This window comes from Eupeodes corollae, chromosome 1, assembly GCF_945859685.1.
Source record: "Eupeodes corollae chromosome 1, idEupCoro1.1, whole genome shotgun sequence".
Classification (NCBI taxonomy): domain Eukaryota; kingdom Metazoa; phylum Arthropoda; class Insecta; order Diptera; family Syrphidae; genus Eupeodes; species Eupeodes corollae.
In genome coordinates, this window is record NC_079147.1 from 152,794,311 (window position 1) to 152,846,780 (window position 52,470).

A 52,470-nucleotide genomic window follows, 5' to 3' on the forward strand; every position below is an offset into this window, starting at 1 on the left:
AAAGGTATTTAAATGCTCTACCCACAACTGCAAACCAAAATGTTCTACGATCTCTCGTTTCCGAAAAATTCGTCAAAAAGTAAAATTGCAGAATTTCGACCCTTTCCCAGCTCATCACAAATTATCTTTCGATTGCTCTATTTCCTCAACCAAGCCTCCAAACATGATGCGGTTTTCACTAAAATACAGAGCATCGACCCACCTTTCAATTGATGCATAGATCTCAAAAATGATTTTTTTTTCAGTCATTCGAGAAAATCGTGGGCCCCTTGCCGAAAAAAATGAGTATTTTCAAAACTATTTCCCACCCAATCAAAATACACATCAAAAGAAAGGTATTTAAATGCTCTACCCACAACTGCAAACCAAAATGTTCTACGATCTCTCGTTTCCGAGAAATTCGTCAAAAAGTAAAATTACAGAATTTCGACCCTTTCCCAGCTCATCACAAATTATCTTTCGATTGCTCTATTTCCTCAACCAAGCCTCCAAACATGATGCGGTTTTCACTAAAATACAGAGCATCGAAAAACCTTTCATTTGATGCATAAATGTCAACAGTTATTTTTCTTCAGTTTTTCGAGAAAATCGTGGGCTAACCCCTTGCCCAAAAAAAGTAGTATTTTCATTACTATTTGCCACCCAATCAAAATACACATCAAAAGAAAGGTATTTAAATGCTCTACCCACAACTGCAAACCAAAATGTTCTACGATCTCTCGTTTCCGAAAAATTCGTCAAAAGTAAAATTACAGAATTTCGACCCAGCCCACCACAAATTATCTTTCGATTGCTCTATTTCCTGAACCAAGCCTCCAAACATGATGCGGTTTTCACTAAAATACAGAGCATCGACCCACCTTTCAATTGATGCATAAATCTCAAAAATGATTTTTTTTTCAGTCATTCGAGAAAATCGTGGGCTAACCCCTTGCCCAAAAAAAGTAGTATTTCCAAAACTATTTCCCACCCAACCAAAATACACATCAAAAGAAACGTATTTAAATGCTCTACCCACAACTGCAAACCAAAATGTTCTACGATCTCTCGTTTCCAAAAAATTCGTCAAAAGTAAAATTACAGAATTTCGACCCAGCCCACCACAAATTATCTTTCGATTGCTCTATTTCCTCAACCAAGCCTCCAAACATGATGCGGTTTTCACTAAAATACAGAGCATCGACCCACCTTTCAATTGATGCATAAATGTCAACAGTTATTTTTCTTCAGTTTTTCGAGAAAATCGTGGGCACCCCTTGCCCAAAAAAAGTAGTATTTTCAATACTATTTGCCACCCAATCAAAATACACATCAAAAGAAAGGTATTTAAATGCTCTACCCACAACTGCAAACCAAAATGTTCTACGATCTCTCGTTTCCGAAAAATTCGTCAAAAAGTAAAATTACAGAATTTCGACCCTCTCTCAGCTCATCACAAATTATCTTTCGATTGCTCTATTTCCTCAACCAAGCCTCCAAACATGATGCGGTTTTCACTAAAATACAGAGCATCGACCCACCTTTCAATTGATGCATAAATGTCAACAGTTATTTTTCTTGAGTTTTTCGAGAAAATCGTGGGCTAACCCCTTGCCCAAAAAAAGTAGAATTTTCAATACTATTTGCCACCCAATCAAAATACACATCAAAAGAAACGTATTTAAATGCTCTACCCACAACTGCAAACCAAAATGTTCTACGATCTCTCGTTTCCGAAAAATTCGTCAAAAAGTAAAATTACAGAATTTCGACCCAGCCCACCACAAATTATCTTTCGATTGCTCTATTTCCTGAACCAAGCCTCCAAACATGATGCGGTTTTCACTAAAATACAGAGCATCGACCCACCTTTTAATTGATGCATAGATCTCAAAAATGATTTTTCTTCAGTTTTTTGAGAAAATCGTGGGCTAACCCCTTGCCCAAAAAAAGTAGTATTTTCATTACTATTTGCCACCCAATCAAAATACACATCAAAAGAAAGGTATTTAAATGCTCTACCCACAACTACAAACCAAAATGTTCTACGATCTCTCGTTTCCGAAAAATTCGTCAAAAGTAAAATTACAGAATTTCGACCCAGCCCACCACAAATTATCTTTCGATTGCTCTATTTCCTGAACCAAGCCTCCAAACATGATGCGGTTTTCACTAAAATACAGAGCATCGACCCACCTTTCAATTGATGCATAGATCTCAAAAATGATTTTTTTTCAGTTTTTTGAGAAAATCGTGGGCTAACCCCTTGCCCAAAAAAAATAGTATTTTCAAAACTATTTCCCACCCAATCAAAATACACATCAAAAGAAAGGTATTTAAATGCTCTACCCACAACTGCAAACCAAAATGTTCTACAATCTCTCGTTTCCGAAAAATTCGTCAAAAAGTAAAATTATAGAATTTCGACCCTTTCCCAGCTCATCACAAATTATCTTTCGATTGCTCTATTTCCTCAACCAAGCCTCCAAACATGATGCGGTTTTCACTAAAATACAGAGCATCGACCCACCTTTCAATTGATGCATAAATCTAAAAAATGATTTTTTTCAGTTTTTTGAGAAAATCGTGGGCTAACCCCTTGCCGAAAAAAAGTAGTATTTTCAAAACTATTTCCCACCCAATCAAAATACACATCAAAAGAAAGGTATTTGAATGCTCTACCCACAACTGCAAACCAAAATGTTCTACGATCTCTCGTTTCCAAAAAATTAGTCAAAAAGTAAAATTACAGAATTTCGACCCAGCCCACCACAAATTATCTTTCGATTGCTCTATTTCCTCAACCAAGCCTCAATTGATGCATAAATGTGAAAAATGATTTTTCTTCAGTTTTTCGTGAAAATCGTGGGCTAACCCCTTGGCGAAAAAAAGTAGTATTTTCAAAACTATTTCCCACCCAATCAAAATACACATCAAAAGAAAGGTATTTAAATGCTCTACCCACAACTGCAAACCAAAATGTTCTACGATCTCTCGTTTCCGAAAAATTCGTCAAAAAGTAAAATTATAGAATTTCGACCCTTTCCCAGCTCATCACAAATTATCTTTCGATTGCTCTATTTCCTCAACCAAGCCTCCAAACATGATGCGGTTTTCACTAAAATACAGAGCATCGACCCACCTTTCAATTGATGCATAGATCTCAAAAACGATTTTTTTTTTTCAGTTTTTTGAGAAAATCGTGGGCTAACCCCTTGCCCAAAAAAAATAGTATTTTCAAAACTATTTCCCACCCAATCAAAATACACATCAAAAGAAAGGTATTTAAATGCTCTACCCACAACTGCAAACCAAAATGTTCTACGATCTCTCGTTTCCGAAAAATTCGTCAAAAAGTAAAATTACAGAATTTCGACCCCGCCCACCACAAATTATCTTTCGATTGCTCTATTTCCTGAACCAAGCCTCCAAACATGATGCGGTTTTCACTAAAATACAGAGCATCGACCCACCTTTCAATTGATGCATAGATCTCAAAAATGATTTTTTTTCAGTTTTTTGAGAAAATCGTGGGCTAACCCTTTTGCCCAAAAAAAATAGTATTTTCAAAACTATTTCCCACCCAATCAAAATACACATCAAAAGAAAGGTATTTAAATGCTCTACCCACAACTGCAAACCAAAATGTTCTACGATCTCTCGTTTCCAAAAAATTAGTCAAAAAGTAAAATTACAGAATTTCGACCCTTTCCAAGCTCATCACAAATTATCTTTCGATTGCTCTATTTCCTGAACCAAGCCTCCAAACATGATGCGGTTTTCACTAAAATACAGAGCATCGACCCACCTTTCAATTGATGTATAAATGTCAACAGTTATTTTTCTTCAGTTTTTCGAGAAAATCGTGGGCTAACAACCCCTTGCCGAAAAAAAGTAGTATTTTCAAAACTATTTCCCACCCAATCAAAATACACATCAAAAGAAAGGTATTTAAATGCTCTACCCACAACTGCAAACCAAAATGTTCTACGATCTCTCGTTTCCAAAAAATTAGTCAAAAAGTAAAATTGCAGAATTTCGACCCAGCCCACCACAAATTAGCTTTCGATTGCTCTATTTCCTCAACCAAGCCTCCAAACATGATGCGGTTTTCACTAAAATACAGAGCATCGACCCACCTTTCAATTGATGCATAAATGTCAACAGTTATTTTTCTTCAGTTTTTCGAGAAAATCGTGGGCTAACAACCCCTTGCCGAAAAAAAGTAGTATTTTCAAAACTATTTCCCACCCAATCAAAATACACATCAAAAGAAAGGTATTTAAATGCTCTACCCACAACTGCAAACCAAAATGTTCTACGATCTCTCGTTTCCGAAAAATTCGTCAAAAAGTAAAATTACAGAATTTCGACCCAGCCCACCACAAATTATCTTTCGATTGCTCTATTTCCTCAACCAAGCCTCCAAACATGATGCGGTTTTCACTAAAATACAGAGCATCGACCCACCTTTCAATTGATGCATAGATCTCAAAAATGATTTTTTTTCAGTTTTTTGAGAAAATCGTGGGCTAACCCCTTGCCGAAAAAAAGTAGTATTTTCAAAACTATTTCCCACCCAATTAAAATAGACATCAAAAGAAAGGTATTTAAATGCTCTACCCACGACTGCAAACCAAAATGTTCTACGATCTCTCGTTTCCGAAAAATTCGTCGAAAAGTAAAATTACAGAATTTCGACCCTTTCCCAGCTCATCACAAATTATCTTTCGATTGCTCTATTTCCTCAACCAAGCCTCCAAACATGATGCGGTTTTCACTAAAATACAGAGCATCGACCCACCTTTCAATTGATGCATAGATCTCAAAAATGATTTTTTTTTCAGTTTTTTGAGAAAATCGTGGGCTAACCCCTTGCCCAAAAAAAGTAGTATTTTCATTACTATTTGCCACCCAATCAAAATACACATCAAAAGAAAGGTATTTAAATGCTCTACCCACAACTACAAACCAAAATGTTCTACGATCTCTCGTTTCCGAAAAATTCGTCAAAAGTAAAATTACAGAATTTCGACCCAGCCCACCACAAATTATCTTTCGATTGCTCTATTTCCTGAACCAAGCCTCCAAACATGATGCGGTTTTCACTAAAATACAGAGCATCGACCCACCTTTCAATTGATGCATAGATCTCAAAAATGATTTTTTTTCAGTTTTTTGAGAAAATCGTGGGCTAACCCCTTGCCCAAAAAAAATAGTATTTTCAAAACTATTTCCCACCCAATCAAAATACACATCAAAAGAAAGGTATTTAAATGCTCTACCCACAACTGCAAACCAAAATGTTCTACAATCTCTCGTTTCCGAAAAATTCGTCAAAAAGTAAAATTATAGAATTTCGACCCTTTCCCAGCTCATCACAAATTATCTTTCGATTGCTCTATTTCCTCAACCAAGCCTCCAAACATGATGCGGTTTTCACTAAAATACAGAGCATCGACCCACCTTTCAATTGATGCATAAATCTAAAAAATGATTTTTTTCAGTTTTTTGAGAAAATCGTGGGCTAACCCCTTGCCGAAAAAAAGTAGTATTTTCAAAACTATTTCCCACCCAATCAAAATACACATCAAAAGAAAGGTATTTGAATGCTCTACCCACAACTGCAAACCAAAATGTTCTACGATCTCTCGTTTCCAAAAAATTAGTCAAAAAGTAAAATTACAGAATTTCGACCCAGCCCACCACAAATTATCTTTCGATTGCTCTATTTCCTCAACCAAGCCTCAATTGATGCATAAATGTGAAAAATGATTTTTCTTCAGTTTTTCGTGAAAATCGTGGGCTAACCCCTTGGCGAAAAAAAGTAGTATTTTCAAAACTATTTCCCACCCAATCAAAATACACATCAAAAGAAAGGTATTTAAATGCTCTACCCACAACTGCAAACCAAAATGTTCTACGATCTCTCGTTTCCGAAAAATTCGTCAAAAAGTAAAATTATAGAATTTCGACCCTTTCCCAGCTCATCACAAATTATCTTTCGATTGCTCTATTTCCTCAACCAAGCCTCCAAACATGATGCGGTTTTCACTAAAATACAGAGCATCGACCCACCTTTCAATTGATGCATAGATCTCAAAAACGATTTTTTTTTTTCAGTTTTTTGAGAAAATCGTGGGCTAACCCCTTGCCCAAAAAAAATAGTATTTTCAAAACTATTTCCCACCCAATCAAAATACACATCAAAAGAAAGGTATTTAAATGCTCTACCCACAACTGCAAACCAAAATGTTCTACGATCTCTCGTTTCCGAAAAATTCGTCAAAAAGTAAAATTACAGAATTTCGACCCCGCCCACCACAAATTATCTTTCGATTGCTCTATTTCCTGAACCAAGCCTCCAAACATGATGCGGTTTTCACTAAAATACAGAGCATCGACCCACCTTTCAATTGATGCATAGATCTCAAAAATGATTTTTTTTCAGTTTTTTGAGAAAATCGTGGGCTAACCCTTTTGCCCAAAAAAAATAGTATTTTCAAAACTATTTCCCACCCAATCAAAATACACATCAAAAGAAAGGTATTTAAATGCTCTACCCACAACTGCAAACCAAAATGTTCTACGATCTCTCGTTTCCAAAAAATTAGTCAAAAAGTAAAATTACAGAATTTCGACCCTTTCCAAGCTCATCACAAATTATCTTTCGATTGCTCTATTTCCTGAACCAAGCCTCCAAACATGATGCGGTTTTCACTAAAATACAGAGCATCGACCCACCTTTCAATTGATGTATAAATGTCAACAGTTATTTTTCTTCAGTTTTTCGAGAAAATCGTGGGCTAACAACCCCTTGCCGAAAAAAAGTAGTATTTTCAAAACTATTTCCCACCCAATCAAAATACACATCAAAAGAAAGGTATTTAAATGCTCTACCCACAACTGCAAACCAAAATGTTCTACGATCTCTCGTTTCCAAAAAATTAGTCAAAAAGTAAAATTGCAGAATTTCGACCCAGCCCACCACAAATTAGCTTTCGATTGCTCTATTTCCTCAACCAAGCCTCCAAACATGATGCGGTTTTCACTAAAATACAGAGCATCGACCCACCTTTCAATTGATGCATAAATGTCAACAGTTATTTTTCTTCAGTTTTTCGAGAAAATCGTGGGCTAACAACCCCTTGCCGAAAAAAAGTAGTATTTTCAAAACTATTTCCCACCCAATCAAAATACACATCAAAAGAAAGGTATTTAAATGCTCTACCCACAACTGCAAACCAAAATGTTCTACGATCTCTCGTTTCCGAAAAATTCGTCAAAAAGTAAAATTACAGAATTTCGACCCAGCCCACCACAAATTATCTTTCGATTGCTCTATTTCCTCAACCAAGCCTCCAAACATGATGCGGTTTTCACTAAAATACAGAGCATCGACCCACCTTTCAATTGATGCATAGATCTCAAAAATGATTTTTTTTTCAGTCATTCGAGAAAATCGTGGGCCCCTTGCCGAAAAAAATGAGTATTTTCAAAACTATTTCCCACCCAATCAAAATACACATCAAAAGAAAGGTATTTAAATGCTCTACCCACAACTGCAAACCAAAATGTTCTACGATCTCTCGTTTCCGAGAAATTCGTCAAAAAGTAAAATTACAGAATTTCGACCCTTTCCCAGCTCATCACAAATTATCTTTCGATTGCTCTATTTCCTCAAACAAGCCTCCAAGCATGATGCGGTTTTCACTAAAATACAGAGCATCGACCCACCTTTCAATTGATGCATAGATCTCAAAAATTATTTTTTTTTCAGTCATTCGAGAAAATCGTGGGCCCCTTGCCGAAAAAAAGGAGTATTTTCAAAACTATTTCCCACCCAATCAAAATACACATCAAAAGAAAGGTATTTAAATGCTCTACCCACAACTGCAAACCAAAATGTTCTACGATCTCTCGTTTCCGAAAAATTCGTCAAAAAGTAAAATTACAGAATTTCGACCCTTTCCCAGCTCATCACAAATTATCTTTCGATTGCTCTATTTCCTCAACCAAGCCTCCAAACATGATGCGGTTTTCACTAAAATACAGAGCATCGACCCACCTTTCAATTGATGCATAGATCTAAAAAATGATTTTTTTTTTCAGTTTTTTGAGAAAATCGTGGGCTAACCCCTTGCCCAAAAAAAATAGTATTTTCAAAACTATTTCCCACCCAATCAAAATACACATCAAAAGAAAGGTATTTAAATGCTCTACCCACAACTGCAAACCAAAATGTTCTACGATCTCTCGTTTCCGAAAAATTCGTCAAAAAGTAAAATTACAGAATTTCGACCCTTTCCCAGCTCATCACAAATTATCTTTCGATTGCTCTATTTCCTCAACCAAGCCTCCAAACATGATGCGGTTTTCACTAAAATACAGAGCATCGACCCACCTTTCAATTGATGCATAGATCTAAAAAATGATTTTTTTTCAGTTTTTTGAGAAAATCGTGGGCTAACCCCTTGGCGAAAAAAAGTAGTATTTTCAAAACTATTTCCCACCCAATCAAAATACACATCAAAAGAAAGGTATTTGAATGCTCTACCCACAACTGCAAACCAAAATGTTCTACGATCTCTCGTTTCCAAAAAATTAGTCAAAAAGTAAAATTACAGAATTTCGACCCAGCCCACCACAAATTATCTTTCGATTGCTCTATTTCCTCAACCAAGCCTCAATTGATGCATAAATGTGAAAAATGATTTTTCTTCAGTTTTTCGTGAAAATCGTGGGCTAACCCCTTGGCGAAAAAAAGTAGTATTTTAAAAACTATTTCCCACCCAATCAAAATACACATCAAAAGAAAGGTATTTAAATGCTCTACCCACAACTGCAAACCAAAATGTTCTACGATCTCTCGTTTCCGAAAAATTCGTCAAAAAGTAAAATTATAGAATTTCGACCCTTTCCCAGCTCATCACAAATTATCTTTCGATTGCTCTATTTCCTCAACCAAGCCTCCAAACATGATGCGGTTTTCACTAAAATACAGAGCATCGACCCACCTTTCAATTGATGCATAGATCTCAAAAATGATTTTTTTTCAGTTTTTTGAGAAAATCGTGGGCTAACCCTTTTGCCCAAAAAAAATAGTATTTTCAAAACTATTTCCCACCCAATCAAAATACACATCAAAAGAAAGGTATTTAAATGCTCTACCCACAACTGCAAACCAAAATGTTCTACGATCTCTCGTTTCCAAAAAATTAGTCAAAAAGTAAAATTACAGAATTTCGACCCTTTCCAAGCTCATCACAAATTATCTTTCGATTGCTCTATTTCCTGAACCAAGCCTCCAAACATGATGCGGTTTTCACTAAAATACAGAGCATCGACCCACCTTTCAATTGATGCATAAATGTCAACAGTTATTTTTCTTCAGTTTTTCGAGAAAATCGTGGGCTAACAACCCCTTGCCGAAAAAAAGTAGTATTTTCAAAACTATTTCCCACCCAATCAAAATACACATCAAAAGAAAGGTATTTAAATGCTCTACCCACAACTGCAAACCAAAATGTTCTACGATCTCTCGTTTCCAAAAAATTAGTCAAAAAGTAAAATTGCAGAATTTCGACCCAGCCCACCACAAATTAGCTTTCGATTGCTCTATTTCCTCAACCAAGCCTCCAAACATGATGCGGTTTTCACTAAAATACAGAGCATCGACCCACCTTTCAATTGATGCATAAATGTCAACAGTTATTTTTCTTCAGTTTTTCGAGAAAATCGTGGGCTAACAACCCCTTGCCGAAAAAAAGTAGTATTTTCAAAACTATTTCCCACCCAATCAAAATACACATCAAAAGAAAGGTATTTAAATGCTCTACCCACAACTGCAAACCAAAATGTTCTACGATCTCTCGTTTCCGAAAAATTCGTCAAAAAGTAAAATTACAGAATTTCGACCCAGCCCACCACAAATTATCTTTCGATTGCTCTATTTCCTCAACCAAGCCTCCAAACATGATGCGGTTTTCACTAAAATACAGAGCATCGACCCACCTCTCAATTGATGCATAAATGTCAACAGTTATTTTTCTTCAGTTTTTCGAGAAAATCGTGGGCTAACCCCTTGCCCAAAAAAAGTTGTATTTTCAAAACTATTTCCAACCCAATCAAAATACACATCAAAAGAAAGGTATTTAAATGCTCTACCCACAACTGCAAACCAAAATGTTCTACGATCTCTCGTTTCCGAAAAATTCGTCAAAAAGTAAAATTACAGAATTTCGACACAGCTCACCACAAATTATCTTTCGATTGCTCTATTTCCTCAACCAAGCCTCCAAACATGATGCGGTTTTCACTAAAATACAGAGCATCGACCCACCTCTCAATTGATGCATAAATGTCAACAGTTATTTTTCTTCAGTTTTTCGAGAAAATCGTGGGCTAACCCCTTGCCCAAAAAAAGTTGTATTTTCAAAACTATTTCCAACCCAATCAAAATACACATCAAAAGAAAGGTATTTAAATGCTCTACCCACAACTGCAAACCAAAATGTTCTACGATCTCTCGTTTCCGAAAAATTCGTCAAAAAGTAAATTTACAGAATTTCGACCCTTTCCCAGCTCATCACAAATTATCTTTCGATTGCTCTATTTCCTCAACCAAGCCTCCAAACATGATGCGGTTTTCACTAAAATACAGAGCATCGACCCACCTTTCAATTGATGCATAAATGTCAACAGTTATTTTTCTTCAGTTTTTCGAGAAAATCGTGGGCTAACCCCTTGCCCGAAAAAAGTAGTATTTTCAATACTATTTGCCACCCAATCAAAACACACATCAAAAGAAAGGTATTTAAATGCTCTACCCACAACTGCAAACCAAAATGTTCTACGATCTCTCGTTTCCGAAAAATTCGTCAAAAAGTAAAATTACAGAATTTCGACACAGCTCACCACAAATTATCTTTCGATTGCTCTATTTCCTGAACCAAGCCTCCAAACATGATGCGGTTTTCACTAAAATACAGAGCATCGACCCACCTCTCAATTGATGCATAAATGTCAACAGTTATTTTTCTTCAGTTTTTCGAGAAAATCGTGGGCTAACCCCTTGCCCAAAAAAAGTTGTATTTTCAAAACTATTTCCAACCCAATCAAAATACACATCAAAAGAAAGGTATTTAAATGCTCTACCCACAACTGCAAACCAAAATGTTCTACGATCTCTCGTTTCCGAAAAATTCGTCAAAAAGTAAAATTACTGAATTTCGTCCCTTTCCCAGCTCATCACAAATAATCTTTCCATTGCTCTATTTCCTCAACCAAGCCTTCAAATATGATGCGGTTTTCACTAAAATACAGAGCATCGACCCACCTTTCGATTGATGCATAAATCTCGAAAATGTCTTTTACAGTTTCTCGAGAAAATCTTGGGCTAACCCCTTGCCGAAAAAAAGTAGTATTTTCAAAACTATTTCCCACCCAATCAAAATACACATCAAAAGAAAGGTATTTGAATGCTCTACCCACAACTGCAAACCAAAATGTTCTACGATCTCTCGTTTCCGAAAAATTCGTCAAAAAGTAAAATTACAGAATTTCGACCCAGCTCATCACAAATTATCTTTCGATTGCTCTATTTCCTCAACCAAGCCTCCAAACATGATGCGGTTTTCACTAAAATACAGAGCATCGACCCACCTTTCAATTGATGCATAAATCTCAAAAATGTCTCTTACAGTTTCTCGAGAAAATCGTGGGCTAACCCCTTGCCAAAAAAAGTAGTATTTTCAAAACTATTTCCCACCCAATCAAAATACACATCAAAAGAAAGGTATTTGAATGCTCTACCCACAACTGCAAACCAAAATGTTCTACGATCTCTCGTTTCCGAAAAATTCGTCAAAAAGTAAAATTACAGAATTTCGACCCAGCTCATCACAAATTATCTTTCCATTGCACTATTTCCTTAACTAAGCCCCCAAACAAGATGCGATTTTCACATAATACAGATCATCAACCCACCTTTCAATTGATGCATAAATCTCCCCGCTGGCTGTACTGGACGGAGTTACGAATTCATGCCGAGTACTAAAGCAAAATTTAAAGACAAAAATGGTGACCCGAATTAGTACACGAGTTGGGGAAGTAAATATTATAAAGTTGGAAGGACTTTTATAATGTTTACCCTCGGAGGATTGCGCCCACCCTTGTATCCGTCGGATAGCAACATGGCTACTGCAAATTATAAATGATATAATACGAAAATAAATTTATACTCAACTGTATAAAAATTTTATTCTACATTAATCATCTCATCTCCTGTTACCTTATCTTAACTATTTCTATTATTCTTCCGCGGATTGTGTGGCTTTAGCTTTTGCAGCAACCTTTTTCTTCAGCCGGTCAGCTTTTCTCTCTTCGGCAGTCTTCTTGAGACCCTTCACTCTTCGTGTTTGAATCTTGGTTACGTTTTGACGACCAAGATGCACTCGTCCTCGGGTATTACCCAAACCATCTGTTGCGATATTCTTCTTCTTTGTAACCTTAAGTTGTTTTGGCTGTTTCCTGGCCTGTTTGTATAAGTCCTCGGAGGCAATTCTGGTACGACGAATAGAAAAATCAGCCGATGGTCCAATTTCAGTCAGTTCAATGCGTGGTGTTTTTTGTCCAGATTTCTTTAGCAAGATCTTATAGGACCTCAAAAGTATTGTAAGATCTTCTGTGCATGTGAAACTCATAACATGCTCAATGCCTTGCAAGCGAATTGCTTCTACTTTATCTTTTTGGAAAGTATCAGTCAGCAGACTCCTTAGTCGCCGTAACTCGTCTGTTTGATTCCATTTTGGACCATTAAATACCAAGCATGGTTTAACGCACGTTCCAATTTTATCGTTTTTGAACTCAGACATAGACATGTACTGTTTGATACCCAATTCGATCATATCAAGGACTTCGTTTTCGAAGATACGACCTAGTATCAAGTTGTTTGGACGTTTCTTTGATGTTGATCCGAACACAAAAAGTGCACAATCGTTTTTCATTGTTAAACTTTAAGGAAAAATATTTCTAATTAACAATTTCACGATTATATAGACAAAAAATAATTCTATAACTTACAATTCCAAGGAAGAAGGATCTTCAAAAGGAGTAATGTCATTGTTTCGATTCAGAACCTTAACCAAGGGCTTCTTAAGTTGATGTAAATCCTTCATTGCTAATTTAACATCGCCAGTACATTTTCGTCCATCAACAAAGAGCATGTTGCGAGTAGCCTCAATTATTTGGGGCTCTCTTGCCAAAAGAATCTTTTTACCCTTGCGAGTTTTTGGTTTTCTTTGTGAAAAAATATTTGTTTAAGTTTTTATTGATATTAAATCTAGAAATTATGAAAATCCTTACCTTATTCTCATTAAAGACATGATTTTTGTATGTGAAACTTTGTATTATTTACGAAGAGGATCAGGATAAATCTTGTTAAAAAACTATTTTCACACGTGCGTCTTTACGGCTGTCAAAATTGTTAGCTCTGTTTCCTTTTGCAGATCATTAAACAAAAAAAAAAGAATCTACTACTTTCGGGGAATTTGATTTTAGCCCTGTTTGTGATATTTTTACAATATTGTTCTGATTAGCTTTAAGGCTTAACTACATTCAACTTCAGAAAGTGCAAAAGTGAAAAATCTATTGTCTTTTACCAACAGACTGGGAGTTTATATCTCTCATCTCTATAAAAGAAAAGTGAAAAGCTAAAACAGTCTTAACTTTCATTATTTATAAACACTAAACATGTAAATAAAGTTAAAACACTTGAATGAAAGAAGTCTCTCGAATTTTTTTGGTGAACACGTTTTTTTGACAGATAATGACACATAATTGTAAAATACTAAAGACAATATTCGTACGATTTTTTGTAGATAGATGTCGCTACCATATATGTGTATTTTTCCCTTTTTGCACATAATATTTAAATCTTATTCAGTCTTTATTGTTGTTTTTCGTTTTAAGCTCAAATTAGAGAACTTAGCTTTCAACAAAAGATTTGTGTTCTATAATATGAGATCGTTCAGCTAGCTCTTAATAAATTAATTGACCTAATCAAACAAATAAAAATGGATACCAGTACTATCATCGGGAGACTCTACGGGGTTACATCTTGTGGGTACGGCAACATTAGAACAGGCATACTGTTTTTGACTTATAGGCCTTTCACACCAAGTCCAAGTGAGGTAATGAAAAAAAGTTTAACAAAATCTTCATATTTTGTTCAACTTTCTTTTTATTTATTAAAAGCAATTTCAATCTATTTTCACAAATAATTTAAGAAGAACAAAACTTTTTACACACAAATGGTAAATGTCAAATGAAAACCTGTAACTTTTCGGTGAGAACGATTTTCGGGGTTTCGAAAACTTTTTGCCGAGAACCCGGTTTTGGGTTTGATGTGAAAAGGCTGTGCACCTTTATTACGAATTTTACTGATTCTGCCAAGATCTCAGATATGTAAACTAGCTTCTTAAATATAAATCCAACAGTTCTTCAAATTGATTCTTGAATTTGACATTATCGAAATGTCAACTTGTTAACACGACAAAAAAAAGTTCCATGTGAAAACTTCTGGATTTTCTTCAATCAAATCAACAGAATTAAATAGAATTTTAATAGCTTTTTATAAAATAAAGTTATTAAAATAATAATGGGAAAAACATCCAAGGACAAGCGTGATATCTATTATCGTCTTGCCAAAGAAGAAGGCTGGCGAGCACGTAGTGCGTTTAAATTGTTGCACATCGATGAAAAGTTTCATATTCTCAAAGGTACATATAAATGTAGAATGAGAATCTCCTCAAAACTCAACTTATTTTATTTCCTCATTCTCTTCCTTCCTTAAGATGTGACTAGGGCCGTTGACCTATGTGCAGCGCCTGGCAGTTGGAGTCAGGTCCTCTCAAAACGACTCTACGAAGACCGCAAGAATGATGATGTTAAAATTATAGCAGTAGACCTTCAGGCCATGGCTCCATTGCCGGGAGTGATACAAATCCAAGGTGATATAACCAAGTTAAGCACAGCCAATTCTATAATTGAACATTTCGGTGAGAAAAAGGCTCAACTGGTTATATGCGATGGTGCTCCAGATGTGACTGGGCTGCATGACATCGATGAATACATTCAATCGCAGCTATTACTAGCCGCACTTAGTATCACTACACATGTCCTTATGCCCGGAGGAAATTTCGTTGCGAAAATCTTCCGTGGAAAAGACACAAGTCTTCTCTATTCGCAACTGCGAATTTTTTTCGAAACTGTATCCATTGCCAAACCTCATAGTTCAAGAAATTCAAGCATTGAAGCTTTTGTTGTGTGCCAGAATTATAAGTGTCCCGAAGGATACATTCCACAGATGATTAATCCAATGGTAGACGATGTTAAACTTATTGCCAGTGCCACAGAATCTGAAGTCAACAAACAAATCATTCCGTTTGTTGTTTGCGGTGATCTACGCGGATTTGATTCAGATATGTCTTATAGCTTGAATGTAAGTTGAATCATATACAAACAATTATAAATATATTGTTCCTAATTAAGCCATTTCTTATTCAGCTTGATCCCGATTCTACTTACACGTATCGTGAAGTAATTCAAAAGCCTATATCACCCGCATATAAGGAAATTCTTGACAAACTTAAATCTTGCTCCATAAAACACTCGGCCATAACCATTGATCACCAAGAAACGCCAACAGACACAGAATCAAAAAGCTAAACTGCCAATTGACTTGACAAAATGAGGCTTGTTTTTACTATTCTATTATTGACGATAACAAAATATGTGTACAGGAACGTGCTCAATATTATGCACAATTTCTTTATTCTCAATCCATTACAAATAATAATTGATATTTCCAACTATTTACACAACCCCTGATATTTTACTAGTTTTATTTATCGAGGGCTTGACTCCATAACGATTAACTTTATTGCTCTCGGGAAAATCAGGCAGCAGGTTATGGAAATTTTCTACTTGCAAACTATGTTGCTCGGTCCAGATGCCATCGCCTGTAAAATGATAATCACTCTCGATTAAATACAAAACAAGGGATAGTATCTTCGATCGGTTGATTTCTGTGATTTTCTGGTCCAATTTTATATCTTCCAGATTTTCCGCAGTGAAGAGCATCGTCATTTTTTCCCCTATTCTATTGCTAAGGGGAAAAATGGATTAACTTTTATTTTGACTTAAACATTCTTGGATTGGAACTCACATTGGATATAAAAGAAGATATAAATTAGAATAGATATCTTGATTGGTGAAGTGTTTCGTCAAAAGATAATCATAACATTGCTTAACTTGGACAACTGGTACATGGCACCAGTTGGGATGACGAGTCAAAATTGACCTTATATCACTCTCATTTTGCTTCAGTATATTTGACAGAAAAACTACTACATCTCTTCCCTTGGTGCGGTCAGATCCTTCACGAGCAAATCTAAATGAAAGGAATGGAATAGAAGATATTGCGAGTTAATTTAAAACTTACTTTACAAATGCATCTGAACTACACGATAGGACATGCAAAGAGGCACATCTCACTTTAAGTTGATTCAAATAATCGAGCCTCATGCGAGCTTTGTTCTGATAATGCACTAATCTAAGTATCCTTGGATTTGTTCGAAGAACTTGAAATTCCTCTATATCATGCAGATCCTTAAGTCTATCTAGAACTGTGTCCGGGCTCAGAGTGAGTATTTCCAGACACTTTACAATGGCATTTTCGTGTATGCCAAATGACTTAATGTGGTTTATAGTTTTGACTAGACCTTCTGCTGATGACATTAGGATCTTTGGGGTCTTGAATAAGATCGTACGAAAATCCTGATCATCAATGGTCTGAATCATTCGAATCATCTTTCGTACGTTTTCTGGATCACCATATAGAACAAATGCATTTTTAGCTATACGTTCTTTGGGGAAATTCAAATCATCAAGCAGAATTTGAATCATTTGCTGAACTGAACTAAAGCTTCTGTGTCGTACTCGGGTGTAAACTCGCCACAATTTTTCCAAATCCTTTTCCGTCATATCTAGGCGCTGCTTTAGATATTGGTTTAGTATTTTTTCTCGCAGGAGTTTGAGTGTTATTTCTTCGCTGTATTTAGTTTCAATATGAACGTCGATATCTGTGAATCGAGTGCGAAGTCTTTCCTGAATGTCCACATCGAACGGAAGAAAGAGTTGACTCTTTAGAGTGGAGATGTTTCTATTCATAATGGTGACAAACTTAAAGAGGAGTTTAAGCGAAATCGCTTCACAGCCACATTCGTTCAGTACGTTATAGCGGTTTTGTAATGTTAATGTGTTTTGATAGAGAATCATGGGTTTATCAAGAATATCATTGACGGTAAAGTTGAGGGATTTCAGAGTTTCAGCTGAACTAATTAGCTGTTCCCGTTTGACCGTATAAAGTTGTGTATTCTTTTGTAGTGCATCACTCCAATATTTGTGTGAGGAGCCTGATTAATTATTACATTGTTATCACTGAAGTTTTATTTTAGGTCTTAAATAAATTTTGTACATACCTAAAAGTCGTTGAAGATAGCCGGCAGTCACTCGATTCTCAACAACGTGTATTTCGTCGACTTTTGATGCACTTAAAAAACGAGTAAGGACGTTTATTTGTTTTTTATTCGCAAGGAAAATACTTCGACTCCACAACATGTTTATTTTGATTCTCATAAGGCAGGCAAAGGCATTTTTATTTTCAAGGAAGGGAAGTTGAAAATTCTGACAGTTAATTCGTATTTCGCAGATGTCAGTAAATGTTGATCAAGAAACATAGAAAATGCTGAATTAGCGAGTTTGAAATTAAACATCGCAGTTATGATTAGGTCTGTTCGGCTGTCACACATTTCAAAGCTGCGATTTATTAGTTGAGCTAGTTGTCCGCAACTATTTCTTACATTATAGAGTAGCTCATTGAAAACTAGACATGGACTGCTAGTCAATCATATCATTATAGAAAATCCTTCATAAAAGTGATTCAATCTATTTAACTATACTTCTTTTCCTGTTTGGTGGAAAACAAATTATTTAATTTTAAAAGGCTGTGTCTTGTTTCTAGGTCTCATCAAGCTTTTTGTTTTGGCAAAGAAACTAAAGACTATTATAAAATAGTGGCAGTATACTGGCTTTCATCTACTTTTAAAAGAAGAGATGATAGAGTGGTTTTAAAGTCAAATTTGAAAAAAGAGCATTTATAAGGAAAGCATAGATTCATTACAACTTACAAAACCTTGTTTATCACTGTTAAAGAATAGCAAGAAAAACAGTATCGATAAAGTGGCGGGAAATTTGGGATTTGTATAATTTTTTGGAGATTTTGGCAAGAAAAATTGACCATTAGAAGATTTTGTCTTTGAAAATAATGGCAAGTTGGATATTTTTTCAGAAAATTTTGTTCGATGGTGATGTTATTTTTTTTTTAAAGATGTCATACGCTTCGCCAAAAGCACCTCCACGACCTGAAGTAGTGAAAATAGTGGACCAAATCAAGTTAGGAGCTAAATGAAATCCATTAGTAAAAAAATTTAAATTCGAGATTTTAATCAAGCACAACATTACGATGGTAAATAAGTTGAAAAAGTGTTTTCCGCGATACTGCCCGGCTATCTTTCTATCTTTCATCGCCCCTACAGCTTAAACCATTGGTTGGATCGACTTTCTGAAAATCGATACATTTTTTTGAAAGTTTCCCTACAGCTTCTTGTATTTTAAATTGGTTGAGTCCAATAACATAATAATGTGTTTCTGTATTCTTTAAAAAAATACCCCCATTAGAACCATTATTTTGTTTTTAAATTGGATGTTTATATTTCCACGATTCTTCAAAGTAAAAATACACGTCTGGTTAGTTTCTTTAACTTTTCTAGAATGTTCGTTTATTTGAAATTAAAACCTATTTACAAGGGTTCTCAACATTCAAACAAAAAACACAGAATTATTAAATTAAGGATGGTTGGTAGATTAGATTGTTTTCTTGATTGATAGATGTCGTGGAGTCGCCACAACTATAACAGACGCTTAGTAATTTTGTGGCTACATTCATTAAAATCCAAGTTTGTAGGTCTTTCTCGACATTAAACCATATTTTGCAAAAAGACCTTTGTAGGTCTTGTAAAGCTTTTGAAATTAAATTTAAAAGAGAACTCGAAGCCGGACATGGGTTCTTGGAATGCATAAAATTGGTCTAGGGTTTCATTGAAAAATTATTTTCCATTATGAAAAATCACATTGAGGAGACTGGACATCTCGATATTCTCGGTATTTGTACCACCAACCACCACTTGTGGAACGATCACATACGCGATGTCACTAAAAATGCCGCAAGATGTTTGGGTTTTCTAAGGCGATGCAAGAAGTTTTTCTCCCCCTCTGATCTGGCTGTTATTTAGAAGACTTATATGTACGTCCAAGGCTTGAGTATAACTACCATATCCGTTCTGGTGCTCCTGCAATTTACTTAAGCCTCTTGAACAGTATTGAACGTAGAGCATTTAGTATGATTGGTGATAATACCATCATAAGAGCATTTACGTCGCTCAAACATCGTCGTAAGGTTTCCAGTCTCACCCTCTTTTACGGTTTTTTGAAATGTTTATGCTTTAGAGACATAGCCATCTGCATTCCTCCCCTTAAACAGTTCAAACGTAATACTCGTGCTTCTGGGAATGCTCATCAGTATACCCTCGAGCCCAACTTCGGCCGTACTGTCAAATACAGACATTCGTTCTTTAGCCTAAATTTATGTAATCGTACTAAACTTAATGGTAGAGTGGATTTCTACCTCTAAGAAATGTTATAGCACAAAAATGTAGGTGTTGTTGTTTTCCAGTCTTTGATTCTGTATTACAACTCACTTTTATAATAAAAAATACCAATCCCGCCTAACAGGAAAGTATAGCCATCCTATGCTATATTTTACTTTTGATCCAATCTTCTTACTCCACAGTTATGGTATAATTTATTTCAAATTGTCTATTTTTGTTATATTAGTATTTATTCTGCGTTTTTTTGTAAAAACGTATTTAGTTAATTCTTGAACAGCTGTATTCTGAAAACAGGAACAACTTTGCGCTAACATTTTAGTTGATTTATTTTCCTTAAAATCTTAGAAAATGATTGTGTTACAATAGTCCTCCTTTTGGACAAGCTGCCTTTGGCACTCTGGGTTGGAAACTTGGATTATTAATAAGTCCAACAACATAAGCAATAAACCACTAAATCAGACATACCGAATTTAACGCAAGCTCTCCTTCTATTCAAATAAAAAAGCTACTGGACTCAGAAGTTTATCACGAAATATATTTCCTATAAATATTTTGTTTTCAAATTTAAAAATAGTGACCTTAAGAGTTAATAACTTATATATAAATCTAACAACAAAAAATATAAAATTTAAGTGTGATTTTAAGTCATTTCAGAAATTTTCACTTAATGTGAACACCTTCTTGGTGTGTCTAGTCTCAGAAATCGGAACTAGCCTATTCAATTGCAGTGCTAACGTTAAATTCGATGTTTTTTGTATCTTTCTTTGACAGCTAGTGCTGCGTGCTGCAATCTGAAAACGACTACCAAGTTGCACATACAACATTTTTTATTTTATTTCTTATCAAATCCTTTCCGCCGCTGATTGGATTTTTGCATAAATAAAAACTACTTTCAATGATTTTTCCATGAAAAATTTAACCGAAAACCTCTCGAATTAGAATAAATAAATTGTTTGCCAGGCAATGTTTTGAACGAACAAATAACCACCACTTAGCATTTTACAACACTTGCAATTAAACATTCCACTTTAATTGTTGTCTGTCTTGATTTCTATTAATAAGTACCTACCTTCTTTTTGTCGAATTAAGAATAAATATTTATAAATCGTGTTGTGTGTTTATTTATGGTGATTTTTTATTAAGCACTTGAACAAATATTTGGTGACTGAGTGAGAAGAAAGTGAGAAATTGACTGTTAATTAATTGTCATTCTATCCCTCAATTGACTAAACTGTGTTAAATATATTAACTAACAGTCTTATTGTTTGTTTGTTTGTTTTGTTAATTCTGTATTCATTGCATTTTGAAGTCAACAACCCACGTTGATCACATAAAAAACATGACTACCCCAAAAGTCTTAAGCAACCGAGATGATACAACATCTTCGAGCTACATGAATGATTTTCAAAACATGCTCGAAAAAGGCAAAGAACCCGACATGACAAAAGTCTATAATCCAAAGATTGCCCAAGAATTCGAGAAATACCTAAATCCTTCGACTTTGAAGCGACACGTTTTGCGAAGTGAAAAAATGCAAAAAATAATAGATTTGTATGCAAAAGCCGAAAAACGATCGCACTCAGAAGTTGAACGACAAGTTCGAGATATCCTCGATGAAATAGGATTGGAACGAAGTGTTGTGATTTTTCGATGGTGTGGAATTGCAATTACTGCGATAGCCAAAAGGATAACATCGGGAATATTTGTGAATGAGAAGAACATAAATCGGGTAAGAGATGGATTAGGCAAAAATCCAGTATTATATTTGCCCAGTCATCGGAGTTATTTAGATTTCATCTTGATGTCGTACATATGCTTTCATTACAACATTGAAATACCTGGCATAGCAGCTGGAATGGGTAAGCTATAGTCCCAACATTCAGAGTTCAATATTACCTATGTACTACATTATCTAAGTACATTTATGTGTTTTCATTTTCATTTCAAATTTAACCTATCTTATACAACTACAAACAATATACCTACCTATTTTGTTGTTCATTTGAAGCTAAACCTTGAACAATTAATTCAAGAATAATGTACTTTTGAACCATCCCCCCACCAAATCGAATTTGTTTTTCTTGGACTTTTGACTTCATTTTTTGTTCATTAATGAAATTATCTTTTTTTTAAATATTTGCGGATATTCGATAAGATTTAGCAAGTGTGCTTCAGATCAAAATAAGATTTAACTAAAAGATACATTAATTATACAAATATGAGTTTTAAATGTGATAAGAGGGTAAATGTTTGAAGCTTACAACATAGGATTAGTAATTAAGGACATAATGAAGGTATGGCCAGCTTTTTAAGTTTGTTTAACTGCAAACAAGATTCAATTGTTAGAAATATAAAATGTATTGATTAAAATAACTGATACAAATCTAGTAAAGTCGTTACCATTTTTAATTTTTTTTCCAAATAGCTCAAACCAAGAAATAAATGCTAGGAAATAAGAACGTTAGATGCAATTGTACAGTGCCGCTCACTTGAATAGCGCCCCCACTATGCAATATGTAACTGTATAGAATTCGGGTCTTTGAGTCAGTATACCGTTGCAATATTTTTATATTTTAATTATCTCTTAAATTGCTCTCTCTGTGACCGAATTCATACATTGGAAATGTTCCGTTAAATATAGTTTTTGTTAACTTTATTGAAACTACTGTGAAAAACGTGGTTTTATTTAGGTTCACTTGAATAGCACCACCCCATATATTATCAGTTTTCGTGTGGATTACAAGCCAGCTAGTTATTAAAAAATATGTTTCCATTTCTTTTAGTCATTTTAAGATAATTTCAGTCAAAATGGTCGTGGTAAATCATTGGCAGAGAACGAGAAATCTAAAATTAAAGCTTATCGCGAGTGTGGCCTGTCTATTCACCAAATAGCTAAAAAAACGCAACGAAGCCGCAAATTTATATCCACATTTTTACGGAACGAGTCCAGCTATGGTAAAAATATGAAAGGCCGAACGTCCAGTGTCGTTAGCGCTGCTGACAAAAGAGCAATCCTGCGACTCGCGTCAAATTCGCATGATTCTGCCCCCAAAATAAAAGAAAAAAGTGGTGTCAAAGCAAGTGTATCTACCGTAAAACGGGTAATTTCTAATGCTACACACTTAAAAAGATTAAAGCTTAAGAAAAAACCACAGCTTAACCCGTCCCGTAAAGAGCAACGCCTTAGTTTCTGTCGTGCTAACATGACATGGAGTAAGGAATGGTACCGTGTTGTTTTCTCTGACGAAAAAAAATGTAATTTAGAGGGGCCTGATGGATTTAACTATTACTTCCATGATTTGCGGAAAGAGGAACATCATTTGGATCGTTTACACAGCCGAGTGGGAGGTGTTATGGTTTGGGGAGCCATGACTTATTATGGAACTTTGGAGTTGCAGTTTTTGACCCCTCGTATGAATGCGCAATCATACATTGAGGTACTCGAGGAGGTTTTTCCTTCGCTTAAGGAATTGTTTGGTGACTTGTCATGGAAATTGCAGCAGGATAACGCACCCATCCACAATGCCAGAGTAGTAAAACTATTTCTAGAGCGCCAAAATGTCTCATTGTTATATTGGCCAACATATTCGCCAGACCTAAACATTATCGAAAATGTTTGGGGGTGGCTTACTCGAAAAGTATATGAATCTGGGAAACAATATGGTAGTAAAGATGAGCTAAAAGAAGTCATTAAGTGTAGCTGGGCCTCGATTTCACTGTCCTATATCAAAAACTTGTATGATTCCCTACCGAACAGGATGTATGAGGTTATTTATAATCAAGGCGGGACCACCCATTACTAATTTTTGTTTTTATTCATAAAATTAATGTTAATAATTGTGTTCCTTATAATTTAAATTTGTTTAAAAGTTTGAAAATATTAATAAATTAATTTTGAATGAAGAGGTGCTATTCAAGTGAGCTAAAATTTGATTCAAATTTTTTGAGTCACATCACTTTAAAATGTATATAAAAATAACCACTGTAAATATACATTCCATTCTTTCCCTTTTTTTACAGAACTTAATAAACTTGGTTTAAAAGAAAAAAAAGAGTCATTTTCATAACTTGTTTTAGAGATATTGAGCTTTAAACTCGAATTAAAGGGGGGGTGCTATTCAAGTGAGCGGCACTGTATTTTTGTTTATGTAGGTTTTGTAAAATTATTTTATTTATAATAACAAACAAAAGTTATTTTTCTTTTTTTACCGTTACTTTTGTCACAGTTAAAATTACTTTTAAAATTTATGGATGTTCATTGTACTGCAAAAAGTAAGAAAAACTATAATGAGTTGCATGTAACAATATTAATAATTGTATGCGACATGTTGCGACATAACCATTTGATTAATCGGGCCACTCCATAGCGCATAACTTTTTCATTATTCTGTTGGTACACCACAGCCTGTGGTATTTCTTTTTCATCTTAAGATAACGTAACTTTTGACCGATGACATGTAGATACAGATTAAGTTAATGGCTCTCCGTGATGGATTAGGACATATTAAATGGTTCTTCTTAGTTCATTGAAATCATTTTGAGTCCCTTACGACACTCAAAAGGCTGATTATGTTAATACGATTGGGATTGTTCCGATCGTTATAGAAGAATTCTCCTAGTTTTTTCCTCTTCCTCATCCAAACAGCTTCTGCAAAAATCATTTGAAAATACACTAAGCCGCGTGGCGTGCTTTCCTATTAGAGAGTTCCCGTTTATGACACCGATTATCGAGCTTATCTGCTTAGAGATAGCAAGATAGCAAGCACCTTAAGCAATTTAAATCTAGTGTAGGCCTGATTTGTTTCGTGAACTGCCACTTGGTGATGTTATTCAACCTAATTTTTGACTTCTTCATAGCGTCTTGCATTACTTATAGTTTACATGTAGTGATTGGTATGCCAGCATTGTATTGTATCTATGGCCCGGCACCCATCAAAACTGTTGTGTCGTCTCAGAGACGATAGGCAATTATGGACTGTTATAGAGTTTGTAGAGACTGATTCCAGAAATTTAATTTCGGTCTCACTATCTTAGAAAATTCGGATATCAGATTTTGAAATCTCTTTTTTTTTTAAACCAGGACAAGACTTTTTTATCGCCAAAGTTTCCGCTTGGAACACGCGACAATAATTGAGAAGGCGGAATGAGGGACTCAATTTCAGTCGACTCCCCCAACCCTATCATTTTAATCCCTTAGATAGAAATGGTACCACTTTCTTCTCATCGCTCCACAGAATATTCTTCCAATCTTGATGTAAATGAAAAACCGTTAGATAAAAAATCACAAGTTAAATTTTGTTATCAGAACGTGCCACTTTAAATTAATGCCAATCTCAAAAAGAGTGAGCACCGTTTGTATGTTTATAAGTATGTATATTATAAAGAGAACCCACTTAAATGCATATACATAAAGTACTTTTAATAATGAACAAAATAAAAATATTTGCAACCGTTAATTACAGATTTTTGAAAAAGTTCTGTTTTTCTAACCAACAATAACATTTAGATTCCATAGCGTACGTTTAGAAAACTTGTTTTAAATTGTAAGGAGATACATATATATTTTTTTTATAATAAACGGGCACTCAAGGAGTTATTAATACCTTTAACATGTTTAAAGTTTAAACACAGTGCGAGCTTTACCGATGCACATTGGTCTTAAAGTTTTGAATATCAAAATGATAGGGAAAAACAGAGCTGGGTAAAGCATTCCATATTCTCCATTCCTGACATCATTATCACACACAGGAATGGTTGAGAGTTGTAAGTCACTAGGCTCTAGCTCTCAACGGATTGTTGCGCCAACCAATTTACTTATTTTATACTTGACAGTACGTCCGAAATTGAGCTCAAGATTAAACTGATGTGCATTCCTAGAAGTACGAGTATTACTGCTGAATTGTTTGAGGGGGGAGGGGGTTAAGCAACTGGCTAATTCGACAGAACACTGTTTATACAAACATCGGTAAAACAACGAAAGGCATGAAAGATTGCGGCGGTGATCAAGTGACGTAATTGATTCGGTTATAGTTCTATCGCCTTTCATTTTCAAAGCTCTTTTTTGGATCCTGTCCAAAATACTTAAGCTTGTTTTAGGGGCACCAGCCAAATATGCAAGTTATATTCAAGTTTTCGTCGGAAAAATCCTAAGCATATCGAATATGTGATCATTCCATAAGAGGTGATCTGTGATACACATACCGAGTACTGAAAGTTGATTAGTTTCCTGGAAGCAAGTGCCGCTCATGGATAGCGGCATTGTGAGTGGGTTACGCTTTAACGGTAGGAGGCAGCATTGATATACAATGTATAGTGATTTATTAACTGTGTATATTAGGAATAAGATGGAATTAAACGCCTCGAGGAAGTCATTTGCATGCGCAACTAAGTCCTAAATATTAAGTGTTCGTAAGATGTTAAATTGAAGAGTTGTTTTGATTCTTAGCATTAATTTGCTGGTTTATGACTTAAATTGTAGTTTCGTTTTTTTTTTTTTTAAAGATTTGCATACAATGTTTTTAAAGTTTTACAAAGAAAATGCATAGCAGAAATTTGTATTTCATGTGTCCAGTAGGTGGGAGCCATTGAAGGTTTGGAAAGTGTTTAAAATGGGACAGGTTCTGGCCGTTTCGGTAAAAAACATTAACTTGCACAGACTAAAATCCAGGTAGGTGAGAATTCTGATCCTGCTGAAATTCTTATTCATGGGTGCCATCATTCTCCTCGCACCATAGTCTTAAAATGTATGTATATTACTAATAATGTTGCTTATCAGTTTAAACCACACTTTAAAAAATATAATCACGGCACCAACGTACGTTTGGTTGGAACTATCCGTAAATAACCACATCATTCACTATAGCTGAGCAGAAATTTGATTTTTTGCCCGATTCCATTCAAGGAATTGTTTCCTTTTATTTACACACTGAAATTTTTATGACGGGGGATTTCCACGTTCAAAATTCAGCTTGGCTTTTCGATTGAGGCCAAACAACACTTGGAACGAATGTATTCTGTTATTTTAACAACCGTACTCAACTTGTCAAAGAACCCACACGTATATTGGACATTAATGGTCGAGCACAAAATACTCTTGACTTTTTACTTACCTCTGACACCAATAAATACGCAATCGAGAAAAAAGATCCACCAATATGCCACTTCTGCAACAACAGAGAAATACTCACCATCCACTATCTACTCTTCAACTGTATCTCAATCAACAATAATATTCTTCCTAAATTTATTAAAAACAAATCTATCCTAAATATTATGAAAAATCCATCTGAAGAAAATATAAAATTAGCCTATAAAATATTAAAAACATTAAATATAGATAAACTTATTTAACTTTTTCTCAATTCGTGTAAACTCTTTTATTTATATTTTTAGCTGATAGTCCTAGAGATAGTGCTTTAAATTGTATTATCTTGTAATTCATTAAATGGTAATAAAATAATAATAATAAATATGCAATCATTTTATTGTCATATCTGAAAATGTCTAACCATATTGTTTTATGTGCTAATTTTTCGTGTCAAAAAACCCATTTAAAGACAGAAAGCTTCCTCGGTAGTGACATTGCTCCAGCGCAACTAATATGATGCCTTAGGCAATGAATAGTTTTAGGCTAGATCGGGTTAAAAGTATCAGGCCTAAAGCTTTGCCGTATTCGACATATTTATACATGAACACAAATCATGTCTAACAAAAACAATGCGATCTTCCAAAGGCAGTAAGAGTAAAAGCTCTAACTTATTTTTATTTCCTAAGCGCGTTAATGTCAGGTTTCCTAGAAGCCGGTTCAAAGGCAGGTATTGTTGTTTTTGACTCGAAACTGATGTATTTCAATTAAAAACAAATTGTTTATATTTTAAAATGTAGGAAATCGAAAATTTTACGAAACAAACATTCATTGGATTCCTAAAAAATCTCTCTGAGATTGAAAACAGTCTCTGCGAAATTAAAATTATTATTTTTTGAAAAATAAGATCTGCTTCACATAATGAATGCACATCCATTTAGCCTTACTCTATTTCAGACGTACTGTCGAGTATAGAAATTCTTTTTTCAACCGCACATTAAGAATATGGAACGCTTTACCCTCTATATCCCCTTCCATTCTTATTTTAAGAATTTTAAAACCAAACCTGTGTTTAAACATGATAAGGTTAGTCATAATTCCCCTACGTTTAAGATTGAGACTAATTAAAAAAAATATTTATAATAATGAAAACGATGTTTAATTATTTTTCTTTCAGATTTCCATGCAATGTTTGGTATGGGGAAAATGCTTCGCAAAACCGGTGCATTTTTCATGCGACGCTCATTTTCTGGAGACGAGCTTTATTGGGATGTTTTTCGTGAGTACATGTATGCTCTTGTTGCTTCCTATCACATCGGTACCGAGTTCTTCATCGAAGGCACAAGAAGTAGAAATTTCAAAGCTCTCGTCCCCAAAGTTGGTCTCCTATCAATGGCTCTTATGCCATATTTCACTGGTGAAGTTTCTGATATAACAATAGTTCCCGTAAGTGTGTCTTATGAACGCGTACTAGAAGAACAGCTATTTGTTTATGAATTATTGGGTGTGCCTAAGCCAAAGGAGACAACTAAAGGATTTTTCAAAGCACTTAAAATAATCGATGAGCGTTTCGGACGAATGTACATGGATGTTGGAAATCCAATATCTGTCAAAGAGTTCTTTGGTTCTTTTGGACCAGAACGAATTCGGAGAGCAAGTATACCTAGCCATTTGCAAAAGCTCAATATGGACGAAGTTTTGATGATCAAAAAGTTAGCCAGTGAAGTGAGTTGAAGAATTTTTTAATAAATATCAAACCAATAATAACAAAATACAATCTTAGGTTGTTTATCAGCAGCAACGAAGAGTGGTGATAACAACTTTTAATATGATTGCTGTCTTATACACGTACAGCTTAAATTGCCAGCGACCTTTAAACATAGATGAGCTCTCAAGAGATGTCGTATTACTAAAAACTCTGTTCGAAAAGCTGGGAGCCCATGTGGCTACCAATAATAATGCTATCAAGCCAGAAATAATTAAGACTGTTGAAATACACTCTAACGTTGTTACATTCGAAAAAGCCAATTTAAAGTACACACCATCGACGGGAGTCGATATGAAAAATATTGAACTGAAAAAGCTGAAAGGCCATATGTTAGCACAAAACACCATGACGATAGCGGTTCCTGCTTTGCACATTCAACTTTATATTAATCCCTGTATGTTTTGGTTGGCTAAGCCTTCATTTGTTGTCTTAGCAGCGATGAAGTTGAATGCAAATGGATATCGAGATCTTTTACCTGCAGATCAACTTGAAGACAAATTTAATGAGTTGTGTAAGATATTCAACCAAGAATTCATCTTCGAATCAAATAAAAACGAAAACGTAAGTTTATCTGTGGGTAATTTGTGAATAAAATGACATATAATATAATTTTGCAGAGTGTCTCTCACATTCTCGATGTTCTAAGGAGTTTTGGTGTATTTAATGGCATGGAATTTCTGTCAAATGATGTATCCAAGCTTTTGCTTAGTGCCATATCACCATTCCTTTGTATATACTATCAACTAGCTGTAGCTATTACGGAGGTAATTTTAACAAAGTTGTTCTAATTGAATTTTAATTTGTTTCTTAAATACTTGTCTTTCTTTTGGTTTTTAGCTTCCTAATGATGAATTCACAGCCAAAGAAGCAATTTTACAAACTCAAAAACGAGTAGAAGAACTTCTAATAGCAAAAAGTCATCAGAACGTTCATCCATATTGTTTAGCACTGGATAATTTAAATATAGCCCTTCAATCGTTTGTGCAAGGCGGTTGCCTTCGAAAAACAAAAGACACTACAACATTTCATAAAATCCCACAAAATCTTCAGCATTTAAAATCACTTTTGCTCAACTATTGTGAGCTATTACCTTTTACCAAACTCTACCAAGATACTCTTGAAAGGTTGCCATCCAAATTGTAGTATAATAAGAAAAAACTAATTGCGCGCATTCCTGCTTACGTGTGGATTATGTTCGGTTTGTGTTCATTTATAGTCTCTAATAGAATTAGACAACTTGTAATTCAATTGCCCTCGAAATTAACATATTTTTGGTTAATGAAACTTCTGTAATAATTCAGAAATGCGTATTTAAATTTTAATAATATTTTAGGGTGCTTTAAAAAAAAAAAATTATTTTCTTTCAAAGAGGCTCGAAAGTTTTTTTAGTTAAAGGTTTCAGTATTTTTTTTTACATAATCGTATATTAATTTAACGTACGTTCCTAAGCGCACATGTTTAAGAGCCAAGAGAGTATTTATGTAAACATTTTGGATTAGACTTAAGAGTAAATTTAATTTCAAACAAAAACTAGAGCCTAAAAAGTAAAATGGAAGGAAGAGGGCTTGAATAAGCTATTTAACAAAACCTTTAATATTGATAGATTTGAAATTAGTCGGTTACAAGCTTTTATTTTATAAAAATTAAAGTAAACATTAAATTCTAGAATTTGGTAATATAAGAGAAACAACATTCCATTTGTTAATATTTTTTGTTCATGGATTTATTGTTTGTAGAATATGTTGTAGACAAAATTAATTCATACATATATAATCAATTATTGTTAAGATTTTTTAAAAAATAAGTTATAATAAAACCTGTGTTCTTTAATTCACAAGTGCTCGTGGGACTGCATAATTACTACAAGATCCTGCTTGTAGACTCTCCTACCATAAGAACACAGAGTTGTACAAATGTTTGTGGATTGAAAAATTTGAGTATTAATTTGCAAAAACACCCGATTAATGTATACAGTAGGCAAAATATGTCATGTATTTTGAATCTGGTCCTCATTGAGTTATGAAATTCTGAATTTTTTGAGCACTGACAAAGTTTTATTCAAATTCACGTGAATCTTATTGAAAAGATTTTTGTTAGAGACATACTATTGTTTTTATATTTTAATTTAAATAACCAAAATGATGTGGTGAAGCGTATGTATTATAAAATCCTAATGCCTAATATGTTTATGTCTAATTATTATTGGTGTAAAATGTATTTTTTAATGACAAAAAGGAATTTATTTAAATAACAAGTTAAAACGTTGCACGTGTCTTTTATTCCTTGTATGTAGATGTTTGCTGTTAATTCGATGCCGCCAATGAATGACATGACTCCTTTTGCACTCGAAGCGTAAACGATTCTATTGGACGAATCCTAACTCGTTAAGTTGCTTGCAAGATCTTGACAATCACAAATCCGCTGGCCCGGATTCTTCAACGCTGTCAAAACCACTGAGTAAGCTTTTCAATCTGTCCTATTCTACAGGTCTCTTTCCGAGTGGATGAAAAACAGCATATGACCAGCCTGTCCATAAAAAAAGCGACTCCTCCTCCCCCTCCAACTAATGTCCAATTGCACTAACTTCCCTTCTTTCAAGGACATGGAAACGCTAATTAATTTTCACCTTAAAAAATATCTTGAAGAACGAGAGCTTCTTAATGACCGGCAGTATGGGTTTCGTAGCAAAAGATCCACTACTGATCTCAGGCTTTATCTCACCAAACAGTCGAACCAATCTTTACATCGTTTTGGAGAAAGTAAAATTTTTCCTTTGTGATATTTCTGAGTCATTTTATAGAATGCTCTATCAAGCTCTCTTTTAGAAAATGCGTGCTTTTGGCATTGATGAATCTCTTCTTTGTTGGGTTAGAAATTAACTTTCGGTACGTTCACTTCAAGTAGTATTGGACGGTTCAAAACTGATATCCACAAGAAAAACGCCTGTGTGCCCCAGTGCTCCTGATCATGACAGCGTTGTCCAATGAGAAATAAAAAATCATGTAGAATTTAAAGCTCGAAAACTAAATGCTGTCTACTGTCTCAAAAGCGTAACCCTTCCCCAATGCCACTATCTTTGGGTGGTACTTGCATCGAAGAGACTGAAAATCTTTCAATTCTACGTATAAGCATCACAATTCTACGTATAAGCATCACAATATTCGGCATTGCCAAAAATGCTGCTAAGTGTTTAGGTTTTCTCAGACTAAGCAAGAAGCTTTTTAACGCCTTTATTCTTCCAAAACTCGGGTATAATTCTCATAGTTGGGCTGGTGCCCCAATCACGTACTAGAGTACATGATTGAGAAAAGAGCTCTTGAACACCGGCCCGCCGCAAGGTCTCATGCCTATCATTGTTTTATAATACATTAATACCCGTACATCTAGAAATGCTCACCAGTTTAGCCTTGAACCAGATTTCGAACGGAATGTTTTACCATGTTCAATATTTCCCACTCATTACAATGTGCAGTGATTTAAAACCAATGTGCATCGGTTTCTCCTTTCTAATCATATCCTCCTTTCGTAATTTCTCGCACTGTGTTTAAATATTGTAAGGGTATTCATAACCCCTTTAGTGCGCGCACAATAAAAATTATCCAAAATAAAATGGTCCAAAGTCTTAGTTTCTTTTATTATTACCCAAAAAATAAAGGTTAGTATGGAAAAAAAACATGAAGGGAGGTACAAAAAAAACCGCAAAAACAGAAGCTTTTAAACAAGCAAATTTAAGATGTGTATTAAATTCTTTTGACCCTGTCTTGAAAATAAAGTAAAAATTCCACGGAGACGCAAGTTGCTCAACAGTTTTAAATATAAATCAAATATTTAAGACATCTTAAACAAATGAAATATGAGAATACAACTAAGATACTTGACGAAAAATGAAGAGAATGGTGTAACTTGGATTTTTTCAGAGAAAAAATAGTCTGATTTTAATGGCTTTATGAGTTCAACTTTTATTTACAAGACTTGAGAAATTTAATATGATATGAGCAGCAGTCATTATGGAATAGCTAAGCTTGAAGGCGTAACATCAAAAATAAATTTTGCACACAAACTTAGCCTACGAATGTGAAATAAGCAGTTCCTTCAATGGTAAGTTTAAATTTTTAGAGGGGTGCGATAAAGCTGGATAAAGACCTACGGTGAAATGGAAGTATGGGTTATACGACAGAGTTTTAACTTGGCAATACGCCTAAAAGACTTTGAAAGAAAGGCCGACGAACTTGTATTTAGGTAGGACATAGCCGAGCTGCATCAAATTCCCAAGGTGTGTCGAGTATTGTTGTTTATTGTATGGAAATGATTAAATTTATATTTTACCTTTTATATAAATACAAAATTTATATTTTAAAAATAAAAAACGGAAGACATATGACGGTGAAGTTGAAACCAGGTCAGTGGGAGTAAACGAATATCATTTTGCTGCCCTCGAGATTATTTGTTAACTTAATTTATAACTCGCTTAGTTGCTCGTTTTCTTGTTAATGTTAAATTAAAACCCAAACCTTGTTTTTGTTATATGTATTAAACTATTTGGATCCTAAATTTCAAAAAGAGGCTGTGATGACCCTCACTGATAACTCCCATCCCGTCTGTCGATTTGTCTTGCTTAAAAGTTTGTAGGTTTTTGTGTTGGATTAAAAAAGATGTTAATTGATAAAACTTTTAAAATTACCACAAGTATTTTTACCAAGTTTTAGTATTGTTAGGTTTCTTTTTTTTTGTAAAAAAAATCTGTCAATTAAATTTTTCTCAAAATTTTACTGAATGTTGCCAACAATATTTTTTAAAAGATAAAAGTAGTTTAAAGCTAATATCTCAAAGTTTTGAAAAGATATTTGAGTCGAAAATCAATTTTTACCAACTTTTATTAATTTTTTTGTTTAGGTTTAAATTTTTTGTAAAAAAAACTGTCAATTCGATTTTTCTGAAAAGGAAGCCATAATCTCAAATTTCTTTTTGAGTATTGATTGTTTAGGTTTTATTTTTTATAAAAAAACTGTCAATTCGATTTTTCTCAAAAATTTAGTGGATGTTAAAACGTTATTTTTCGTTGCACAAAATTGTTTTGGAGATAAAATCATTTTGTATGCGTAAAATTTTCGAGGTGACAATTTTTTTGTTCAGTTTTTTTGATTTATTAAAAATAACCGTTAATTGGATTTTTTTCACAAATATACTTGTTTGGTATCACGTTACAGTATATAATATAAAATTTAATTCAAATCTGTAGCGTTTTTGGTTCGTAAGATATTTAGGGTTAACCAAAATTTTTTTAAATTGCTATGGTAAAAAAACCACGTACGCAATTTTCTTGAGACCCCTTTCTGAATCTTTCTGCCTTATTATCTGTATAACAAAATTTATTTGAAGTCGATATCTCTTCTGGTTCTTAAGCTACTTACTTACTTACTTAAGGTGGCGCTACAGTCTTGTGTGAACTAGGGCCTCACCCAACAAACTTCTCCATCTAGCTCGGTCCCTAGCTAGATGTCTCCAGTTTCGCGCTCCAAGTTGGGTGAGGTCACCTTCCACTTGTGCGCGCCACCTGATTCGCGGTCTTTCTCTACTGCGCTGTCCTGTGGGTGCGGATTTGAAGACTTTCCGGGCCGGAGCATTGGTTTCCATGCGCTCTTCGTGACCCAGCCATCTTAGTCGTTGGACTTTTACCCTTCTGGCTAAGTTTAAGTCATTGCACAGCTCGTCGTTAAATCTTTTCCTCTATTCCCCTTCGATGCATACGGGACCGTAGATCACATGAAGAACTTTTCTCTCGAAGCGACCCAAGCTGCTTTCATCCGCTTTTGTCATAGTCCATGCTTCTGCACCGTATAGCAGGACGGGGATGATAAGGGTCTTATATAGCAACACTTTGGTCTCTCGAGAGAGGATTTTACCACTCAATTGCTTTTTTAGTCCAAAGAAACAGCGGTTAGCAAGAGTTATTCTGCGTTTGATCTCAGCGCTGGTGTTGTTTTCTGCATTACTACCTCAAAGTTACGTCTGTCGATGGTGACGTTTTGACCAAGACGTCGGTGTTATATGTCCTTTCTTGACGACAGCAAGTACTTTGTTTTGCCCTCATTAACCTTTAAACTCATTTTTGCCGCCTCTGCCTCAATGCTCACAAAAGCCCCATTGACATCACGCTGAGTTTTTCCGATTATGTCAATGTCATCAGCATATGCTAGCAATTGGACAGACTTATGAAAGATAGTGCCTCTAGTGTTGAAGTGTGAGCTCTGCTATATTCTTTCAAGCACGATGTTAACAAAATCACATGACAGCGCATCACCTTGTCTAAAACCTTTTTTGACGTCGAAAGGTTCTGTTAAGTTGTTTCCAACCTTTATGGAGCAGCGTGAATTCTCCATGGTCATCCTGCACAAACGGAAGAGTTTGGAAAGGATACCAAAACTAGACATGGCTCTATACAGCTCGTCCCTGTAGATGCTGTCATATGCGGCCTTAAATTCGATGAAAAGATGGTGGGTGTCGATTTGGTGTTCTTAGGTTTTTTCCAGGATAGCCGTAATGTGAATATTTGACCGACTGTGGACTTTGCTGGTCTAAAACCAAACCGATGGGCTTTAGACTTTCACATATTACGACAGAGAAGATTTAATAGGCGATGTTAAGTAGACTGATTCCTCTATAGTTGGTGCAGCTTAGAGGGTCTCCTTTTTTCAAGATCGGGCAAACAATACTGAGCATGCTCCTAACTAACTTATCTCCAGCTGCTTTAAAGAGGTCGGCATTCAAGCCATCGCCTCCAGCGGCTTTATTAGACTTCAGCTTAGATATGATAATCTTTACTTCGTCTAAGTCGGGAGGACGGGATTGTTGGCTTTCGTCGTCTATGTTGAATGGATCATCCTGTCTGACAGCGAAATTCAGTTCGTCGTCGCCGTTACACAGTCTGCATAAGTGGTCCTTCTACATCCTCAGCATTGACTGCGGTTCCACTATGATGTTCCCACTTTCGTCTTTGCAGCCTTCGGTTCTAGGTTCATGTACCTTTGAATTTCATTTCACCTGTTCATAAAACTTTCGAACTTCATTCCTGCTTTTAAACCTCTCAACATCTTCGACCGCACGCTTCTCATGCCCTCTCTTTTTCCTTCTGAGAAGCCGGCGTTCTCGTCCTTTTATGCAGCGCCGCTTTGCGTGCCTATTGTTTGACTGCATTTGCCTGCCGACATTCCTCATCAAACCAGGGGTTCCTTGTTGGTGGCTATTTGAAACCCAGCACATCAGAGGCGGCTTCTCTGATTGCATTTTGGCAATGTTGCCACTGATTTTCGATACATTGTTTTGGCGGCAGAGAACTTCGAGAGAGGTTACTTGTAACTCGGTCGGAAAAGGATTTGGCGATCTCTGGCGAATGTAGCCGTTCGACGTTGTACCTTCTCGCAGCACCTCCCTGTTTTGCCTTGAGTCTGGTAACCTTGGCTACAACGAGGGAGTGATCCGAGTCGATGTTAGCTCCTCGGAAAGTTCGTACATCCATGATGCTGGAAGCGTGTCTGGCGTCGATCGCAATATGGTCAATCTGGTTGAGGGTAGATTGATCTGGAGAAGTCCAAGTTTCTTTGTGGATGTTGAGATGTGGAAAACTCGTACTGGCTACCATAACGTTTCGCCAACAAAATCTATGAGCCTGAATCCATTGTCGGAAGTGTTGTCGTGCAGGCTGTTCTTCCCGATTATTTCACCAAAGATGTCTTCCCTTCCCAGCTTGGCATTAAAATTGCCCAGGACTATTTTAATATCGTAGCTAGGACACTGCTCATAATATGTTTTGTCTAAGAGCTCGAAGAACGTATCTCTGCTGTTGTCGTCTTTCTCTTCTGTGGGGGCGCGCGCGCATATCAGGCTTATGTTGCAAAATTTAGCCTTGATTTCATCCTCTTTTTGCCCGGCCCATCCCATCGTATTTCCTGGATCTAGGTGATGTCTGCTTTATAGCAGTCTAGGGCCTCCGCTAATTCTTCGGCTGCACGTGGTCTGTTAAGGGACCTAACATTCCACGTGCATATCCAAAGTTCGTTGTCCTTAATTCGTTTGCGTTAGTTGTCAACAGTAAATCCGTCCGTATCCGAAGCTTGTTGGTGCTTCGCAACCAATATATATATTTTAATCAAACTGAATTTGTTCTTTTTATTTATTTCAAAAACATATTGATATACTATATAGTTACTTTAAAAAAAATAATGATCTGATGGTAAAAAAAAATATAAATTTACCCTATAACATCCCTGCTCAAAACTAACCGGATTTTATACAAAACTTCGAGCCTTGATGTTTAGGTAACGGTTTTTCTTGTCATTTGGATAACATAATTAATTAAAAAAACTAAGCAGTGAACTGTCTAAATAGAAATCAATTCGATTAATAAAATGGTTAAAACACGTCACACAAACGCTATTCGTTATAAAAGTATCAAGCCGGTACAAACAAAATCTTGAAATTTCATGAAATTATGGATGGCTTCAAAATCTTACAATGGTCTGACTCCAAAAAGACTGCATTCTATAACACTTTGTATTAAAAACCTGATATTTTGAAGCAAGATCATTGTTAATTTCCCATTCCAAGTTATTGTAATCGATCCGATTTGCCGAATTGAATATTTTGACATTTCTCGACGTTGATGGGAAGTTATTAGTGTTGGTCGCATCCCAGCCTTTTTTTGGATAGTGCTAACTTAGCTTCAGTACTTTTTTCTTTTACGTGTTAACGATATTTTAACTCCCGTACTACAATGCATCCTTGCAGATCTCTTGATGAAGTATCAAACTAATCTGACGTCCTTAAACCACTTCATTGAAAACGAGCTTAGGGACAATAAATATTAAATAATTTTGAATATTTTACACACTTTCTTGATTATTTATTTATTATTAATACAAGTATAAATATATATAATAATTATGATAAATTTTAGCAGTCAGAAAAATACACATTTCAAATTGAATTGATACCAATATGGGCCAACTCTTCCCAGTTAGTTCCTTTGAAAAATGAATGCTCACATATTTTATCAAAATCAAATCTTAATACTGGCGTTATTTGTAATAATCCCTCAAGCAAATCAACTGCTTCTTCAGAGATTTCTACATGTGGATATTGTATTGAACTATAGAGATCCATACTGCCAGGGTGACATTGTTTGAAAGACTTGAAACAAAAACAAAACAAAAATTACAAACATTAAGAATATGAATAAATGCTTGAAATATTGTATACTTACCACACCCAAAAGCAATTGATATAATGCAACCCCACAGCTCCACCAGTCGGATTTTGTTGTCAATGGCCTTTCAGGAGCGACATAGTGTTCAGACAAGGCCTTAGGACTGCAAACCTTTTGTAATCCGTCAGATATCCCTTCGTTTTGATAGAAGTACGTCAAAAGTAATTGCCCCTTTGAACCCAAGAGTAGGTTACCACCATGAAGGTCTCTAAAAGTAAAAAGTAGAAAAGGTTTGTTTCATTCGTGTGTCGCAGTAGAGAATAACTCAGAATCTCACCCCAATATCACACCTTTGGAATGCAACGCGTTAACAGCTGTAATCAATTCTCTTGCCCACTGCTTGACGCTTGCTTCCGGTAGACTCATCTTTTTCTTCGGAGACTTTGGAAATCTGGACGGAGTCAGAGGCAAGGGACTAACATCTTCAACTGTGAGTTGCTCTTCTTTCTTATTATCCACCTCTTTAAGAGTATTTGAAACAGATTCAATAAGTTTCTGTGAACAAATCACGATATCGTTAAAATCCATATTTTCCGATGCAGTTGGAATGTCAGGTGTCTCAGCAAAACCTGAGTCATGGGTATTTGACTTGGCCAGATTTTCAGCTGAGATACAATTTGTTTTATTTTTTTCCGGATCGACTTCGGTAAAAATCTCACTAAGAGAAACTGTCTTCACGCTAGTGGGTGTATACGACTTTACGTAGTCAAACAACTTGCCACCCTTAGCTTGTTGCAGTAGAAAAAATATCTTTTGTTCGGACTGAAAGAATGCCACCAAGCTGACCATATAAGGTACACCTTGGGGTAGAAATACTGTTTGGGCGGGCGAATTACTTGAGGGTTTTTCTATTCCCTTCATAATGAATACAGTTTTGTCGGTAACGTTTTGCACAAGCATTACGGTGTCAATAATCCGAAGAACTTTATACTTGGCCAAATGATTCCATGGACGTTCTAAGTACAGTGAACTGGGTTTCGAATCACAGCAATCAGTCACATCAATAGAGAGTTGAAAATTGTTCTGTAAAGACGAATTAAAATGTTAAGCGTGTTTGTCCTGAACGGAGACAAAATTATGTACGACTTACTTTGCTATCATCTTCTTGGTTTTGTAAGAATTTTTCAAAAATGTCTTCAGCTCTGGACATATATTTATTAACTTTGGTTTTTGCTATATTTTTTCGCTCTTCATTGGAGTCGTCTTTTAATAAAATAAAAATAAAAAAAACGTGGTACCGTAAAACACCGACTTTAAATGACTCTTACCTTTTGCTCCTGAGAGAAGAACATCGACGCCCTTCTTGTACCCTTTGTAGGCGTCAGCATATTCCATGTTTACTTCAGCTTGAACTGCTCGACTGAATTCCAACGCTGCTTCGTATATATAATCGTTATCCTCTCCCTCGAACGACACCATCGGTGTCAAGATCTTCGAAAAATCCCGCACGGACTCCTTAGGTTCATTGGGAGGTGTTTCATCTTTAACATTTTCTAACATGGCCATCGATTCTTCGGGAGGCTTTACAAGCTTATTTTCAAATGACTGCGCGAACGTCTGTTCTTTCTTAGGATCAACTAGACTCAAACTATCGTCGTACTGTATGTCCAGTTTGTCACAAATTGCCTCAATGTTACCCTTGGACGATGGATCTTTGTGAAAAGGTGAATTCTCAGCTGAATGACCATCATCGAAGAAATGCATAAACGAATGAGACTTATAAAGGGCCGGATGTTGGGCTACAAAGTCTAGTAAATCAAGGATGTATTCTTTTCGACTCTGGATGACTTTGGCATCGAATCGTTTAAAATAACTGTGATCGGTTGGCTCAGGTACACAACCATTAAGATGCATTGTTTTATGTCGACGAGATATTTCCCGGTAGAGGCGTTTCACATCATGGAACCGCTTCCATACGGATATACAAGTGAGGGCTTCTGGGACTGAACGAGGAAAAACCTAAAATTGTTTTTTGGGAAAAATCTATTGAGTAGCTCAAAGCGCTAAGTGAATGAAAATAGTTTCTTACAACTGATGTTATTTTATAGATGGTATAGCCCTGTTTGTGGATGAGCGTGTCGGTAACAGTAAAACTGTGGATCCATCCACCCAGATTTTTTGTCATGATTACAGTTTTTAAAACCGACTTATTTACATTTTTCGTGTTTCTGTTTAGATTGGAAAACCGTCTTATAAGTAAATATCAATGTTGACATTTCATACTAAATGGAACATTCACAATGACAGTTTTCATTTAGTTGAGAGGTCAGTTCAAAATAGAAGATTAGATGTGTTCAAATGATTGTATGGTGCACAAACAATTCATACCTTTAACGCATCAAAATTCGGAAATGTCATAGACAATTTAAACCCATTTTAATATAATATCCTGCAGTCCAAAAATAAACACAACAGAATCTATGTTTAAGCTATTTTGAACTCTATGATTTAATTCAAGGCGACTTTACATTACTTTTGTTAGGTTTTTTTATTTATTTTAGTTTTATTATTATTATTATATTTATTTTTAGGGTTTCAGCAATACTGAATTGTCAAAAAATTATAGATTTGCATAGGAAGTAAAAAAAGATACATTCTCTTCCACTTTCGGATTACGACATGTATTTGCCTCCTTACCTTTTGAAGATGGAGCTAGAAACATGTAAATCCTCTTTAAGTCAATTTTAAAAGCTTTTATTTTTATTTTTAAATGAAAATTTCAACTCATAAACTTATATCTGTTAACAAATCCTGTGTCACAGTCCTATGTGAACTAGGGCCTCACCCAAAAAACTTCTCCATCTAGCTCGATCCCTAGCTAGATGTCTCCAGTTTCGCGCTCTAATTGGTTGGGGTCACTTTCCACTTGTTCGCTTAACTTGTTGCACGGTCTTTCTCTACTGCGCTGTCCAGTGGGTATGGATTCGAAGACTTTCCGGGCCGGAGCATTAGTTCTACGAAACGCATTCATCAGAGTCGTTGGACTTTTACCCTTCTGGCTAAGTCATATTCGCTGTACAGCCCTTTACAGCTCCTCGTTCCATCTTCTCATCCAATCACCTTCTATGTATACGGGACCGTAGATCCCACGAAGAACTCTTCTCTCGAAACAGCCCAAGGTGCTTTCATCTGCTTTTAGCATATTCTATACTTGTGCAACGTATAGCAGGACGGGGATGATGACTGTCTAATATGGGGACACTTTGGTAGCTCGAGAGATAGCTTTGCTACTAAATTGCTTGCTTGGGATCGAGTTTAGAATTTCTTGATATTAATAATTATGTAAATACAAATTGTGCATATAATTTTCTGAGTTATTAGTTTCTTAAGAACTTTCAGTTGTCTAATGTATTTTTTAAAACCCTTTATTTGCAAGAAATAAAGGAATTGTTTGTACTTAACTTAATCACGATTAATAGTTGAACATTTTTGTCAGGCCTTAAACAGGTCATTCCATACTAAAACATACGGGTTTTGTATATGATCTGTCAATTTTATATTCACAGACATTATACAAGCTATTATTCTGCAAATAATTCTAAAAGTAGTTCATTTGCATACCAAGGGATTATATTGTTACAGTCTTATTTAATAGAATTCGCTAAACGGATGAATAGTTATACAGCGAATAAGGATTTATGTAGGTATGCGAAAATTCCTATTTATAAAAAATTCTGCTATAAATTTTAGTTATTTTAGTTAAATTTTAGTTATATATAGTTATATCAAAAAAAGTACCAAAATGTCTAAAAAATCAGCTTGTTGTCATAACAACTAAAATATAACAAAATAATTCCAATTATTTTTATCATATTCTCTTTCGAAAATCTATATTTTTTTTTTTTAAATTCTTCGTTTCTTCGGCTCACGAGCTAAACTGGAGAGGCATTATTGTTTTATTTTAATTTCAAAAAGAGAGGAGAGAAATCAAAATGACATTTACGAAATAATAATAATAATTTCCTTATGTAGGCTCTATTCAACGCGTTTAGCTTATTATGGGAATATGCAACCTTGTATAAGTTTTATAAATAGCATTTTTGCGTTTAGAGGCATTATAGAGATTACATAACTTTATGCAGGCTCTATACAGCGTTTTTAAATAAGACTGTTAGTATACAATCTATTGCATCCCAATTTTTAAGAATTGGACCTTATAGAAGCTGAATTGTAAGTTGGACCTAGAATTTTATGTAATAACAAATACAACAACCGCAGTACAACTACAGTCAATAAAATGTTAAGTTAAATCTCGCAATGGATAAAGATTTAATCTGCGAAATGGAAAACAGATAAACAAATTAAATATAAGTTATTCCTGATTTGGCATATTTCTCACTGCACTTTAATATCGGTACGTGACTGTTTACCTCTGTCGGTTTACTTCTGCCAGTTTACCACCGACAATTTACCTCTGCCAGTTTACCTCCACTGGTTTACCACCACCGGTTTACCTCCAAACTGGCAGAGGTATACCGGTGGAGGTGAACCGTACCGCTTCGCTTTAATATTAAACCACAAACACTGTTAATTCATCAAAAAACCAAAAATCTAAACACGACCTTATTGTTATCACTGTGAAACAAATTGTACAACGACATTAGAACTACTCTGAATGCATCCATTCCTATTTCGAGTCCGATCTGTCTGTCAGTTCATAAGACAGTTGACAGATGCTCTGTCATCTTCGTAAACATCAAAACATTTCACAAATTTACGATAATTTTTATATTTTCAAACCTCATATCGAATATCCGCATGAACTTACGACTTTAATAATATACAGCTCTTTTAAAACAGATATTATAACTATTATGAATGATATAAAGCGCCTAAAAGATCAACAAAGAGAAATCCATCCTGGATTTGATTCATATATGGAGTGCATGTCAAGATCACTCTTCACTGGTTTGGCTACATTTTGGCTGGGTACGAAATTCTTTCCTAAAACAATAATAGTTTAGTGTCATCTTATATAACTTTAATGTTTTATTGTTCTTTTAATTGTGTTAAGGATTTTCCGGTTGCTATTTTACTCAAAAAATCATCCAAACTAAATTAGCCTATCCTCGTCAGTGGAATATCCTTATCTCATCTCTGGCAGCTGTTGGCTTATCCTACAAAGTCACCGCCGATCGCACGAAGGCTTGTCAAGCTGCGTGGATGGCAGCGGAAGATAAACACACAATCTTAAAAGAAGAAACCTTTTAATTATTTATATTTAGACTAAGAATAAAAAATTATGTTAAGAAGGCAACTTGTGAATTTATGTGCAAATGCACTAAGGCAAAGGTCAGCGCCTGTTGTGTGGAGCGCCGTTTGTTCCAAACGTTGCAAATACACACAGTTCACTGGAGTCAAAGGCATCCGCAATAGAAAAAATATGTTTGAAACAAATAAAATCCGTAATAATGACGATGACGAGGAGGGGGAGAATACTTCATTTAATCACGGAATCAACTTAGAAGACCGTGACTACGAAGAAGTTGCCAACACTGCTATGAATCTATCACATGGCCAGAATATCGAGCAGAATATCTTTGTTATCCAACCGTACGTCAAATGGGGTTCGAAAAAGTCCGCTTCCAATCCAGATTTACAGTTGAAAGAGGCTGAAGCTTTGGTCCACTCCCTTCCCAACTGTAATGTTCAATTGAGTATGAAAGTTCCTCTGGAGTCGTTGGAAAAACGAGTCCTCTTTGGCTCTGGTAAGCTGGAAGAACTCAAGAAAATTGTGAGCAAAGGTCGGTCGGGAGCAAAACCATTGACTGCGCTTTTTATAAGCAAGGGAACTCTTAGTTTCGCACAGAAACGTCTACTTGAAGGCGAGTTCGGTATTCCTGTTCTAGATCGTTATTCGGTTGTTATTCAAATCTTACGACTGCATGCGACTACAGCTGAAGCTAAACTACAAGTTGCAATGGCAGAGATTCCTTATATTTGGGGACAAATGAAAGATGCGAATCCATCGATGTCCAGAAAGCAGGGATATGCTTTTTCAGACATTCAAAAGGAAATGTTGAAGACACGAGAGAAAAAACTAAAAGATGAGCTCGACAGAATAAGATCGCATAGAAAACTCATACGAAGCAAAAGAAAGCAGAAGAATTTCCCTATTGTCGCCGTTGTTGGTTACACTAATGCTGGAAAGACGTCTTTAATTAAAGCTCTGACTAACGAACAAACAATGCAGCCTCGGGATCAACTTTTTGCCACTCTTGATGTAACAGCACACGCTGGTCTGTTACCATGCAATCTTGAGGTTATCTACATGGATACTGTGGGCTTCATGTCGGATATTCCAACGGGTTTAATTGAATGTTTCATTGCAACTTTAGAAGATGCCATGATGGCGGTTAGTATTAACTTTGATATTATTTTTTTATTTTCTTAATATCTTCATAATCTTCTTCTCTTTTTCAGGATGTCATCATACATGTTCAAGATTTATCCCATGAAACTTGGTTGGAACAACGACATCACGTTGAAAGAACTCTAGAATCACTAACGGCGAATCTTTCACACATTGAAAATATCCAAATGCCACCTATTATCAATGTTGGCAATAAAATTGATCTCCTTTCCGACTTAAAATCAGAAGGACCAGACGAAAGTTTAAAAATGGTTTCATCTAAAACATTTAAAGGAATTCAAGATTTGGTAGAAGATGTCGAAAGAAAGGTTCTAGAAACGACTGGCAGAAAAAAGGTGACTATGCGAGTAAAAAATGGAGGTTCCGAAACACCATGGTTGTATAAAAATGCTGCGGTTGTTAATACGAGGGCTGACCCAAACAATGAAGAGAGTATTTTGATTGATGTTATTATAACGGATAGTAAAATGCAACAATTTAGGCATTATTTTTGTAAGAAGTAAAAAATTGTGTTATACTTTTTAGAAGCTGGTAAATAAAAGCAAGTTGTTTAGATTTTAATGAAAAAGAATTCTATTAGTTTAAAATGATAACGTTGGTGCTTATGAGCAAACAAACTTTCAGAGAATTATCTTCATTTTTATTCAATGGAATAAGTGACATACCTCTATTCGATGTTCAATATTTTCAATGACGCTGAGACAATAAATAATTGAGGTGAAATTTCATGTATGTATGCAATGTATCGAATTGTCTTATTTTTCAGCCCTTAAATTATTCCTCGTTAATTGACCTTACATTTTTTTAAGTATTTGTCGATCCTCCAGCTCAATATCCTCAATCACTGGCTACAAAAAACTCTCTACAGCAAACACCGTTCATGATAAATGCTTCCGATTTATAGATTGGAAGAATAAAATTGATGAACAATTCTTACTTTTCTTAGAAATCAGACAGAATTTCGGTGACAGAGGATAAATTCGGGTTCTTTGAAAAAGTGAAATGAAATTCATTTCGAACTTAATGTAATTATCGCTACGTATAAAAATTAAAGCGAAGGATGGACAAACGGCTGGGACATGTAACTATGTATGAATGTATATGTATATATTAAAAAGTTAGGAGTTGAAGTTATGACAATTCGATTATCCATTAGCGAAGAAGCCCTATATTTTTGGAGTTACAAGATCCTTGAGAAAATGTGTTAAAATTTGTAAAAAAGGGATACAAAACTAGTTCCAGTATAAATCATAAAGTTGGAATTTTAGTTTTTGGGAGGCAAACCCTTTGTTGTGACATAGATTTCTTGACATGGATTATCAATGACTGATTTTCAAATACCGTTACCCCTTATTACAATGAAATTATTATTTACAAGCGAAAATGGAAAGCTGGTGTAAAAATGTACTGGTTTGGGATTTGAAGGTGAAGGACTTTGAACACAAATTGATATTTTTGAGCCTTGAGACTTATTTATAGGCATGGAATAATCTTTTGAAGATATGGTACAATGTGACTGTATCATTGGACTTCGCGGTAACAAGACCACTTGCCCTTTAAACTTTTCAGTTAAAATGGTCACTTCAAGAATATTTCCGGTGAAATTTTTTATGACTAAACGTGTACCTTTGCATTATTAAGGTGGATTCAAAACGCTCAGGAGAATAATAGGTGAACCAATCTTTAATCGAAGATTATGTGGTGGCATTCCAGATATGTCTACTCTGTATATCCATTAACAACAGTATCGATTGATTTAAAAGACATCAGATCGCCTGGTAGCAACTGTTGTACCTGGAAGTTAATTTCGTCAACATTTTTGGCTGCGAAAATATCTCGATATACCGAAATATACTTTAAATAAATTTTTTTTTCATTATTTTCATTTCCTCTTTTACAGAAGACTTAAGTTTATAGAATCAAAAGTTACATTTATATAAAATGGTTACACTATAAGAAGCTTATCCAAATTTAAATTGTTTCAATATATACATATATAAAAAAACGAAAAATTATACTTATTTTTATATCTATTTATAAATTCAATTACCTACAAGAACTAGTTAAATTACATTTAAACCTATTTTAAATTTTTAATAACATTAATTAGGATTAGAAAATGTAAGTTTTAAGTAATAAAATAAAAAAAGAAAAGAAAATTAAGTTAAGAATTTTCAGCCAAATACCTAAAGATAACGCAATCAAAATGCTTACGTCTTCGAAGCTCTCGTATGTCTAAGGTTAGGGACTTCCATAGTCTGACAGCACAAACAATAAATTGGCGCTCAGAGGCAGAGCAAGCGAATCTTTTTTGAATAAATACAAAAGATCGGATGGAAGTAGAGAACACAATTTTGTTATAAAGATAAGATGGCTCCTTTTTTGCTACGAAGCCATTCGAGTCTTTTAAGTATTGTAACTGAGATATGCGTTAAAGGTACAACCAAGTAAATGTATGGAATTTCATGATTGTACATGTATGGAATTATGTTGTTGAAGGATTGTACAAGTGTGGAATTATGTTGTTGGAGGCAACATTTAGGTTTCTTTTAGATTCTGGGCTTCTGCTATGTCTGCAAAGAATGTTAGATTAGGTAAGGTTAAAGTGACTACGAATTCATAATCCACACAATTAGGCCAAAGGAAAAGACCCATTGTGTTACCACATGAATCTAGAGAGTTACATCCCACTAGTCGAACCATTTTGAGCTTTTTATAAAGCGAAGGAGATATTTGAAATTATTTTTAGCTAGTTCACTGGGATTATCAAAAGAGTATTCTCCCAGATGAAGTTCGCGTCTTAGTGAAAGAGCAGGGCAAGTGCCGAGGAGGTGAGAGATTGTTTCCTCTTCTACCTTGTCCATACAGCTCCTGCAGAAGTCATTTGAGGCTACACCAAGTCGTATTGCGTGTCTGTCTATAAGACAGTGTCCCGTCAGGACACCCATAAGGGAGCTAATATGAAATCTGCTTTGAGATAACAATTCTTTAGAGCCCCTTAGGTCCAGTGAAGGCCATATGAGTTTTGTGGCTGCTCAAGTTGGTAAATTGTGCCACTTAGAAGTCTCTATGGCCCGGCACCCAACAGAGGTGAATGTTAAATTGCTGCGCCATCTCCATAAGAGACGATCGACAATAGAGGGCCGTTAGAGAATTGGTTGAGACACCGTCAAGGGATTTGATAGTAGCCTGACTGTCAGAGAAGATGCGGATATCAGGAGTTGATATGACGATTTCTCTTAGCCAGTAAGAGAACCTCTTTGATCGCTAAAATTTCTGCTTGGAAGACGCTACAATGGTTATGGAGGCGGAATGAGATGCTTAGATTAAGCTTTTCAGAGTACACACCACTACGAACTCTTGGATCCATCTGTATAAAAATAGATGCATTTGTCATCCAGTAGTTTTTTGTCTTCCCATTCTTGTATTTCCGTGTAAAAAGGACGAGGTCTGTTTTTTGAGGATTAATACTAAGTCTGCAATGATCAGCCCATCTAGTGAGCATATTGAGTGCATTTTGGAGGAGGTCTCTCAGTGTATAAGGGTGTTATCCTGTGACGGCGATAGCAACATCATCGGCATACGCAACCACTCTGTATCCTTGCCTCTCAAGGGATATTAGTAGTTCGTTAACCACTATGCTCCACAGGAGAGGGGACAGAACACCTCCTTATGGAGTGCCTCTACCGACAGACCTTTTCGTATCCCCCATCTTAGAGTTGATGATCCTGCTTTTTAGCATTAGATTAATCAACTCACAGAGTGAGTATTCAACGTTTAGGGTCGTCATAGCAGAAGTGATAGCGGATGTGTCAACGTTGTTTAAAATGCTATTACGTACATGGATATCAATCAATCGTTCCAGAGTTTTGAGAATGAATGATGATAGTCTAATAGTTCTTAGATCTTTAGGGTTGACATGCGAACATTTGCCCGCCTTGGGAATGAAAACTACTTTTACTTCTCTCCATCGCTGAGGTATATAGACAACTTTTAAAGATCATTTCAATGATGGGCAGAGTTATGTCAATTGTAAGTTGTAGCTCAGCTGGTATGATTTGATCTGGACCTGGGGATTTATACGGTTCGAAGCGCCCATGTCAATTTTTCTTTTGTAACAAGACCTTGAGGAATAGTTAAGTTGATACCCGATCCAGGACGGTTTGTTGTGTTAACAGATTTGGAGTTATCTGGGAAGTGGGTGTCTAGTATAGCGTTTCTTCGCAAGAGTTATTCCAAGTACCATCAGAGTTTTTACGACAACTAGGCATGGTTGGATTTGTCGAGAGAATCTTCCTTATCCTTGAAGCCTCCGAGGATTCTTCTATTGAGCTACAAAAGGATCTTTTAGTTATTCTCAGTTCTTGTTTATACTTTTTGAGGGATTCCTTATAGGAGTCCCAGTCTTGGGGATATCTTATCTTTATTGCACGATTAAAAAGCCTTCTACAATCTTTTCACTGTATTGAGGGTACAGGCAGTTTCCATGACTTTATTGAGGGCTGCTGTAAGCTCATAAATATTAAAATATATATATATATATATATATAAAATATATATGAAATCAATAATCGATTACCTAGTTGCCAATTTGTATGGGTGGAAAATAGCTGAGATCAAGCTTATGTTCATAAATTCTGATTCATTTAGATTATGTTGGGTTCAGCCTGATGTTATTCTCCTCAGAACAACGATAAACTCTATACAACTTTTCATTAAGTAGGTAAGCACCGTTTTCAATCATGCCTAACTCACAACATAGGCGAATCTGGACATCGTCTGCATACAAATCAATGGACGAATAATGGACCTGGAAGGTCATTAGCCCTGCAGTCGTCGCGCGGATAACTATTGTAATCCACTCATACAAAATGGAGCATTAATAAGAAACTAGTGGTGGGGATTTTTCGTCTCTTTTAGTACTTACAGTTAAATAGTTAGAACAGTTAGTTAACTTAACTTAATATAACATGTAATTACGTTTTAAAGGCAAAATAAATTTGAAAAAATTAAAGCATTTTTGGTTTTCTTCTAATTTTAAAATGGATTACATATGTAATAAACGTGACGATTGGTCTAATATTTTAGTGCGCGTGGACTGCAGGGTTAATACACATGCACAATAGCAATGCTCCTTGTTTTGATCCCTGAGGAACTCCAGAATAAAGATCCAGCAATCCTGAAGCATGTTTATCTACAACGACAGCTTGTTTTCTCCCAGAAAGGTAAAAAAAATTAAATCGGAAGCTGGATATTTGAATCCGAATAGCCTTTTCATTTTGGAAATATGAATACTGTAATTAACCGAAATAAATGGAAGAATCGAAATAGGTCTGTATTCAGGAGATATTAAGCGAGTAGCAGGGTCTTGATCACAGGAATTACTTGTGCAACTTTCCAGGTATGAGGAAACGATCTTGTGGTAATTATTGTATTGAAAATATGCGTAAGGGAGGGAAGTATGTGAGGTAATATTATTTTAATAAAGGAGGGGTTCATTTCATCAAAAGCATTTTTTCAAAAACAAATTACAGGCGAACCGCGAATATATAAATGAGCTGATTCGGCTACTAACCAAGATGATGTAGTAAACTCACCAGATTTGCCAGGATTGCAACCTCACAATCTTCAATAATTAAAGGTAGGATCTATAGTTATAGAGTTGCGAAATATCAACCAACCAATCTAGAAACCCCATGTTTCTAACATGTTAAATTGTATTTTGCCTGTTCCCGTGTTGAAAAACCATCAGATTTGATATGCGCCAAGTAATCAAAGAAAAAACATAGTATATTACAAAGCACTACAATGATACTAAAACTGATTTCTGTTAATAATTATGATTCACATGATTAACAATAAAGCGATTACCTACTTTTAAATCGTTATATATGTTTCATTGAATTACATTTTATTCACAACGCCCTATCACCAGGGCGCGACGGTTCTGTTCAGGAGAATGTTAAGCCACGGCTATAAAATACGAAGGAACAAAAACTGACACTTTACAAAGATTTATGACAGGACGAAGTCTGTCGCACCCGCTAAATGGTAATAAAATTAAATAATTTGCAAGCGATGTTCGTTTGTAAGACGATTCATTGTTAAATTATAGACCAAACTGAAGATGTTTGACAGTGAAACAAATCACAATTTGTAATAAACGGTGATTTTTTAAGAGCTTGAGAACTTTAAAAAAAAAAAACGCATACAATTTGCAAAATCTCATCGATTCTTTATTTGAAACGTTAGATTGGTCCATGACATTTACTTTTTGAAGATAATTTCATTTAAATGTTAACCGCGGCTGCGTCTTATGTGGTCCGTTCGGAAAGTTCAGTTTCGGGTAACTTTTTCGAGCATTTCGGCCGGAATAGCCCGAATTTCTTCGGAAATGTTGTCTTCCAAAGCTGGAATAGTTGCTGGCTTATTTGTGTAGACTTTAGACATGACGTAGCCCCACAAAAAATAGTCTAAAGGCGTCAAATCGCATGATCTTGGTGGCCAACTTACCGGTCCATTCCTTGAGATGAATTGTTCTTCGAAGTTTTACCTCAAAATGGCCATAGAATCGCGAGCTGTGTGGTATGTAGCGCCATCTTGTTGAAACCACATGTCAACCAAGTTCAGTTCTTCCATTTTTGGCAACAAAAAGTTTGTTAGCATTGAACGATAGCGATCGCTAACGTAACGTTGCGTCCAACAGCATCTTCGAAAAAATACGGTCCAATGATTCCACCAGCGTACAAACCACACCAAAAAGTGCATTTTTCGGGATGCATGGGCAGTTCTTGAACGGCTTCTGGTTGCTCTTCACTCCAAATGCGGCAATTTTGCTTATTTACGTAGCCATTCAACCAGAAATGAGCCTCATCGCTGAACAAAATTTGTCGGACGTAAAGCGCGAAACACATTTCGAACCGAACACTGATTTTGGTAATAAAATTGAATGATTTGCAAGCGTTGCTCGTTAGTAAATCTATTCATGATGAAATGTCAAAGCATACTGAGCATCTTTCTCTTTGACACCATGTCTGAAATCCCGCGTAATCTGTCAAATACTAATGCATGAAAATCCTCAAAAAAATCACCCTTTATTTATAAATTCAATTACCTACAAGAACTAGTTAAATTACATTTAAACCTATTTTAAATTTTTAATAACATTAATAAGGATTAGAAAATGTAAGTTTTAAGAAATAAAATAAAAAAAGAAAAGAAAATTAAGTTAAGAATTTTCAGCCAAAGACCTAAAGATAACGCAATCAAAATGCTTACGTCTTCGAAGCTCTCGTATGTCTAAGGGTAGGGACTTCCATAGTCTGACAGCACAAACAATAAATTAGCGCTCAGAGGCAGAGCAAGCGAATCTTTTTTGAATAAATACAAAAGATCGGATGGAAGTAGAGAACACAATTTTGTTATAAAGATAAGATGGCTCCTTTTTTGCTACGACGCCATTCGAGTCTTTTAAGTATTGTAACTTAGATATGTGTTAAAGGTACAACCAAGTAAATGTATGGAATTTCATGATTGTACATGTATGGAATTATGTTGTTGAAGGATTGTACACGTGTAGAATTATGTTGTTGGAGGCAACATTTAGGTTTCTTTTAGATTTTGGGCTTCTGCTATGTCTGCAAAATATTCGGCATCCGAAAGAAGGTTAGGTTAGGTTAAAGTGACTACGAATTCATAATCCACACACCTAGGCCAAAAGAAAAGACCCATTGTGATACCACATGAATCTAGAGAGTTACATCCCACTAGTCGAACCATTTTGAGCTTTTTATAAGGCGAAGGAGATATTTGAAATCCTTTTTAGCTAGTTCACTGGGATTATCAAAAGAGTATTCTCCCAGATGAAGTTCGCGTCTTAGTGAAAGAGCAGGGCAAGTGCCGAGGGGGTGAGAGATTGTTTCCTCTTCTTCCTTGTCCATACAGCTCCTGCAGAAGTCATTTGAGGCTACACCAAGTCGTATTGCGTGTCTGTCTATAAGACAGTGTCCCGTCAGGACACCCATAAGGGAGCTAATATGAAATCTGCTTTGAGATAACAATTCTTTAGAGCCCCTTAGGTCCAGTGAAGGCTATATGAGTTTTGTGGCTGCTCAAGTTGGTAAATTGTGCCACTTAGAAGTCTCTATGGCCCGGCACCCAACAGAGATGAATGTTAAATTGCTGCGCCATCTCCATAAGAGACGATCGACAATA

The 52,470-nt window shown here is 35.4% G+C and overlaps 7 protein-coding genes across 7 annotated transcripts; 4 read left to right on the top strand and 3 right to left on the bottom strand.

The window, feature by feature from the left end:
- Positions 1–12,210: 12,210 nt before the first annotated feature.
- Positions 12,211–13,476, bottom strand: LOC129939337 (ribosome production factor 2 homolog). The gene is made up of 3 exons (XM_056047313.1): positions 13,345–13,476; positions 13,063–13,278; positions 12,211–12,993 (listed from the first exon to the last, which is right to left on the bottom strand). Exons 1-3 carry the CDS (start codon positions 13,362–13,364, stop codon positions 12,291–12,293), a joined length of 939 nt encoding a protein of 312 aa, XP_055903288.1. The 5' UTR covers positions 13,365–13,476; the 3' UTR covers positions 12,211–12,290.
- A 1,023-nt stretch (positions 13,477–14,499) lies between these two features.
- Positions 14,500–15,870, top strand: LOC129939338 (putative tRNA (cytidine(32)/guanosine(34)-2'-O)-methyltransferase 1). The gene is made up of 3 exons (XM_056047315.1): positions 14,500–14,759; positions 14,835–15,481; positions 15,547–15,870. Exons 1-3 carry the CDS (start codon positions 14,639–14,641, stop codon positions 15,706–15,708), a joined length of 930 nt encoding a protein of 309 aa, XP_055903290.1. The 5' UTR covers positions 14,500–14,638; the 3' UTR covers positions 15,709–15,870.
- On the bottom strand, positions 15,778–17,748 carry LOC129939336 (transcription termination factor 5, mitochondrial). Its single transcript, XM_056047312.1, has 4 exons — positions 17,523–17,748; positions 16,484–17,456; positions 16,208–16,432; positions 15,778–16,147 (listed from the first exon to the last, which is right to left on the bottom strand). The coding sequence occupies exons 1-4, from the start codon at positions 17,677–17,679 to the stop codon at positions 15,856–15,858; spliced, it is 1,647 nt and encodes a 548-aa protein (XP_055903287.1). The 5' UTR covers positions 17,680–17,748; the 3' UTR covers positions 15,778–15,855.
- Positions 17,749–20,561: 2,813 nt separating this feature from the next.
- On the top strand, positions 20,562–30,886 carry LOC129940455 (dihydroxyacetone phosphate acyltransferase). The gene is made up of 5 exons (XM_056048802.1): positions 20,562–21,628; positions 28,031–28,578; positions 28,637–29,182; positions 29,239–29,385; positions 29,459–30,886. The coding sequence occupies exons 1-5, from the start codon at positions 21,109–21,111 to the stop codon at positions 29,762–29,764; spliced, it is 2,067 nt and encodes a 688-aa protein (XP_055904777.1). The 5' UTR covers positions 20,562–21,108; the 3' UTR covers positions 29,765–30,886.
- A 6,610-nt stretch (positions 30,887–37,496) lies between these two features.
- LOC129942233 (ribosomal protein S6 kinase delta-1) lies at positions 37,497–40,099 on the bottom strand. The gene is made up of 6 exons (XM_056051089.1): positions 39,913–40,099; positions 39,152–39,842; positions 38,974–39,086; positions 38,161–38,906; positions 37,881–38,091; positions 37,497–37,807 (listed from the first exon to the last, which is right to left on the bottom strand). The coding sequence occupies exons 1-6, from the start codon at positions 40,006–40,008 to the stop codon at positions 37,595–37,597; spliced, it is 2,070 nt and encodes a 689-aa protein (XP_055907064.1). The 5' UTR covers positions 40,009–40,099; the 3' UTR covers positions 37,497–37,594.
- Positions 40,100–42,554: 2,455 nt separating this feature from the next.
- Positions 42,555–43,140, top strand: LOC129941042 (transmembrane protein 141). Its single transcript, XM_056049582.1, has 2 exons — positions 42,555–42,812; positions 42,898–43,140. The coding sequence occupies exons 1-2, from the start codon at positions 42,557–42,559 to the stop codon at positions 43,092–43,094; spliced, it is 453 nt and encodes a 150-aa protein (XP_055905557.1). The 5' UTR covers positions 42,555–42,556; the 3' UTR covers positions 43,095–43,140.
- LOC129941041 (putative GTP-binding protein 6) lies at positions 43,126–44,827 on the top strand. The gene is made up of 2 exons (XM_056049581.1): positions 43,126–44,238; positions 44,307–44,827. Exons 1-2 carry the CDS (start codon positions 43,126–43,128, stop codon positions 44,757–44,759), a joined length of 1,566 nt encoding a protein of 521 aa, XP_055905556.1. The 3' UTR covers positions 44,760–44,827.
- Positions 44,828–52,470: the final 7,643 nt, after the last annotated feature.

Coding starts and splice junctions, on each gene's coding strand:
- LOC129939337 (XM_056047313.1), bottom strand. CDS start 13,364: ATGTCTTTAATGAGAATAAG. Junction 13,279..13,344: donor ATGTCTTTAATGAGAATAAG/GTAAGGATTTTC, acceptor TTTTTCACAAAG/AAAACCAAAAACTCGCAAGG. Junction 12,994..13,062: donor GATCCTTCTTCCTTGGAATT/GTAAGTTATAGA, acceptor TTTTCCTTAAAG/TTTAACAATGAAAAACGATT.
- LOC129939338 (XM_056047315.1), top strand. CDS start 14,639: ATGGGAAAAACATCCAAGGACAAGCGTGATATCTATTATCGTCTTGCC. Junction 14,760..14,834: donor AAAGTTTCATATTCTCAAAG/GTACATATAAAT, acceptor TCCTTCCTTAAG/ATGTGACTAGGGCCGTTGAC. Junction 15,482..15,546: donor ATATGTCTTATAGCTTGAAT/GTAAGTTGAATC, acceptor TTTCTTATTCAG/CTTGATCCCGATTCTACTTA.
- LOC129939336 (XM_056047312.1), bottom strand. CDS start 17,679: ATGAGAATCAAAATAAACATGTTGTGGAGTCGAAGTATTTTCCTTGCG. Junction 17,457..17,522: donor CTATCTTCAACGACTTTTAG/GTATGTACAAAA, acceptor ATAATTAATCAG/GCTCCTCACACAAATATTGG. Junction 16,148..16,207: donor TATCTTCTTTTATATCCAAT/GTGAGTTCCAAT, acceptor TTTTCCCCTTAG/CAATAGAATAGGGGAAAAAA.
- LOC129940455 (XM_056048802.1), top strand. CDS start 21,109: ATGACTACCCCAAAAGTCTTAAGCAACCGAGATGATACAACATCTTCG. Junction 21,629..28,030: donor TGGCATAGCAGCTGGAATGG/GTAAGCTATAGT, acceptor TTTTTCTTTCAG/ATTTCCATGCAATGTTTGGT. Junction 29,183..29,238: donor AATCAAATAAAAACGAAAAC/GTAAGTTTATCT, acceptor ATAATTTTGCAG/AGTGTCTCTCACATTCTCGA.
- LOC129942233 (XM_056051089.1), bottom strand. CDS start 40,008: ATGACAAAAAATCTGGGTGGATGGATCCACAGTTTTACTGTTACCGAC. Junction 39,087..39,151: donor TCTTCTCTCAGGAGCAAAAG/GTAAGAGTCATT, acceptor TTTTATTAAAAG/ACGACTCCAATGAAGAGCGA. Junction 38,907..38,973: donor ACCAAGAAGATGATAGCAAA/GTAAGTCGTACA, acceptor TCGTCTTTACAG/AACAATTTTCAACTCTCTAT.
- LOC129941042 (XM_056049582.1), top strand. CDS start 42,557: ATGCTCTGTCATCTTCGTAAACATCAAAACATTTCACAAATTTACGAT. Junction 42,813..42,897: donor TTTGGCTACATTTTGGCTGG/GTACGAAATTCT, acceptor AATTGTGTTAAG/GATTTTCCGGTTGCTATTTT.
- LOC129941041 (XM_056049581.1), top strand. CDS start 43,126: ATGTTAAGAAGGCAACTTGTGAATTTATGTGCAAATGCACTAAGGCAA. Junction 44,239..44,306: donor TAGAAGATGCCATGATGGCG/GTTAGTATTAAC, acceptor TCTCTTTTTCAG/GATGTCATCATACATGTTCA.